We start from the raw sequence: 69,907 nt of genomic DNA, 5'->3' as shown, positions 1-69,907 counted from the left end.
CGCACTACCACCACCCAGACAGAGCCAGACAAAAGCTACTGCTGAACTATCAGCACATGATAAACCATTACTGTTAGCATGAACTCAGTGATTATTTTCATAAAATTTACTTTGACTTAATGAACCAAAAACCCCAAAAAGTAATTCAGTCTCAAACCTGAAGTATTTCTGAGTGTTTTCCAACTTTATATTTTAGAAACTGTGGGTAAACATTTTGTCACACAGGTAAATTTGCATACACAATGAATAAAAAGTCAAATAATGACCTCTACATTTTTTCCCTATCATACTGTGTTCCCTCACTTTGGTGATGCTGGTAGAGTAAGCCATCTATCATATGGATCCAAATATCTTCGTTGAGATCAGCTGACTGTGAAAACTGTAGCATATGGTTCGCATCATTTTCATAATAATCAAACCTTTCAGTGACCCACTCATATCCTACAGAAGGTTACAACTGCCATATTGGAAAAGACCACTCCATAAATCTGTATCCTTTGATAAGAGGACAAGTATGATGGAAACTCCGAATTCCTCACAATAAAGGGCAGATTTTTTTCCTTTAATTTGTCACCATTGCGTGTATAGTTATGATTCACTGTATTGCTGTCAGTGTAACATTTTGAGGACAAAATAGACCATTTTGCTAATAACTAAGGCAAATCAAACACTAAACCCTGTTTTGTTAAAGACATTGCATTTGGTTACTACACGGGGTATCTGCACAGATCCTGAGTCTGTGTACAACACCATGTATTACAGAACTAAAGCACACACTGAAACAATGAAGAAAATAAGGCACCATGGCAGGATGAACTATCAGAGTCGCAGAGCTCCAGCAGCAACAGTGGCAGCACTGCTGCTGTCTCTCATTTCAACTTGCCCTGAGGGTAAAATCTTATTGGGCAAATCATCCCCACTCAGACATCACTGACACTAGATCTGTCATACTGTCACTATAAGCACACATCATCATCACCACCACCACCACCACCACCAAGAAGATCCCAGGGTGGGGGAGGGGAACACAGCACTGGGCTCTTGGCTGGATGGCTGTCATGATTACAGCAAAGGGTCCTGAACAACAGATCTTATCAATCAAAACAGCCCCAGCCGACCCCCAAAACATGCACACGTGTAGAGCCAAAGCAGCTGAAACACTATTGGCTGAAAATGTACTGATATTTGGAAGAACCCTGTCACTTTCAATTTCTCTTATTTTTCCTTGTATCCTCACAAGTTGCTTTCAGATACCACGAGGCCGCCCGGCTTTCCTTTGGGTTATGTTACGTTGACACCATCTGTTGGCGCCTCTGATGAAGATTGACGGGCGGATTGTGTACCGTATAAAAGGCACCCTCAGGTCGTTCATGGCGTGAAGAGCTGCAAATTCTCCCTGTTCATCCCACCACTTGTTTGCCAACGACTGGAACTTCCTCAGTTCATCAGGGTCCACAGTGCTGTGAGAGGCTGACCGAACGCTGCATGTGGAAAAAAAAACAAAACAAAAAACAGCCATTAAAGTGGAAACAACCAAGCCAAATAAACAAGGAACCAACAAAAGACTGTTCTATAGTGTCGATAATAAATAATAAAAATCTCACTATACTTTTTGATTCAAAATTCTTCTCCAGAACCTGCAGCTGAGTAGCCCGACAGCTGTGTTGAGTGTGTGGAGTCGAGCTGTTTGCACACATATTCCAAAAAGTATACACAGCACTTCACTTGTTCCACATTTTGTCATGTTAAAGCTTTATTCCAACATGGACTTGATTATCACTTCATAATGAGTAAAAAGGTTTGCTTGAAATGCTTGCAATTTTATTAAAAATAGAAAAAAAATATGCCATGTAAGTATTCAAAGTCTTTGCTCAGTTTGATGCTACTCGCTTTGCACACCTATCTTTGGGCAGTTTCTCTCATTCTTCTTTGCAGAAACTCTCAAGCTCCATCAGGTTGGACAGAGTGGGAGTTGGTACACAGCCATTTTCAGATCTCAAACTTCAATCATGTTCAAGTCTGGGCTCTGGCTAAAGTCACTCCTTTGTTATTTTGGCTGTGTGCTTAGTGTTGTTGTCCTGTTGGAAGATGAACCTTCGCCCCAGTCTGAGATCCAAGCTAAGGCTGACTAGTCTCCCAGTTCCTGCTGCCAAAAAAACATCTCCCAGCATGATTCTACCACCACCAAGCTTCACTGTAGGGATGGTATTGGCCAGGTGATGAGCGATACCTTGTTTCCACCAGACATGATGTTTAGCATTTAGTTCAATCTTTGTTTCTCATGGTCTGAGAGTCCTTCAAGTGACTTTTGGTAAACTCCAGGTGGGCTGTCTTGTGCCTTTTATTGAGAATTGGCTTCTGTCTGACCCTCTCCCATACAGGCCTGATTGGCGTAATGCTGGAGAAAAGATTATTCTTCTGGAAGTTTCTCCTCTCTCCACGCTGGAGCTGTCAGACTGACAATCGCTTTCTTGGTCACCTACCTGACTCAGGCAGAGCTTCTCCTATTTACAGATGATGGTGATATTTTTGATGAAGAGTAATTTTTCTCTAACCTTCTCCAGATTTGTGCCTCAATAAAATCCTGTGTCAGAGGTCTGCAGACAATTCCTTGCTTTGTTTGTGCTCCAACATACACTGTTAACTGTGGGGCCTTATTTAGACAGGTGGACTCCAATCAAGTTATAGAATCATCAGATGACCAGTGGAACCAGGATGTACATGATTTTGAGTGTCATAGCGGGGGCTTTGAATACATATATAAACATATTTGTTTGCTATTTTTAGTAAATTTAAAAGAATTTAAAGCAAACCTTTTATTAACCGTGTCACTACGGGGTATTGTGTGGACCTTTTTAGGTAAATAATGAATTTAATCATTTTGGAATGAGGATGTAACATGATGAAACACCAGCAGTCGTGTACTTTCTGGATGCACTGTGTTGGGCTATGTACCAATATCAGTATCATTGGCTCTCATATGTGAGCTTACTGTTTTTCTTATCCTATCCAGTATTTTGCATTCTGCTGTGCTCATCATACTTTGGACATACTGAGTGCAGTAAAACTGAAGAAAATGAGTTAATCTAACAAGCAAAATACCAAGCCCTTTTGCTACTGACATCAAACATATAGTTTCTGAAGATGCAAATTGCAAATGCAAATTCTAAAACAAAAGGTTGTGCTGGTATTTAACCCTCAGTACCCATTTCATTCAGTTCATCTTGCTAAAACCAAGTAAAGACATGTAAAAAAAACCCGTGTAAAATGGTTCGGTAATGATGCAGTCTCTGGTGACGTGCAAATTTTTACAAATGCTGAATTGTGCCGAATTTTGTTTTTTTTTTAGTTCATGCATAAGTCACATGCTCAAAATGCTATCACTTGAGTAAAAGAAAAAGGCAGCATTTTTAGTGTTCTAAAAAAATGGTGAAGTGTTCAGCCACAGGACACATCAAGACACTGAAAATCGTGTCTGTAAGCAATGAATCGGTTTGGGCAGAGATAATCTGCTTGGAAGCCTTTCTAATATGATAGCCATCCACAAAGGTACTCAACTTTAATATACTTTGACTATAAAGTATCGGAGTATTGGAGGAGCATCACACATTTCACGAATCAGTCCAGTTCATTTAACAAAATGACAAACCTGACTATCTTTCTGGATGCAAAAGGATGCTTGTATTAAATTTCAGAGTAGTAATTAGAATTGTTTCCGTAACATATTTATGATGCACTATGTATCAGCTGTCCAGAGTCGTAGAGCTACCAGGGTGAGCCTCGTCGGACCTCTTAGTCTAAGCAGTAGCTGTATGCTGCTAAATTTCACTGGGTTTTAGTTTCTTTTTTTCTTTTAAAAATTAAAAAAATACTGATTTCTAGCCCTGCTTCCGGTCCCCCAAATATTCTTATACAGTGTGGCACTGGAAAGGAAGGTGTCACCACACGAGTGTGTCTGCTAAATACCCGTTTTGACGGAGCACAGCACGTCGTTCTATCTCCCGACAGGCGCTCCTCTGCAGCCACAGTGTCCGCTGTCTACACACCGCAGTCCAGCCGAACCCGCTTCGACCAGCGGCCCTCTGGACCAGGCCGCAAACAGCGGTTGTTTTAAGGCAGTGCAGCCCTAACATGAGGCGGCGAAACTTGTTGGAGTACATGTCATAAAACCATCGAGGTACTAGCTGTGAAGTTCATAATAAACAGTCTTCTTCGTCTTTGGAGTTCAACGTCGCTGGTTTTCCTTCTTCTTCTACGCTGAGATTTAAGCGCAGCTCTCACCGTCGCCGTTGCACTGCTGCCCTCCTCTGCCTTTGGAGATGAGCCCACTTCTCCACTCTAGTTTCTCGGGCCTCTCAGGTAAAACCAGCGAGATGCTCCCCTGTAAAGTCTGCTTCCAGATTACAGTTACTATTTTCAGTTTCGTCATCATTGACGTTGACTATCTTTTTCAATTATTCCCCATGTCCTCTTGAGCTGCTAAGGACCCAGTGCCTCTGCCACTCTTCATCTATTTATATTTTATGTATTTAATTTTATGCTATGCCAGTTTTCTTTTTTGACTGCTTGTGTCTGCTCTATGGTATTCGAAAAAATAAATATGAGCAGTAAAAGTATGCCAAGTTCTTCCTTAATTGTTTAAAAATTAAAAAGTCCCAGTTGAGACCTGACCAACTGGACAATGTAGAGTCTAATGACTTTGGTTAGTTTCATTTGTCCAATACACTTTACCCAGTAATCACTTGCAGGTTAATAGGATCCATCAGTAAAGAAATCGGATATTGCAAATCACTCACTAAAAATCAGTGTTTGCACAGTAGGAAATGAAAGTTCGACAGCTTTCTGTTTGTTCCCAGTTTTTTTTATGTTTTAAAATGGATTCGTGGGAGTCATGCTCTCAGTTGTAATGCCTGATCAAACATTTAACTACAGTTTCATTTTTTTAAAGTGCCAATCATCTCTGTACAAACAGAAAAAAAAGTTTACTCACTGGGGAAAAACCAAAACTGATAACTTCACTGGCCAATCATATGTTACTGATGACTATTTTTTTACTACTAGGGTGTAATTTGTGATAACTTGTATTATGTTCACATGTGGAACAAAACAGTAAGATCACCTATGACAAGAGCGTTTCTGGCACAGTGGAAACATCTGAATGGTTTGAGGGACGTGAGATGAAGATTTTTGTGTTGACTGTTGTCTCCAAATTCTAAATGTGATTAAGCATTTAACCTGCACAGGCTTCAAGTACTCATGTGGTACACTAACCTGTGCTCCCTCGTCAGTGCTTGGACTCACTGTTGGGATGCATGACATGAGGAGTTGTTTTTTTTTCTTTCCAAGGCCAAATCCAAGCATCACCTTTCAGAAAACTGTCTGGATGTGCTCATGTTATATTTTTATGTTCCAGGATAAAAAAAAAAAAAAAAAAAAGATCAGAAACAATGGTGTACCAAACACTGGGCATGATTTTCAGGTTCACCTGCAGCTGAGAGCCTTTAACGATGTGCTATGTAAGAAGTGAAACTATTGAAGTGTTAATATTTTATATTGAATAACTGTTTTTCAGCATGAACAAACAAGCAATTTGATGCTTTAAACAGAAACCATTATCCTAACTACAGCATCAAAAAATATTTTTTTCCTAAAGTAAAAGTTCTTATACAAAACAACCTTTTAGATTTCTAAGTTACATTTTGATGTTGTAGATCTAAATTGATTTGATTAAAATAACTTATTTAATCACTTAAATATTGCTGCATTGCTTTATAACAAAACAGCAACAAACTTGTAGATTTAGTTTACAAAGTGACACTCTAAAACTTATATAAAATATGGTAAGGAATACAAAGTGCACCATTTGCAGTACCTAGTGGAACAGAAGTAGCACAACTTGTAAATACTTATGGACAAAGCAACCGTTCTTCAGAAAACTGAGAAAATGTTTTAAGTTACTTTCTACCATTCATTCTATCAATGCACGGTTTTTGCATCACATGATTAACACTACTTCCATCCAGCAGCAATGACAGCTGAACACATGCAGCCTTAAAGTGGGAATTATTGTAATCTCCGGGAAGTAGCAGGAACCTGCTTTGTATGGTTAAGTTTAATGCAATTGCAACACGCATCATTAAATACTGTGTTAGTAAATACTGAATTAAGGTCAGAGAGGTAGTGAGGCAAGACAAGAAACAGTTTATTAGACATCTTACAATAATTGGAGAAAAAGTTAATCTTTTTTTAAAATATACACAGTTTCACTTGAGTTTTTTAGTGTGTAATTAAACTGTGCATGATAATGGAAACTCCTACCATTCAAACTTGTTCTTCAGGCACACTTTAAAAAGAACATATTTACAGTAAAAGAAAAGTATGAGGGGGTTTTCACCTACACAACTGCCTCTATAATGAGACAAGCCTGTTCAACTCATGGAATTTAAAATGGCAAAGTGCACAGATCAGGGCAGTGACTGTGCTCCTCAGCGTCTGCTACGACGGGAGGGAGACGTCGACCTGAAAGAAAGTTATGAACACGACATTATTCCTGCACTAATGACACTGATTGCAGTGCACAACAGAACAAAACACGTTTCACCAAAAATACTGTCAAGACTATAAATATGGCAGAAAACTTCCATAAAAACTGATGTTATACAAATTCTACAGATGCAAATTAAACTGCAGAACATGGCGAAAAGACAAATTTGTTTGTTTGGCTCAATTTGACATTTTCGCCCTCTATTTTGGCCAGGAACCAGACAAATCAGGCAGATGCTCTAGGGAAGTGGTACTTGCTAGTATTCAGTCATGGCATATTTGCATTTGACATAGAAAACCGTTGTGAAAGATTTAAGCCTTTAATTCATGAGACCTGACTTTACACAGTCAGGCACGTGTAGCTGTATTAAACATTAAATTTTCATAACAGCCAACATTTTCCTCTCAGCTACTAAAACAGATCAAAGACTCGAGAGAAATCACAATGAAAACAGTATTATAAAGTATTTTGAAAGAGAAAAAAACGAATACTACCTTGATCGCGACTTAGACTTGTGTTTGCGGCTTGCCTTCTTACCAGACTTGTGAGATTTTTCCGTCGATCTTGAGCGACTACGTTTGGATTTCTTATATTTTTTTTCCTTGCTAACTTCAGGGGAGGGGGATCTACTTGAGTCAGAGTCTGAGTGCCTCTTGCTAGCTTTGGCCGAGCCCTTCTTGCTGGCTTTACTATCATGTCGCGAGTGCTTGTCAGTTTGAGAATCGGTTCCTAACTCGCTCTCTTTCCTTTTCTTCGATTTGCCATTCTCTTCACTAACTACAGAGCTCCCTTTTTCCTTCTCTTTGGCCTTTGGCTTTTCCTTCTTTTTATCCACCTCTTTGTCTCTATCTTTATCCTTCTTTTTCTTGTCTTTCTCATGACTACGACTCCTTTCCCTCCTCCTTTCTCTGTCTTTACTAGAGGCCTTTTGTTTATGTTTGCTGCTGCGACTATGACTGCTGTCCCTGCGTTCCCGGCTCCTTTTCCTCTCTCTATCCCTCTCCCTGTCTCTGCTGCGACTGCGACTTCCTCTGGCCCTCTCTCTGGCCCTGTCTCTGGACCTAGATCTACTCCTTCGACTCCTGCGCTCCCTGGAATCACTCCGATCTTTCTTGTGGCGGCCTGATCGCTCTGCACTGCTCCTCCTCCTGTCCCTGCCCTTCTCACTGCGATCACTACGATGCCTGTGTGAGCTGTGGCTGCGGCTGCGCTGCCGGGTTTTGTGGGATGAGGAGCGACTACGTCTCCTTTTCCTTCGCGGGGAGGAAGATCGAGAGGAGCTACGGGAAGATGCTGAGGAAGAAGATGAGGAGGAGGAAGATCGACTGCTGCTGTGGCTGGAGGTGGAGCGGGAGCTGCTGCTGTGACCATTGGTGGGAGAATCGCTGCTGCCTCTCCCTGAGCGTTCCTTCCCTCTGCCTGAATGCTTTCCCTCACTACCCTCCCTCTCACTACGGGACCTGCGCCTGTCTGCCAAGGGCTCTGCCTCCCTCTCTTTCATGTCCTGTTTGTGTGGATATTCTGACTGACTCTCATCATATTCCCCCCTTTCTTTACTTAATCTCTCCTTTGCCATCTCTTCTGTACAAACAGAAAACAAAGACTCAGGTTAAAAGTGAACTAGTAACACACATTGCACAAATGTCATTTAATATTTACCACGTGCTAGCAGCGCCTCCTGAGCTTGTTTCTCTTGCAGCAGCTGCATCTCCCGCTCTTTGCGGCGGAACGCGTCCTGCTTCTCCCGGATGCGGTGACGTAATTCTTCCTCATCTGTGTCTGAGGATTCGGATCCTCGGACGCTACGGCCATCCTCATCCTCGCTCTCATCTGAACCATAGTCACCGAGCCCGCCTGCCACAACAGAGCCCCCAGGTTGTTGAGTGTTGGAAACTGTTAAGATCCGCTCTCAAATCAGGTTCCACTTATGAAACCACTCAATCCAAACTCAAGGTCCCCATGAAAGGCACTTAATCTTGTTTAACTTTATACTTCACACCAGTAAACCTCTTATTAACAAGGAGTACACATACAGCTCTTAAACACTTTCAACAGTCTGTAATGTCTTTGAGAGCATGCTTCTAATTTCAAAGCACAGATCTAAAAAGCAAGTCAGATGCCACTTTTGCCTTAAATAGTAGCAGTGAAATATTGGGTGTCACGCTTTGTGCCAACAGCTTTTCCCACGTTCCGACTAATAACCCCGACTATAAATCAAAGAAACTTCCCTTCCCTTCCCTCCCCACCAGTGACAGAAAAAGGGATACTCACTGAGACCGGTCAGAGAAGCCAGTGCACTTGACTGTGCCAGCTGTTTTGCAGGAGCTTTGATTCACATCAACAACAGGAACAACATGTTAAAACACATACTGCCATTTTCTCAAAGGCAAGAGTCGCTAGAGAAAGGGATGGGGGCCACAGATAAAGCACTATTCACAAGAGCTGCCATTGGTAACAAGAGAAAAAAATAATAAAATAAAACAAAAGAAATGGAGAAAAGAGAGAGGGTTAACAAACAAACTTCTGTCACACATCCAAGTCAAACAGTCGGACAGGAGCGAAAGAACCAATCTGTACTAATGCACAGTCACTTCACTGGAGGAAGTCTCTTGTATCTACAGGTGAGTCAGCGCTGAGACTTTATTCAGTCTTACAGCCATTCAGCAGCACCTCCAATACCATGACAGGTTTTCAATACTGTCTGTGACAAACACTGCTCTGCTGTGTCCTGATGCATTAGCAGAGAATGGTTGGAAATGCATATCAGACAGACATACTCTGATGTATGCTGCTTAGTCACCCTCACTTACAGGGTGTTACGGAGTAATTTTAAGAGGCACGTAACGAATTCTGTCCAGATTTAAACATAATGTTTTTGTGACAAGCAGAGATAATGCAAAAAGAGGAAAATATAAGACCAGACCTCGAGTGGCTTTCCTGTGAGTATCTCTAGCCACATGCAGGATCTCTTCATTTGTGACCTCAAGAAGGATCTCTGTCAGGAGTGTTTTTGTCATCACCATCTAAAACAAGGACAAATTAACAAACATCTCAATATTTTATCAATTTCAACAATTAGATTAAAATCAAGCGCTCAAAAAGGAGTCAACTGGACATTTTTGGTTTGTAAACACATTTCACCTCTACAAATCAGAAAAGAAGTCCAGTTGCCTCCTTTTCGAACACTCAAAACTGCCATGACCCGGACTGAGAACCTACACAATCACACTCAAATCTGACTACTTGAATGTAATTTGAAAGTTCAAACTGACCAGCTGGAATTCCTTTTCCTCCTCAGTCATTTCAGGTTCACTGTCTTCTGCAGGGGGCGAGGGACTCCGCGCAGAAAATGCTTTCTTTAGTGAAATCTTTTCTTCGTTGTCATTGTCATTATCATCATTGCCCTCATCATCACTGTCCTGATGCAAACAGAAGAGAAGAATGAGTTTCAATCAAGAAAACATAGCCAATCATTGCTACAGATGAAGAGGGAAAACAAAACTATTTGCAGTATGTGTCTTAAATGAGTTCCTTACAAATTTACTCTTGCGGGGCAGACGTGGGCCATCACCACCCTCATCGGCCTCATGGCCTTTAACGTCATCTTTTGCCATTTCTGCACGCTCCTTCTCCATCCGCTCGCGCTCCAGCTTCTTTTGCTTCTCCCTGTCCATCTTTTCAAGACCTTCTCTGATCCATGCAGGTAGTGTGCGTCTCTTTACAGCATCTGGAGATCAAACGTGTTATCCACATATATTTTACAAACGATTAAACTATTCCAGTACAAATCCATGTACACAAAGAAGTTGTTGTATTAATATGGTGCATCGGTTTCTACAGCTATCACCTATTTAAATTTGACTCTTTTTTTTTTTAAACAACCAAATTTTTATAAATACCTTTTGTATGCATATAAAATGAAGCCAACACAGGTGGAATAAGGACTTCGATTATTTAAACATATAGTCATCTACTGATATTTATCTCATACCTCAATACCATTTTCTTGAAATGTTTCTAGAAAGTTCAGGAATTTAAATAAATTAACTAAAAAATAAATAAATAAATTCAGACATCAGGACTCACCTAATGGTGCTGCTGGGGCCTCAGGTTTGACAGGGAGCTGGATAGGGGATCTTGGCCTGTCTCGAAACCCAGGCGGTCTGGCATCTCGTCTGTTCTGAGGAGGACCCTGCCAGTACGGGGAGTGGAAGCTTGCTGGTGTCGGAGCAAATGATGAGGCAGCTCCATGCTGTTGAGAGACAGCACAAACTCAAAATTAAAGTCAGCTCTAAGTACTTAAGGTCCTCTGTTTTGGCAGTCACTAGGTATGGGGTTGCTGTTGTCTTTCCCCACTCCTTACTGAGCTAAAAGGTATACTTGGGTTAAAAGGGGAAAAGAAAAAAAACTCAACAAATAAAGTAATAACAAACCATGCTGGATCCTCAACAAGCCAACACTTCCTCTGCACAGCATCAAGAAAGCAAACGACTGATACGCCTAGATGCTCGGACCCGGCAGAGTGTCTATGGATTGCTCCTTCTCGTGCTACTTGGCTGTCACACTAAAACCAAAACGCTTCAACAGTTTCTACCGTAGCATCTGCATACCTGATAATCAAACTGGTTCATGGCCATGGGGGCCATGGCGTAGCTGTCGGGCTGTGCCCCATACCCATGGCTGTTCTGGGGGTAAACCCCATGGTGGGCTTCAGAGTTGAATTCCACGCTGTCCTGGCTGTTGCTGTCCTCGCTGGGGTTCACCACATCCATTGGTCCTGACCCTGGAGGGATCCAGGCCTGGTCAGGGGGTGGAGGAGGAGGGGGCTGGCCATGCATTCCCCATTCTGTTAAACACAAAATACTTAAACAAGCCACAAGAGAAATCTCCACAGTTTTTTTTCCCAGGGGGAGAGCCATGGCTCAAAGGCTTAATTGTGTACCTGGTTGCCACATTCTGCCAAATGCTGGGTCACCCTGAAAGTTGCTGTGATTATTCTGTCCAACAGATTCGAGGCCTGGGATGTCCTGACCATTGGGCTGGATGTTCTGCTGCTCTCCTCCTGTAGACTCTTTTTGGGCTATCCATGCTTGCGCCAGGGCTGCCCAGTCCACTTGACCTGGAAAAAAGTGCATTAAGACTAGTTGCCAGTGCAGTTTTTGAATCCATTGTAAAATATTTAGATTTTTTTTTTTATTGAGGGAGCAAAAATGCCATTTGTGGTGCATGAGCATCACTCACTAACCTGGATCATGCTGATGCTGAAAAGATTGCATCCACTGCTGCTGGCTAAGAGGCCATTGCGGCCAGGGCTGTCCTCCCTGGTCCCACATTGCTCCTTTCACGATTTACACCTGAAACACCCAGATCAGCTACATTTAATTGTATTGTGCACTCTCAACATGGAGAGGTGTGTCAGTGTAGAATTACACTTGCCAAATGGCAATGGAATTGCAAGCTGCAATAAAGTGCTAACGCTACTTCAAACTGACCGGCTAGCTGTACGTTGGGAGACACTTCCCTCTTAACGTTAGGATGCTACCTAATGTGAGACATTGTGTCGTTACTTACATAGGATACTGAAATTAATTCGGGAATTGTGCATTGGTTCTTTTTTGTTTTTTTTAATTAATTTTTTTTTTTAGCTAAGAAAGCTTAGCCATGCTAACGTGAGCTAATATTAGCTAGGCTAGGCTGTGTCTGAAAACCAGCAGTTAGCACCACATTTTTCTCAACAACCAAGCAAAGGTTCACTCATTTAAATTAGGCCATAATGGGAAAGAAGAGTGGCTGAAATTTAAACTGAAGCTGTGCTTTGAGTTTACAGAATTCCCACCTTTGCCTGACGGGTTCGTTCCGGCGATGCGGTCGCAAATCAAAATGGCTGTACAGGCGAGCTGCTCGGAGGAAGTACGAAAGAAGAACTGCTGCCTTCAAACTAAATAGGAAAGTTACAAATCATTCAGTATCCATGGTTAGTATAAGTTTGCTGGAAGATTATTTGAAAGGTCGAAGAGATACTCAATCTAGTCTCTGACTGTATGTGCAATACAGTGCTTGTGAACTGGACATTCATTTGTCCTATGTCAAAAAAGTTGAATTTGTTGTTCTAATTTGAGATATTAAATACATTTAATTAATTTTAAAATTTTGTAGCTATGACGGGTGCATTTCCTAACCTCAAATAATAGTTTTGTTGTCAAACCTTGAATAAATGGTATTAAACTGAAAATGAAACGGAAGGGGAAAAAAAGTCTTTCCACTTGAAACTTTTCTGTACGAGCAGCAAGTGAAGGCAGCACGCCAAAGGCTTCAGATGGTGATGTCAGTGTGATTTTAGCACCCATTTATAGCTTGCGTAGTTTTCATGTAACTGGAATGCCGAAATGCCTTTCAACGTACGCCCTCATAGAGGGTATAGAGCATGTGCCGCAATGTGCATTCAGAACCACAGCCATTTGGATTTGAAACAACAAATCTACCCAGGGCCTTCCTGTTTGTAGGGACCCTTCTAAGCCTGTAATGAAACGTCTATTTTTTGTTTTCGACTGCTCGTTTCTCTGCAGTTCTTCTTCTTGTTGTTATCATCAAGCTCCCTGACAAAACTCAGCTGAGTGAGCGAACTTCCAAAATTAGAATAGAAAAAAATGAAACAGCCTAAAGTAAAATAATAAAGGAAATTGAAAGAAAGAAAACTGTGGGACGTCAGTAGTTAATTTTCTTTCAAAAGAAAGGTGGGAAGAGCACAACTAACAGATTAAGGATGGTTTAGATATCAGCAGTTGTTATAGATAGTGTAAGTAGTTACTTCATAGTGATGGATGTGTTCATGTGTCTTTTTCTCCTTGTACACCAGCATACCTATTTTTATTACTAAATAACCCAACATATCTGAACGACCATCGCGCTTCCGTATTCATTTTGATAACATGAAGTCCAACACTCAAACATATCAGATCATCTCTATTATTTACAATCATTATGGTGACTTTGGTGATCTGGTTGGATCACGTGCCTCAGCACCAAAACGGCTGGAAAACAGTATAAGGCTGTAAGCAGGTTAGCCTAATATCAGTCCCGTATGCTTCATTCCTGTGGAGGCTATGTCTGTGTAGCAGCTCATGAGGCTTAGAGGTAATCCGACAAAGACTAGAACTGAAGATGTTTCTTGCACATTTTTATTTAAATAGTTTCCAAAGTATAGATCATCAGTTATTATTATCATTTTAACTAGTTAAAAAAAAACTGCAGAAAATAATTCATTTGTAATGAATGAATATTTTGCACAAAAAGTAGCCACAGCCATTTAACATCAAAGGCTTCTTAGCTTGAATTTTTTTTCTTCCAATAACACATTTAAAATGAAACACTTCATTGTCAAACACTTGATTTGTATGCAGCCACAGATTGTGCATGTCACATTTTAATATTTTATTATTGTTCAAGATGCTGGGTCGAAATTTGGTTCTTCCTAATTTGTGTTCTCTTTTTGAGTATTTTTCACCTTCATTACTTCTTAAGTACAGGAGATACCCACATGAAATTCGCACAGCTGTAAAACGCTGTTACAAATGGCAAGCAAATCAATCTTACACCCAAACCAAGTGGCAGAGCTTTTGTTTCACAAAGCTTTTTTAATAACCAACTGTTAGCATCAGTATCATGGGGAATATCATAGGTTTAATAGCAAACAGCACCAGTTTAAGGTTTATGATATTGAGTAACAGAAGAATGAAGCAATGTTGGTGTTCACATTAAAAATAAATAACTCAGACATATTTATATTCTGAAAATTCTTCCATTCATTTTCACCTGCTTAACCATTTCAAGGTCACAGTTGGGCTGGAACCTATCCCAGCTGCACAGACAGCCATTCAAGCTCACACCTACAGCCAAGTTAGAATCACCAGTTAACCCCAATCATGTCTTTGGACTGTGGGAGGAAGTTGGAGCACCTGGCAAGAACCCAGGCATTAAATGGAGAGCATGCAGACTCCACACAGGAGATTCAAACCCATGACCTTGTTGATGTGATGTTATGGTGCCATCAAATGCACCACAGTTTTTCCAAAATTCCCACAATTGGAGCACACACAAGAGGTTTCGTTCTTTCAGTTGGATTCAGGTCAGGTGATTGGCTGCGTCATTTTAGCAGCACTATTTTCTTTCTCTGAAACCATTTGCGTTTCCCTGATGGTGTTTGGGATCATCACCTTACTAAACCCCCCCCCCTTTGAAACACTTGCTGATTCTGGTTTTTCTGTACCTTTCTTTGCATTCAAAACTTTTTCCCTGTGTGAATTGTTACCAACATCTGGTAAGACTTTCATGTCAATAGCACCTTTAGAAATGTTTTTTCCTTTTACCTAAAATCTGTGACGCTTTCAATACTTATTTCACCTGCTGTGTCCATTTGGGAATCCAGCCATTTGCTGAGCATAAACAGGTGCTAGTGTCATTCTGGAGGTTCAAACTGCATAATTTAAGACTTATTTATTGGCATGTATAAATTAAGCCATAATCAGCAGGATTCCAGCATTAAACAGACTGGATGGAGCCCACTATTTTTCCTAAAACAGAACTGAAGCACTTTATGAGAACATGTCGTGTGTTTGAAGAGGTCGTGTGCAGGTGTGATTTAATACCATCGTGTACTCTGTTGGTATAGTGTTGGTGCATTTTCCCTGTGAAGAACAAAGCCTGAGGCGTGTGCAGTCCAAGTGTGTGAATGCTTCCATGTGAAAACGTGTTGAGCGTGTTATACATTAGCGAGTGCATGTGCAGCGTGGTGTGCAGCTGGGCCAGGCTGACAGTGAGAGCAGTAAAAATTTAACCTTCACTGCTGGTAGACGAGCTCCACAGCAGCACCTTATTAGTTTCTTAAAACTGTCTCATGCAGAGGGAGGGCGCTTTTCATTACACAAGATTAAATCACATCAAATGCCTCAGCAGCATGTCCTCCAGCCAAAAGCCCCCCTTTAAAAATAGACAAACGCACTTCAGAAAAGATTTACTCGTCTTGTTTGGTGGCGGTTTGACAACATGTTCTATGTTCCAGTCGCACGGCCGGGATGTCACAGCGTGTGGGAGTGAGAGAACGCGCGGGGCGAATGTCTTTGGACGTTGCCCTTTTTCCTGATTCCACACCCACCTCCTTTTCACCAGCTCCCGACATGTTCTGAAGCAGTGCTGCTTTGCACCCGTCACGGCCGATAACGGGCGAAGACTGGCTGAATGTGGCACCGCGGGATCCGCAGTGACAGCCGAGATAGGAAGAGGGAGACTGTCGACGACATCTTGCTTGCAGTAAAAAAAAAAAAAAAAACAACCCAAAAAACAAAACCCAGCATGACACCAATTTAGCAGCAGAAAACATTAAATCTATTGTGATTTCTTTTCTACTACTAGAGCTGTTGCACAAGAGAAGCTTAAAGAAAAAAAAAGAATATCGTTGAATATACTGTTCATAAATTAGGTTTATTTTTATACATTATGTTTTATGTTCATTCCATAAGCAAATTTAAATATTTTTCTGGGAGCAAGAACTTGTCTTGAGGAAGGAAACCCTGCACGCCTGGAGCACCATGAGTTTGTATTGTCCTATATGTACAATTACATACACTCAGTACTGTTTTTGCTTACAGTAAGCAATACTGTACATAAATAACCCACGCATATCCCTCTTTATATGATTGCAAGTTGTCTTCTCACCATGCACGGGTTTCTTAACCGTGAAGAGAGGCACAGATTTTGTATTTTTTCTGTCGCAGGTGAACATAACTTGAACTCTTTTCTGTCTAATCGTTTGGCAAAGCAGGAGAAATAAAAGTAGTTGAATCTAAAATATTTTCATAGAAAAACAAAAAACAGGTCATTTGTCATGGACATTTGAAGAATAGGCAATACATTCATTAGAACATCAACCCATGCACAATACAGAAAGAGGTTTTTCTTATTAGCCTTTTTTTTAAGCCTTTAAACTGTTTTCTAACATGTTTCTCTCATTTTTTTTCTTCGTTTATGCTCAAGCTTATTCATGGCATTAGAGAATGAAGAGCAAGTCTGTTGTGGTGCTGACTGTTTGTCTGACACTTTCGTGTGTTCGGGTGGAGCTGAAATACAATGAAGGCAGAAGAAGTGCTTTGTTGATGCGATAAACATCAAGTGCGCCTGCCTGCGGGGGGGAGAACTACACCGATGACCTTGAGGGAGAGTATGTTAAAGAAACTCGGCTCAAACTTGCCGCAGAAATAAAAAACCAAACAAACTTGTCTTTGGCAAATTCAATTCACTGATAGTCAGACATTTATACATTCTGATTTTAAGAAAACAATCCTTTTGAAAAAGGCCGAAGTAGAATAATGTTGTGCTACTTCTTTAAAGGTGCTGTGTGGCAACTTCAGTCAGTATGTTAAGCCAGTGTGTATCCTGCGTCAACAGAGCCAAGGCTGATTTTTCAGACTGGGTGTCTCAAATGTACAAACACAGATTCCAGTGAACTCCACAGAATGCTGCTTCTCGGCTCCTCCTCGTCTATATTCGTCTTTACTGTCACTAATGATCACGCTCTCACTGAAGCCATTGCCTCACAATTCAAATATTTTGTGCGGAGCATTTACATTCATAACACAACCAGACTGCCAAGTCTGATTTAAGCTGGCGATCATTTACTGATGTGAAAATGGTACACAGCACCTTCAAACTTCATTCACTGGTCTCTCGCTCACTCACCCACACAAATACACGCAACCGACACCAACTCATAGGCGCCGGGTACAGGTTAGCATGCAGTAAAATTCTGCCACTTCCAGTTAGTTATAGTTGTAAACTATCATGCATTTTACATCTCAGGCACGTGACTGTGGCTGAGACAGACCGTAACATTTGTGTTACAGCTCAGGTTCAATAACACTCTGGTTTTCACCTAGCCTCTTTTTAAAGAGCAGGCTTTTCATAATAATGATGATATTAATAATAATAAAAAACAGAACATGAATGAAAATCTCTAAGCCACAAAATAAAATCCTTTTATCCTTTATACATCTACAATATTTAAAGGTGCCAATTTAAGTAATACAAAGGTGTATACAGTGAAATCCTTCCCTTTTCTTGCCTCCAAAACACCCAAAGATACAGTAAGAGGAGTTTACAGGCTTCTGCAAAAACAACACAAAGCAAAAGGAGGTTTTCTAGAGATAAATACTTTCTTCTGTCATGTTAGAGGATTTCCTCATAGAAGAGCAGATATGCCTGAGAGTTGAGTACCCTTGACTCTGGTACCATCTGAACTGTGGTATCGCTGACATACACCCACTGGCCCTGGGAGCTGCTGCAGGTGTCCCTGGCACCTGGGAAAAAACAAAAACAAAACCCACAGTGTCAACATCGTGAGGCATAAAGGCTCCTCCTGGAGTCGGGGGGTGGAAATACAAAGAGATACTGGGTTACTGGGAGTAAATATTGGGACAAGCTGTCACTTCATGCTTCCATAGCAACAAAGCTAAAATAATGCTAGCCAGTAAGGAGTGCTGAAACTAGCTCAAAGTGGACTCATTGTGCTCTTCTTATTTTCTATATGTTACAATGGATGAAACTTTATATAACCCTCAAAATGTCACAAGGGGCATTTTAAACTCTGCTCTGAGAGCTGACAACACTCGATTTATGGTAACTAAGTGGTAAGACCAGGGCCATCAAGTAAACAGACAGAAAGCCTCAAATAACAAGGTCACAGATTACAACAGGCTAACTCACTGCTATTATCTGCGTGTTATAGCAGCAAGACTGCATAAATTAAAAAAACCTGAATACTTTTTAAAGTCTTTAATTAAAACACATTTTTAAAAAGGACCTGCAGACATGTTGGCAATAAGATACATTTTTTTACCAACTACTCTCACATGAAAAAAAGCAAAGCATGATTATATATACAAAATAATACTTTCAAGCTTAGCTGAGTTAAAATGAAATTATTGTAGTAAGTTACTTTAATACTTTTACATTGAGCAGCTATATCAGGAAGAAGAAATGTTGAGGAAGACAAACTTTCATTTAATAGAGATGTCACAAGGCCTTAAGATAAGAAATTGCTCGATTCACCAGTCTGTCAGCATTCATTGTAGAGATGTGAGACCTGTGTGTCATCGCCAACTAAAAGCTCCTATTGTAAGACATCATTTCTTAACATTATTTTGGAAGCAGCAAGGAAAACTTCTTCCTTGAGGTTTTCAGCTATTTTTCAGCTTTTCTGCAAACCTGGACACGATATAAAAAGAAAATGAAAGAGGGAAAGAGAAAAACATGGCTCCAAAAAACACAAAAAACTTCCATTCAACCTGCTCTTTGTGGAGGACATCTTTGAGGTTACAGGGGAGTCAGGGTTTTATTGCCAAAACACTGACTAAGCTTACAAAAACACAGAAAGAAAATAACAGATAGAAGGTCTTGAAAGAGCTCAGGAGAGCTGGCCCCTGACCTGACAGGTTCTTGTGCTGTTGTTCTGTTTTCCTCTGTGGAGCGCGCACTTTTACATATGCAGTGTAGTGGCCTCCACGCATTGAGCCACTGTGTTCGACAATCCCGTACAGGCTGTAGAGGACACGCTCACCGGCTGCCAGGTTCTAGTGGGAAAAAAAAGAAAGAAAGATTAGCAAAAAGTAAAACTAAACTTTAAAAAAAAAAAAAACTACCACCAACCAAGGACTTTCATTACAAGCTGAACCAATAAAGTGATGTAGTCACGGAAAAAATCTGAAGGTGCAGGAAAGTTTTCAGAAAATTTAAACTGTAAACCTTGCAGGACGCAGAGCAGAAAGGAGCCAGATCCAGGATCAGAGGAAAGTCAACATGGCGGTTCACCTTACGGAGGTTCATCCCTGCCTTAAAGGAGAGAAAAAAACCAACAAAATCACACACGTACACACACCAATCAACAATTAGGCTCTCAAACTTACTGATGATTTTGCTGAAGAAAACAGAGTTATGGCTGCCTACCTGGTGGAAGCGTTTCAGGTGCAATGTGATGACAGGAGGCAGTGAGGATATGAGCATCTGCTTCCTAGCGCTGGTGTAAACCTTCTCCACTTTCTTATCTATGCAAACACAAAAACACAGTAATGTCAGCTACAACTATTAACTACTTGAGTAATTTAGACAAACACAGAAGCAAGCCAAAATAATATCAGCCACTCAGTATGGGCAGTATGGATTCCTGGACGTCTGTTCAAACTTGAGCGGTCGTTTTAGAGCAGCAGCCTGATATGTGAAGACATGCAGCAGCTCATGAGAGTGAGTCCCCAGATCCAAGGCCTGAGATTTCAGCTCTGTGTATGTTATGACTCACACTACAAAGAAGTGGACCGCTACAGGATTGGACAGACAATTTTCTGTGTATGTTTTTATTCTTTCCCACCCACAACGACAAAAATACCAACTCCACACAACCAACTGTAAAGAATGTGAAGAATACTCCGATGGAAGGTTTTGCGTGTAGCGTACAGACAACCTGTGGTCTGGGATTCAAATGTACAATAATCTGGAAATAATTTAAGATATGCTTGTAAAGAAAATGCTGGTTCCTCATCCTCAAAGCATTGTACTCTGCTTCCAGATGCTTGTTTTCTTTTACCTGCTGAGCTGCTCTTGCGCAGCTGCTTCATCCTACGTTCAGTGCAGCTCTCACAGAGCAGCCTGTTGTTGCCCATCAACAGCTCCACAGAGGTGAACTGGTGGAGGCAGGACTGGATGGAGCACTCCTTGGAACTGGGTGTGTAACTGTGGGACAGAGCCTGGAAGGCCCCCTGGTGGTGCTGATGGTGGAGATTGTCTCGGCTCTGTGTTTCTCCGTGCTCCTCTGGAGAACAGTGTGCAGATGGAGAGCAGTCCCCAGAGCTGAAGCTCAGGTTGACTTTAGAGACGGCGCTAACTAGCTGTTCCACAGCGCCGCCTTGCCTTGTGGAAGACGATGAAGAAGGAGATGAGGCGGAGACAGGCGTAGGGGACGGAGTGAGGGTGGAGGTGGATGATGGGGTAGACATGTGCCTGTGGCTGTGGCTCTGGTTGGAGGAACGTGGCGTCCACTCGCTCTCAGAGGCCTCGCTGTCGGCGTCATTGCTGCTGTCTTGAGCGCCCGAGTCTCTCTCGCTGCCGTCCGACAGGCTGCCGGCAGCCGCCATCTTACAAACTGAGACGCAGTGGCTTGATCCACCTGCAACACCTTCATCCTCTGGTCGGTCCCCACTAAAGCCTGCTCCTTTCTCCTCCACAGAGCTGGAAGACCTCCTGCTCTGTTGCTTCTGTGGAAAGGGAGAACAAGTACATTATCATTATCATGCACACTGAAGACTGGATGCACACAGGATACTGCATTTTTATTTTAAATTCTCATTCATTAAAAAAAAATAAAATACAATTCTCATATCTGTACACAAGCATTCTAAGAGTCTTTCTAAAGGAACTCTCACCAAAGCCAAAAACCACAACACCTTCCCATGAATACTGAAGGCAAGTCCATCTAATGCATAATCATGCGTTAGAAAAACAGAAACCAATGTCAGAGAAACCAAATACCTACAGCAGTTTTCATATAAAGGAAAGAGAAAAGACCAAGATCATAACAAGGACAACCAGAAGCACTCTGAGAGAGAAAACCTCTGCCAAGGCAGCTCACTCTCTGGGCAGTATTTACTTTTCAGAGAACAGCATTGCATTTTCTATATATTCAGTTTGTTTCCTTTGTTCTTTTTAAAGGTACTTTGAGAAGTTTGTAGTTTGGTTTTGTTATTTATCCTGGTGAACCCCATTTTAATGTACTCGATGATGAGTACAATTATTCTTTAGTTTTCTTTATTTATGTGGACATTGTTTCAATCTTTAGTTAGAAAAAAAAAACGTTATTATTTTCTTTTCCTAAAAAAACAAACAAACAAAAACCCCAAAACAATTAAATGCTGTGTATTTGAATTGTTATAACAGTTACTGTAATGCATATAAAGTCAGAAGAAAATCAACTATACTCAAAATGTATTAAATAGCTCTAGCTCTTTAAATAGCATTATTAATCACTTTGACCCTGAGGTCAATAAATTGTAATATTTTTATAGTACTTTCTATATGTTGACAATACACACCATACTTGTAAGAATCATAGTTCCTAAGTTCTAAGGCTTTTTGTCAATTTGCAGATAATAAGTTGGTCTTGCAGATCTTGGTGGTTGCCATTCATGGTCAAATTTCAATGGATTGCTAACACGTATCTACACCCAGAAAAAGTTTTAGGAGAATTCATTCAAAACTGTCCATACGATTGCATTTCTAGACAGAACAACATGCACACAAACACTACCAAAAACATAACCTTCTTGGCAGCGGTAATAATAATAATAATAATAATAATAATAATAATAATAATAATAATAATAATAATGATGCTCAAGAAAAGGAGCAGAATAGACCTGTACAACAGTCTCACCTGTCCACTCAGCTTCCTGGTATTTCTGTTGACAGAGTGTGTTGCAGAAGGAACCTGCTCACTGTGAGCTGTGTGGCTCTCTTGCTCCCGGGTGCCCTTCCCCAGCCTACCAGGGTTGGAAGGTTTTGATATCTGAGCACAACAAAAACATGAAGGTGCAAAGAAAAAGTTTCAACAAGGACTTTGAACTGATTTCAGCAGATGGGGTTGGCCAGTAAAAAAAAACAAAAACAAAAAACAAAAACAAAAACAAAAAAAAAACATAAAACAGAGAAATGCACCACTAACCCAGCAATCTGTGAGATAACTACCAGCTCAAACTGTCTCAGAGAGTTAATTTGTATCCTTTAAATGATCCACAATGAATGTAATTTACAGCAGCTCACCCTCTCCTCTATAATGGGCAAAGAGATGTCAATGAAGGCTTCCTTTACTGTGGATATCTGAAAGAGAAATAACTGCAAGTCAGTGTCATGATATAAACTTTTAATCTCTTCAACAGTTAAAATCAAAGTTCTGCTGCAGTCTAAGAGAAGATGACTGAAAATGCTTTCATTTCCTCTCCTCTTTCTTAGCTCCACACCTGCTGCTCTCCATCTTCAATGATACTCTTTAGTTTGCATAGAGGCATGTGCTTTGTTAACCACTCTAAGCTTCCACAATTTACTGTAAATGCCTGCTGTAAACAGTTGGTATTCGAGCTGGTCCTTGAAATGATTTATGTTTGTTTTTCCACTGACTTCCATTTGTTACCTCTGATTAATTCTGGAATGTTTCCTGGACGTCACAGCTGGTAAAGAAATCTTGTTGCTTAGTTTTGTTGTCTTTTCATTTCTGGTTAGAGATAAATGTCTGTCAATTTCTGACTAACTGAAAAATACCAGTGCTGCTCCTGTGACAATCATTCAAAGCAAAAAAAATCAAATAATTAAGGCATGAAATGTCTCACAATGAGTCCTAACTAGGTTACACGGCTATTAAAAAGCGACTCGTGTCGGAGCTGGTTGGTTTAAGAAATGCCAGCTTGTCAACCCTCATGTGCTTCATACGTTCTAATTCTACAGAGGGGAAAAAACCCTACAGAGCAGTGCCTGATTGGTTCTTCCCGACTATTCAGGTCCTTTGCTTTATTTCACTCGCTTACGTGCTCGCACTCTTCACACATGATTGTGTTTGTGAGCTCGCCGACAAAGATGCGGTCGACAAAGTTCATCTTCACACCTTCTTTCCCGTATGCTGATGGAGAAAAAGACAAAAGGTTTTCTTTTATTATTTATGCATGAAAATTGTGATTATTGCTGTTACAAGATTACCTTCAAAATTTTCAACACTATAATTTCCATTTTAAACACTATTAAGCATCACAATTTACAATCACTATTGAGAATTAATGAGATCAAAAAGTGCAAATAAAGGACTACTTTCACTGCTGAGACAAAGGAAGAACATGGGTCAATAAAAAACACGTGACACAGATCATAATTAACTATTTAAATTTATTAGCTGCTGTATAAATAACTGATTATACACAATCAATTTTGGATACACAACTGGAAGGGTGCGCTAAAACATGAGCATGTTTATTCTTCTCTTCATGAAACTGTCCTCTGCTTCAGGAGTAAATTAACTGCATTTCCTCCAAATGCCACAAGATGGAACTATTGATCTCTGCCGTGTGCCGCCTCCATACGAACCTTTGACTTGGCGTTTGGTCTCCTCGTCTGCTGTCTTCTCTGTAGGATTGTTGAACGCCTTTAAAATGCCCGCTTTCACCCTCTGCATATAACAAAACCAGAAAAATACTAGAAGTCACATTTGAGGTAATATTCATAAATCAAATTAATTATATAAATGATGCAAATAAAATGCATTTTTGGGGGGATATTTCTTGAATTCTCTTTATTACATCCATTAGTGACATATCACAATCTCGCCTGCAGCTGAGCCTGACAGGTATACCCATTATAAGCATCATTAGTGTAAAATAATTATTGTGCTTGTCCAAAAATGTTATCATGTAAATCACTTAATTAAATGTGCATGTTTGTGTGTGTGTGTGTGTGTGTGTGTCGTTGTCTTATTGGAGGTGACATGGTCAGTGAGTGTGTTGTGAGAGAGCTGTGAAGAGGCACAGCCACAGTAAAGCACCAATCAATAGATAATTGGCCATGGTCCATGTCTGAGTCGAGACCAGTCGGCCCCCATTGTCCCGGGACCCACACACTGCACTGGCTATTTAGGTCAAAAAACCCTGTTAATCCCAGCCCGGCCAGTCTGCACCTCATTCAGAGAGCGTGGTCAAACCAGGATGTGGCTCTCCTACTAATTAATTACCAGTAACCCCCATGCTCTCTATCTCTCTCCCCCAAAAGTAACAGCATGCACCGTCTCACACAGGATGGGCCAAAGGGAGGGGAATCTGGTCGGGGGGCGTGAAGAGAGTTGGTACAAGTGTGCAGGGGTGGAAACTAAAATGAAGACAGGGCAAAGAAGGACAGTCCATGCCCTGGGAGGGTAATACCTCCCATCTCAGCTAATTGGTGATAATTGACTGGGTCTAAATTAGCATATTCAGATCTCTGATACTAATGGCCATTAAACACAAACACTTAGGGCCTCTAAAAGGTTGGCTACACACAGTGAACACAATATCGTGGCTCTCCCGCTCTCTTATACACACACACACACACACACACACACACAATGATGTGGATGTACTATCACTAATATTAAATTTGTGTGTTCATACAAATAAGAAGCAAATGGGTTTATTCCAGTTATGAATGAATCAACGTTTCATGAATTGATGTGTGCATCCTGTTTTTCTGTTTGAGAACACGGGATAATAATAATGCTTTGATTTTTACAAGAAACATTAGTAACTGGTATGACTTATGAGTTTTAAAAAAGGCATTCGCTAATGTAGGATTAAAATGCCACTGAATCTCTGAATGTGCTGCATAAATGAGTTTCTGAGTCAATGAATAGCGGAGGCCATACCCCCCCCTCCCTCTTTACCTCCTTGATTGGATTGGGAGACGGGCTGATGAGTGTGTGTGCATGTGTGTTTGGGAGGAGGCTGTGGGCGACCCTCAAGCACAATGGGACGGCCCTGGAGCTCATTCAGCAGCTGTGGGTTTCCCAAGATCACACAATGATGCCGGTTATGCCACTTGCAAGTCCCCTAAGTGGCACAACTGTTACTGTTCACAAGTTTGAATGGGAACAGGGGAGCCGAGCCCGTGGCCCTTTCCTGGGCCCGGGGCTGACCACTAAACACACCCGCTAACTTCTCCTCCTTGGTTTCACACAGCCACTGGTGGGATCACAGGGGCCAGCTAAGCCCTCCAATGGGCTGTTGTGGGGTCTCCTAATTGCCCCATGAAGGGTTGTGGGGGCAGGGGTTCTCTGTACTTGCCAAAAACATGGCACCATAAGGTTTGACCACAACTGCTGGCTAAAGATGACATGGGTTTATGTGAGCGAACAAAGCCACCCACAAAAACGCAGATGAATGTCTTATGGTGATAGCCATCTAGGATAAGTTTTAAGATCTTTACTGAATTACAGCACAATGCATATGTGGAGCAGTTGATAGAACTAACAACAAGTAAGACAATGATTAGCTCCTCATGGCTTTTGAAATAAACACAGTTGTAATACCGCTGGAGCTAAAAATCAACCATCTGAATTATTCCGATGCATTTTTTAACTTAATTATTAGCATGTGAGATTGAACTATCATCACCAAGTTACTAATGTGCATTTTTTTTAAAGCAATTGAGCTGAGTGTTTGAGCAAACTTTAAAAATCAAGCACCTCTGTGAGGTTGTACTTTGTGTTATCCATCCAATTTAGGTTTGGATATTTATATGTTGACATGAGGTGTGATCATGTTTGTCACTCTGCTCATACAAAAAATAAGTCAATAGATAAAATCCATTAAATTTGTCTACTTTCCCTTCAAGGTCGACTCCCTGATCACCACCTTTAGCTGTGCAGTTCGTTTTCAGTCATGGAAGTCCTATTCTGATAATTTCCACAAGTAAATATCAACTTCTGTGTCTAACTGACCTGATATTTTTTCTCACTGGCAATAAGAGCTGAGTCTGTGGCCATGACCCAGAGACCAAACAGCACTCTTCACTGAAAGAGTCTGCAGCATCCAAGACTGAAGGCAGCAGCACCATGACCAGAAGCAAGCTTATGTTTGCTTTTTTCCTGACATTAAAAGGGTGTACCATAAATTCATCCAGCAGACTCAGACTGTCAAGACAGAGCTCCCTTTGTAAGACTTTGATGTTTTTAAGACAAGAGTTTGGTGAAAACTTGAACTGCAGTGCCAGCAACTTTGATCCAGCACACACAAGTTTTGTGTGGCAAAAAGAACAAAATTCTCACTTCCCCAGAATTTAAATTTAGGTTAAAAGGTCAATTTTTGGACATACTGCAGGTGATTCAACACCCATTACAAAGCATAAATGTAAGAGGACAGAAAGGGACTTCCACAAAGTGAGCTAAAAACAGCAGATAATCTCGAAACAGAGGAGGCTGAAGGAATCTAGACGGAAATTAAATCTTGTTTTTCTATCACATATTTCCTAGTCAGCAGAAAACTATACCTAAACACATTGAAACTAAAACACATAAATCTATTGCCTTAATGTTTGCTATAACCTTAATATGTATTCATGTTGTTCATATTTTCTGCAAATTTATCTCATACAAAATGTTCTAAATGCACCTGAATGAAGACGACAAAAATAAACCACAAACACTTTGTGCTTGATTGAACAACATAATCTAACAAAACATCGCCCAATTCTTATTCTGGGCTTAGAAAAATCATATGGGTTATTGAAATACATGAAAGCCTATTATGTATGAAGGCGTACTTTAGTTTCTTCTACTCGTATGGAGTCCAGTAAGTAGTGCAGAAGCTCCTGGCTGTCTTGTTGTTGGTAGCCCTTGAAGCATGGAGCTCTGGAGAAAAACAGAAACATATATTTTTTTAGAAAAAAAAAAACCACAACAAAAAACCCAAAAACAAAATAAACAAACAACAACAAAACAAAAAAAAAAACCACCCAGAAAACAAAGTTAAGACTAACTGAAGGATGGATGTTTGTGAAAACAGTGACAACATCAAACGTGGGAGTGAATCTGACTCAAAAGAGTCTGTTGTTTGTGCACAAAAACTGAACACGTTATCGAGTCTAGAAGAAAACCACTGAACACAAAGCAATTAGAATCCATGGCAAAACACGCAAAAAGAAGAAACCGTGCGTCAAGGTCTCTCAAGAGTTTTCACTGCTGGATCTGTGAAATCCTATCTGCCACTATAACTCCTCCTTTCACAATCCAGGTGGACACAGTATAAAACTTATACACTTAAAGGACCAACAAACAATTTGTTAAAGTTATTTTGGTGGACAGAATATTTTCTTCATACAGTCATGTTAGCAGAAACCCAAACAAGACATTTTGAATTGTCCCTAGATATGATTTAAAACCAGAACATCAATGACAGAGTAGCTCATTAGGCTCATGACCCAAGACAAATCACAGATTTTAAATGTTTGTGCAGGGCAGAAAGAAAGCTGCAAGTCCACTTGTCGTTGGTTGGCTCCAATGCGCAATATAATGAGAATTAAAATCCACCGAGAAGTCGAGGACGCTTGCAAACAGTCATATCCAGGATCTTAGGTTAACAACTTCACTAAATGGCCTGAATAGAATATTGTTCAGTACATCATAATTGGGTGCTCATAAAACCACAAAAACAACCTTGAGCTTGAGCACAGGTTGGGTGAACTCACACACAGTGATCACATGTTTGATTATATTCTGACCAAAACTGTAGGAGGAGGAGCAATTTTAGTGAATGTGAACAGACCACCAGATGAGCTCTAGCTCCATCTGAGTAACCCCATTACCAGGATGAACACCTATTTGCTACTAGCAAATGAACTGTGTGAAAGCAGGTCCCCCTCAGATAAAATTAAACATCTTCTTTTTGTGAAAGCAGTTGCTTATTACACTGAACTACAATACATTATACTTTATTATAAAAAAAAAATAAAACGGAAGAAAAAAAAAAAGATTTAAATAAGTCTTATTAAATACCATTCTTCCATCCATAAAAAAGTAAAAAATAAATACAATGAAGCTCTCTAAGCCATATAAGAAGAGGTTCATAGGCAAGTCACCACTCCTCTATGTTGGATACTTCCACAAAACAGACTTTCTGCTGTGCACAAATCTTCTTGGTAAAGCGAATGGACACCATTAGAGTGGTTAGAGGGGAGGCTCTCCTTGGCTCCGACCCCTGGCTGTCCACGGTGAAGCAGATGTGAGGACAGATGCCAGGGGCAGATGGGTAGCCAAGGTTGGAGCTACTGCAACCTGTTGGGCCGAGGCAACCACATAACCAAAGGACAGGTTGGTTCAACAGGGATAACACATACTGAGAGGCCACATTCCTGATTAGACAACATTGAGGGTGGTCAGAGGTGGGCATTGCGTAGTAGTGGGTTAACTCCTTTCAAGCCATTGTGGATCTTTTGCTATGCTATGATCTTTGTATGTTAAGTTTCTTTGTTTGCCAAAATGTTCTGAATAGGAATGCTGCACACCTGTTCCTGTCTGATGAAAGCAGTTAATCCTATTATAATTATTAAAAAGGAATGCAGTGTGTCAAATATAAATTCTGACCAAAACATTCTCCTAATGACATTCCTAATCCTACTTATGTGGGAAGATCACTCAGACCAAAACAGCTTTTTACACCCTTGACACATTGCCATGAACAAATGGATGTCCAGGAGAGAAATGGCCAAGCACCTCTCTTCAACACAGGTCAGAACCTGTAAATCTGGAGGAGATCAAAGTTGCCCCACATACTCGCATCTTATCCTAATCTCTGTCTTTCATGCCTCTTTTTGTGCAAACAGAAGGCAACATGCAGGGGTGAAGATGGTACAGAGAACATATGTTATTTACTGGCGAGCCTCCAGGAAGAGCAGCAAGTAAAGGAATGCCTCCATCTAGCTTTGCCAACTGAATTTGTTGATCAACTAAAAGAGAGAAATATGAAGACAAAACAGAGAGGAGAATGCGTGAGACAGAAAAAAAAAGGGGGGGAAAGAGAGAGGCAGTGAAAAAGAAAAAAAAATGAATGCACATGGTTGGTATCAGTGGGAATGAGGAGGTCTGGAAGTTCATCCCAGTGGAGACAAAGCAGAAGGGCCCTGTAGCCCTGCTCTCAATCTGGCCAATACAAACAGCTGCGGTGCTAACACAATTAATAGCCGGATGAGTTAGTACCAGACACAAGGCCACACAAGCTCCCCCCAAGTCGAACACACACACACACACACACACACACACACACACACACACACACACACACAGAGCTGCTATCCGAAAGGTCGAGCCCTTAAGACGGCTTTAAAACATTGCAGTTCAATGTTTGCATTCACTGCAGCATTTAAACACTATGAATAATTTCAAAGTAAAAATAATAAACATTTGTTGTCACTCTGAGAACATTGTTAGTTTAACTACTGACTTCACTAATGGGGAATTGAGAGACAACCCCCCCCCCAAAAACATTCATTCTGACTACATGGATTGGTCTGCACCCTCACTGATGCTGACATACTAGTGCTGTATAAGAGAAAGAAAACTCATATATCATGACACAGTAACGTATTTAAAGGTTGATTCGTCAATGAGAAATGGCACAATGTTTGAAACTGTAATATAAAAAGATTTTATGCCTATTGAAATATTCCATAAAAACGCACAAAAATTCTAGTGCAACAGGGAAAAAATACAAAGAAAAAAAAAAATCACTGAACCGCCATCAAAGATTGGCTTTGTACTTTTAATTCATATTTTTCTGGTTTTGATCATGAAGCTCTCAACATCATTATTCGAAGGTGTCCTGTGTTCACAAACCAGATAGAGAGCAGCAGAGCTGAGGGAAAGGATGTAAAGTTTCAATGCCAGCTTTGAATATGTGCACATGTCAAAATTATTATTCTTATTTTTATACCAACTCTGAATCTGTCTCTCTTCTTTTAATGTGGTGTGTGCTGTATGTGCAAGTGACCTGGATGCCAGCACTAGATGGGATCCATTGTTGTCATGTGCTATTTCTATCAGGGATGAAAGGCTTCTCACAAGGCTTATTTATGAACAATTTTTGAAAGATGTGAGTATGTGGACACAGTACACGGACAGAGAAGAGAGCCAGCATACTTTTCATTTTTTTGCACCACAAGAGTGTCCAGTGGCTGTCCTGAAAATGGAATCAGTCCTTGAAAGAAGCAGGTGTTGATGAATGCCCTCTGTGTGGCCTTTTTTCCTCCAGATTGTGCATTACACATGTGTAGAGAATGCATCCAGATAAAGTGATGGACATTAATGATGAAAATTCTCAAAAAATTGTCATTTTTAATACTTAAGACATTTCAAGTCCAGGTCCAAAAAGAAAAACAGACAAACAGTTGTGTCTGTAATTTTTTTTTCCCCGGTTGTGCCACTGACTGGCTTTGTAGTACACTGGGTACAAGCTGGGACCCTCACTGGCACCAGATACAGAGTGTGGTGCTGGCCGTCCGACACACACTGCTTGGCACTGGTCTGAGCACAGACCAGACCCCGTGCTGTTGGCAGGAGGATGAGGAAGCAAGCTGTGGGGTACTCAGCTGGTTAAGGTCAAATCCATGTGAACACACGCACATTTAACACAAAAATGGGCTCGACTTCAGGATGAGCTGAGTAGAGTAGGTTGACTCATATGGCTGTTTCAAGGTGTCGGAAACAGACTGTGTTTGTCATTATAATTCAGAAGATTAGTGCTGTTTATTCCAACTTCTACCTTATTTTCAAAGCACAACAGCTCCAGCCTGCAGATTTACTTCCCTTTACCGAGAGTAAGCTGTAAGCCTAAATCAGAGTCTGCTCTGCGTGGGAATACTGTAAAACACTGGATCAGCCATGGCTATAATCATTAACCCCTGCTAAGTAGAAAAAAACCATTTAAACTGTGCTGATCACAGACTGAAGGCCCCATTATGCAGTGTGCTAACACAAACATACAGGGAAAGACTGATAAAGAAATGATAAAAGCGCTGTTAGCCCTCACAGGCCAAGGGCAAACCCAATCCTCTTTGAGTGAGAAGAACTTGCAGAGGATGGCAGGACATTTTCAGAGTACAGGTACTGTAAAGGTCGCTGCAACAGAAAGAAAAATGTCCCAGTAAACCAGAGCAGTTCTTGGCCTTGGCCTTTCAGATCAAAGGCTTTAGGCCTCAGTAAATGTAGATAGGCTGCTGTGAGGAGTCGTCTAAAAACAGGTGATAGCGCAGGCTATCATCAGGCTCAGAATCATGTATGTTCTGTGGCGTATAAGTAAATTTAAAAAAAGTTAAGTTGCCAATCACAACACTAACAAAAAAACAACAAACAAAAAACAAAAACAAAACCCAAAACAACCCCCCAAAAAAAAAAAAAAAAAAACCCCAGACAAAACAAAACCCCTCATTAAAAATAAATATATATTGAACACTACATACAGCCTGAAAGGAATCTGCAGCAATTGTGACCAGAGACAAGTGACTACAAGCAAAATAACTGCTGGCGATGGGAAGTGGGCGACACCCAAGAAAAATTTCTCTCAATTCCAGGTGATAGTACATACATTAGAGGCTCGCCCAGACCACTGGAACCTGGCTATCCACAAACAACCGTCCGTCAGCTTCAAAGCGATGTGTGACGAATGCGTTACTTCAGTGTTCCTCACTTTTTGAATTGGATAATTTGGCTTCAAGACATCAAGATGGCGATACCAAAAACGGTCAGCCCTGCTTCCTTGCCATAAACAAGGGGGTTCACCAAAACGAATAGCTCTGCACGTTTGGTTTGACGCAACCATGAAGGGGATTTATGTCTCTGGCTGGAGCAAACCAGCAACTTTTCACCTGCCAAGTGAATGTGTTAACCACTACACCATGGGATGCAAAAAGTCTACATAAACTTCATACCTGTAAAAGGCTACAACATACAATAACTTGAATGCTTATATCTCTATCCATTAGATCAGCGGTCCCCGACCCCCGGGCCTCGGACTGGTACCGGTCCGTGAGTCGTTTGGTACCGGGCTGCGAGAGTTGAGGCTCAGGTGTGAAATGTATGGTTTTCAGGGTTTTTATCGGTTTTCAGCGTTATTTTGTTATCGTTTTGATCGTAAACTCGGTTTTCCTGGGTCTTTTCATGTGTGTTATGAATAAATCTTCTACCGAAAAAACGGTACCGGTACTAGTTTTATTTTGTTGTATTTATCCGTGACACCTTAAAGGCCGGTCCGTGAAAATATTGTCGGGCATAAACCGGTCCGTGGCGCAAAAAAGGTTGGAGACCGCTGTATTAAATTATGTGAGTTGAATTTACCTAAAAATAAAAAAAAAAAGTTATAAAAACAAAACATTGATAATAAAGTGCATCAAATATTATTGTCATTGGGAATAAACATGAACGCTGTAATTGAGCAATAAAATAAAATAAAATAACATATCCCCTGTTTCCCGCCTCTTTGCCATTTGAATCATAAAAACAATGTATTAAATCTGTCATTTTACTGTACTACAATAAAGCTGTATGGAAAAAAGAATAGATTAATCATTTGATACAGTTTAAACAAAGAGTAGCATAAAGTGTGGTGAAGCTTAAAGTCAAATCTGTCTATTCAAATGTATTTTAGTGGAATAGATTAGTTCTACTTGAAATTAGACATGTATGAGTGCATAAGAGTGTGCAGTGCTTGCTGTCTGAATGCACAATTGCCTGCATGCGTTGCAGGGCGAGGTGGTGCCAGGTGAGGTGGCATCCCACAAACACACACTACACAAACACACACAGAGGTCTGTCTGATAAAAGCTAGGTACCAGAATAACTGTAAAAGCCGCACCAGAGAACGATCCAGTCATCCAACGTCAAATGCTCTGGTCATCCACCTGCACTACTAAACAGTGTGAGGCCCCAGCCCCCCTCCATACACACAAACACGGTGGACCCAACCAGCAGGGTACCAAGCTCAACCAATAAGTTAGCCAACCAGACACCCACACTTTTCATGTAAGAGCAAGGTCTGCCTGTCACACAGTCTGTCAGACCTTGGATCAAATGCGACACAGGTGGCACAGCCATGTGGAGAGAAGCAGGAGAACTACAAATGGCTAGCTACAGCGGTACAGTGATTTGAGTGCATGTTCCGTGTACGTCAAGGTTAGTGTGTGTGAAAGGCATTCAGCAGAGACCATGTGCTACTGGGGTCAGGCTGGTTAAAAGTGTGCACTGCTGCAGTAAAGGGATGAAAGCAGGTGGAAGCTGTGGCTCCTGCAGTGGTGATGGAGAACAATAATTATGGTGAATTCTGATGGCTTCACTGACCCTGAAACCAAACATTGGCAGGAGTCTGAAGCTGGTGTATGATGATTGGTGATTTTAGGTCCGCAATTACACAACCAGAGTTCAAAATGTCTGAAAGGTTTGTCAATAAAATCTGTGTACTCAAAGTACAGATACTTTTTTACTGTGCTTACGTACTATTTTCAGATATATGCAAGTTGTTTTTTTTCTGACTACTTTTTGCTTTTACTCCCTACATTTTTTAAATATTTGTAAGTTTTTATTGATTATCTTACACAAAGTATTTACATTAGGAGCGTTATAACATTCCTGAAAATAAGAAACCTGGCATTTATATGTATAGTATTTGTCCATACGCAATTTTGCTAAACATCGGAGACAAACATATGACAAACAATTTCAACTCCTCAAAGTTGTAGCAAGATGGAAGTGGTATGTCCTGATTGAATTTCCCAGATGTTTTTTTTTATGTAAAATGTTTTTTTTTTAAAATAAATATCTGGTTGTGATTTTAAATGTAGGCAAAAAAAGAAAAGAAAACCAAAAAAACCCCCAAACAAACCAAAACAAAACACACACACACACAAAAAACAAGAAAGAAACCAACAAACCGAACAGTAGGACCGGTGGAAACAGCTGGCCCAGTCTTGATGGCATTTTCCACCTCATAGTTGTTTTACTAGGTAAGGTAAGCTATTTAGACAAAATTACTTCTTATCTCTTTAATATACTGGGTCCACTTAAACCAGGGTTTGTTGAATTTCTCTCTTTAAAGCTGCAAAGACATAGTGAGCCTCACCATTATAAATATTTGGTAGACAGTATGGTGCAGTTCTTGTATTCCTTCCAATGCTTGGAGCAATTTTCTTGTCAGGGTTTTCTTAGTTGACATTAACATAATTCTCAGTAGATATTTATCTGCTGGATTAGTTATATTTGGGAGGCCTAAGTACATATATAAGAAATCAAAGGGGATTTGTGTGCAGAAAATCTTTTTCAAACATTTGTGGATATCTTGCCTAACCCTAATTTTTGGGCAGGACCAGAATAGATGGTAGTGATTAGACTTCAGACTGCCACATACTCTGCAGGACCCTCTACAGTGTAGGCAACAGAAAATAGATACACATTTTTAAAAATCACTTTAGACGAAAGTGAAAGTGATTTCAATCTACTGAGATTATGTTATCATTACGTTAATATAGCACAAGGTTCAGTTAGCCTTGCATAAAAATAGAAGCATCCTCCACAGAAGTTTCTTACTTTAAGTGCATTTCTGAGCCTGTGCTTTTTTACTTGAGTATAGAAGTTGTATCAGTACTTCAACTTTTACTGGAGTATTTGTTACCAGTAGTATTTGTACTTCTACTTAAGTACAGAATGCCTTTGCTTTTGCCAACTCTGCTTGCTTCAGAATGAAAATATTCAAATCAACATAGCCTCTGCTCCAGCTTCACTAGCTTACATTACTTCTCATGTTCCCCACAGATAAGGGGACACATAAAGCAGAGGCTCTGGGTTCACAGGAAGTAGCAGGTGATATGAAAGGTTGTGCCTTACTTTTGGCAGAGTTGGTTGAAGAGGATTTTGGGATTGACACAGCCTTTCCCTGGATCCTTCATGTTGTGGAGGAAGGCAAACATGGCGGCAGTCAAGGGTTCTGGACTGGGCAGCACTACTGTTAGTGCACTCTGGAATAGGAAGAACACATGAAAGTAAAACATGTTGTTCTTATTTGAAGTAATTAGCATCTTGTTTATGAAATAAGGCCAGAAATACAGAAAACATGAAAATACTTCAATTTTAACTACTACTAAGTTCTAACAGCATTCAAAAATTTCTGTAATTATGCATATTAAAATATGCATAATTCTCCTTTATTAATGAGAATAATAAGCTGTACCAGATTTGTCTCTGGAGGGGGGCAGATCCTCAATTTGTACCCCTTCTCCTTCACTTCTTGGATAAGGTCAATGAGCATGTGTGTCTGGGACAGGTTCTGTGAGGAAAACAGAATCATGTTAAGACTGTTAAGCGGGGTCATCGTTTTCTAAAGGTGGGACTCGCTTATACAATATTAATGCAGTTTAACATTTTGCAATATACTGAGTACTGCAATAACATCTATTGTGATTTGTCACCTTTCCCCAACTGCAAATTATGTCCTCAAAGTTAGACTTTGTCAGTATCTGTTTCATTCATGTTATGGTTTTGTTGTAAATAATGGTCAAGCACACCAACACTGTCACTAAAACCTGCCATAAATGTTGCCAGTAAGTCTGCTATCAGTCTGCAATTTAAATTTGGGTCAAGTTGGCAATTACTTGCAATCATTTATGACAATACAGCAATTAACTGTGATAACTCATTAAAACTCACATGTGAAATTCACATTTAACCATTACATTTGGACTTAGCAACATTCCTGCTTTATATAACCAGTATACAACCATTTGGCAGCCAGTTGAATCCTATGGAGTTGTCCTCAGTGACAAAGACTCATTCAGACTGATGGCAACATGCAGGCAATCTGTCTGTATTTATGAATCAAACAGAAATTATTTTCACACTTTTGACAATCTTTCAGAGGGATTGCAGTCAGTCCAAGTCAGACTGGAACTGTTTGCAGAAACATTGCCTCTTGCAATCAAAAGTTGTTGTGAGGATCTAACACTCTCAAGGTCTAAGCAACCATTTACTCACCACAAGATGCAGAATGTGAAAAAAGGGCAATTTTTTAAAATGTACTGAAGATCCTATTTTGTAGTTGTGTGACTGAAGGTAGCTTTGTCAAACCAAGTGTGTCCAGTGTTGGATGGTTTTTCGGTTAATTTAAATTAGCTAACATTATCTCAGATGAGGTAAATGAGGTGGGCCCTCTTTTTTTTCTAAGTATTAGAATTTATTTAATAAAATATTGATATTTGGTGTCTCTATATCCATACAAAATAACACAATACCAAGCTGTGTTGATTTCCCCCACCATATATGACACTCTGCCTCTGATTTCAACTGGGGAACAATATTCATCAGGTGCATTAGATCAACTGGTTTTAACTAGAGAATATTGTACATTAAAGAAGTAGCTCCAACTGATCAAACCACAGATTCTAAGATTTTCTTTCATAAGGCAAAGAAACAAGAAAAGCTATAATGTTTTAGAGATATAAAAATGTTTCTGCACTTAGCTTGTGGCAATATCATGTAGTCAACTAAAATAGCTGCGCAACAATGTTTTCTCCATTTTAGTATGATTTAGAAACTTGTGTCGAGTTTATCACTGAAAAAGGCAAAATTATCTATGATCTGTATGAATTAAATGCAGAGAAGATCCTTGGCGAGGAGATTGCTTGAAGCAGTCATTGTCCCTTCATGTTAGAGAAGCATCTTTTCCTCCCTTTTCAAGAGATATTTGTTTTGTCACATCCTGGCAATAAAGACTGTTGCTATGGAAAACACACAATGGAGCTGGCATTGTGAACACAGACACAGCTCATCCTCTGACAATTATGTGTTTTCACCAGAAAGATTGCAATTTTCAAGGAGACAATACAAACAGACAGGGAGAGGGAGGGAAAAGCATGTAAAGCACGCTCACTCGAATTTCAATCAACGAGGGAGACCCTGAGGGTGATTAACAAAATGGCGGAAAAAAAACAGCTTCATTGTTGAAGAGGCATGTCAGTTTGCAGTCACCATGACATGACCAGGGAAAAACTGAGGAGGGCTCTATAGCTGTGCTGTGCTGTGAATGTGCTCTGCACCAACCGAGTGCCAGTTGCGTACAGTAAAGTCTGGAAATATTTGTACAGTGATTCAAATTACATAATCTTGGCTTTGAATGCCAATATCACATCAACCACAGAGGAATCACAACTATTTTTTGTCCAGAGTCATCCATTTTCAAGGTCTCCAATGTAAGGTCTAAAGTAAAATGTCCATTTTAAATACGTTGAGTATCCTTTGAAAGCAATGACTCCCTGATGTTTAGAATCCGTGCACCTCCCTAAAGGAGGAGCTTGATACTTTGTGATGCTTTTCCAGGCCTTTATGCTGTAGTGGTCTCCAGTTGTTTGAAGGTCTTTCTGGCTTTCCAGTATTGCAAGTAAGTGATAGACTTGGCCATTGCAGTAGTTCACTTCATTACCTTCAAGTGTCTGGATTGCTTTCAGAATATGTTTTAACTTATCTTTGAGTTGCAAACACCAACCAGTCAACACTGTTGAAAGCGAGCTGACAATATAGTTGATACGAGTTTTACTGTCTTTCAGATCATAGTATGCTTCAGGTCACAGATCACTTGTTTGCAACTCGTGGTGAACACCCTGTGTTTTTTCCCTCCTTCACAGTGTTCTTCACCTGGCTGCATGTTCTCAAGCAGTTCTTCTTTACCACAGAAAGGATACTATGATCATCCACCACTCTTGTCTTCCACAGATGTCCAAGAGTTCATGCACATTTACTATCTATGGCTTCTTTCTTTTTAAAGGATGCCACTGGTGTCACTTTCCTTGGGAGCTGTATGCCAAAAACAATGCTTCTGAATATTTTAGTGTTCTGTTAATGGCAAAAGTTTCTCAGTTCTTGAGTTCTGACCCAATATTATAAAAAGAGTAAGATTCAAGTAAAAACAAAATCATCAAGGACGAGTAACAGAAACAGAATAGCAATACCAACCTGCATAACAGCATTGAAGAAGCAGGTGTTACCAAGGTTATTGATTCCCTTAACAGGGACCAAAGCACTGCTGACTGAGCTCTTGCCTTTTGGTGGGTCAGCATAATCTGGTGGTTCTTCTCTGAGTTTTATGATCTTGGGTGATACTGCTGGAACACATAAAACAAAGAGGTACAGTAAAAGGCTATAAGTTAGAGTTAAATGGCAGGATTATAGTGTGCACGTGGTTTTGAATTAAACCTTAATATTATTTTTCATAACAAGACTGAAGTCAAGATGCACCAAGTGAAGTGGGGGTCTTGAACAAATTTCCATTGTCCTGGAATACTGGCCAAAAAAAAGAAAGAAAAAAAAAAAAGACTTTGCCTTGCACCAAAACTGGGACTGGGAGTAAGGTATTGGGATGGCAGCTGGAAGGAGAGCTGGGTCATTTGGGAAAGCAGATGACAGCTGTAGAAGTTTCCGCTGGTTAGTGGTGGAGGAGTGGGGGCTGGGGTTGGAGAGATGGCTCTCCAGAGCCAGCTGTTACTCCTGATCACCAATGAAAACTAACCTTCCACAGAAAGTAAGACACAGATGGTCAGAATCTAACAGTGGCATACAGCTTGCTGGGGACAGACTAGAGTTAGTACTGGAGCAGTGTGGGCTGATGGCGTGCCAACAGCTAGCAATATAGCTAAAACCATGATGGGTCAACAATAACACGTTACTGACACATGCTAGCCTTCTTCACTAGTTAACTTATTGTTCTTAACATGACATCTTACTTTTGGAGTTTATCATGGTAAAAAATCATGAATAAATAAAAAACATAAATATGTGACAGTTGCAGCTCCTTCAGGTAAAACGCAGCTGTTGTTCAGAAACAAACGCCGATGTGGGAACACACCATAATCCTCTACAGATTGGCTTTTTTAATTTAGCAGCCTTAGGCACAGAAAGAGGTCTACGCAGTGAACCAGCAGTAATGAGAATACCAATGTAGCCATTATCAACTCCCTAAAACGATCACTGTACACAGCTGAATACTGAAATGAGAAACAATGAATGTGTTCTGTTTGGTATTAAAGAAGAAAATAGACTATTTTAAATGCTAAACAATAACCAAGCCAGGAATGACACACACAAGCAACTCAAAAATGTACTACTCTTTAATTAACATTACCTTGCAGTGAAGAATGAGAAGATATTTCAGTCAGAGTGCATTTCATTTGTCAAATTAATTCATGAATATTTTGAAAGATTTATTTGTTTGTCTGTCAGGAGAAAGCTTTTCTTTAATTTCTCTAATGATCTGGAAACTTGATGTTCATCATATTTTTGTCTATTTAGTCCTAGTACTTTGGGATTTTCATTAACAGGATCTGTTTTTCTGCCTTAAACAGTAAAGGGCAAAAGCATTGAGCCACCGTTCATTTCTTTATATTTTGCTTCCCAGCAACCAGACTTTCTTGTGATCTTTTAAACTGGCCTTGAGCAATAGTTCTCCAGGCTTTCTGAAACTCGTCCGAAGCTCTTTTTTCACTCATTTTTTAGAGGAACGTTTTCTTGTTTTTGTTTATTTCTTTGTTAATCCACTTAAAAAGAAAAAAAATGCACCTAAATTAAGGATGAACCAGTGTTGTATCCATACATAACAGATAATTGTAATAGCAGCCTGTTGCAATACACAATTTGTTTCCTTTTCTTCACTAGAATGTGTGAATAATGTCAGAATCACAGTTTTGACAGGTATATAATAAACTTTTTGCACCAGCAAGGTGATTACCAAAGAGCTATTAGCTGAAAACTTGGTATAAAATATCTAGGTATGATGCACCTAAGAAGTCATCATAGCTCAAAAAGAAATATGATGCATCTGACCCTTCAGTTCTACTGTTCACTAAAGCCTCATCAGAAATGGTCTCACTGGAAGTGTTGCTGGCAGTTAGCCATTCTTAAGGAACGGAAACAGGGAGAAAAGGCTTATACAAGAACTGGACTGAAGATCAGTGGCAACAGTACTGATGGAGTGATGAATCAATATGTGAAATTATTAGTCAAAATCTTTTCAGTATTTACAGAGGAGGTCAGGAAAGATTTACCACAGTGTCTACAGCCGTCTTAAAAGCACGCTGGAGGCTCTGTCATGGTTTAATGCTAAATTTCAGAGGATTGTGTTGGAGTGCTTCTTAAAAATAATGAGCACATGAACTTGTTAGAATTGTACAAACCCAGTTTTTGATTTGTATCCTGTACTTTCCTTTATGTTTGCATATGTTTAAATGGTCAGAGGGCCCGGTGGCGCCAGTGTCCGGCAGCCTCGCCTCTGTCAATGCGCCCCAGGGCAGCTGTGGCTACAATATAGCTTGCCATCACCAGTGTGTGAATGTGTGAATGTAGTGTAAAGTGCTTTGGGGTCCATAGAGACTAAGTAAAGCGCTATACAAATACAGGCCATTTACCATTTAAATAAACCACAACAACCATTTTCCATTTTCTAGAAAATTAGTAGTATATATAGAAATAGTGGCCAAAGTCTTTAGCCCAGTACGCTATAGTGAGGCAGATCATCTTGTAGATGATCCCCCCCCCCCCTGTGGTCAGAGTAAGGCACAAGTGATAGAAGTGAACACGGACAATCCCGGTTATGACCAAGACTGCAGCAATCTTTCAAGCTGGGTTTGTAAAAAGCTAAAATATATTCTTTGATGCAGTACAGGACAATTGAAATATGCCATTTGCAATACGCTCTGAATGGCATCCATATTATCCAATTGTGTATGTTTCTGTTCTGTGTCCTGTGTCCTGTTTGTTTGTATATTTGTCTTTTTGGCTGCTGTTACAACCAAATTTCCCCTTGTGGGACAATTAAAGGATTATTCTATTCTATTCTATTAACATTGAGAACTGAATTCTTCTTAGCAGTAGTCAGTCCTCAGTGTAAAGAATTTGTGAATACGCCAGCATGATTTAAAAAAATAAATAAAATCTAATAGTTTGTTATTGTAGTATTAAAAAAATTCAGAGTCAAAGGATTTTCATGTCATTTTAATCTTATTTAAAAAAATATTGTTGAACAGAAGTTACAACAGTTGACATAAAAAAAAAAATTCAATGAGTTTCCTACTGCATAGAAAATATAACCTCTCTTCTGAGCTGATAATAAGACATTTCATTACAAAATGGCAAATTCTTGCAGGGACTGATGGAAGCACTTTCAGGTCCAAAGGCTGTTGAGAAATCCAATAATTGCAGAAAAACACAAAGAGAGTTTGGTCCATGAACACTTTATACATATAAGCGAGTCAAGAGAGCAAGCTAGCAGCGAGGTCACTAGCCTGAACCTGCTTATGTCCAAACCGAGAAATTCAATACAACAGTAAACCTTTAAAAGAACCTGCACCTTTGCTCTTGCCATTCTCTTCCTCAAAACAAAATGGCCCTGCATTTGCACATATTGAATTTATAGAATCACTCTTTGTGCATGTTTACTGAAAAAGCTATTCAACATACAGCGATAGGTAAGCCCACTCTTGGCCGCTACCAAGCAAGCTTTCCCTCCCCAAGGCCAAGGCCATTAAAACGACCGTCCTGGTCACAGTCGGTGGAATGTGAGCCTTGGACTTTTATTTGTGGCCTTAAAAATTTGCATTTTATACTAAATCAAATTCCACTAAACAGTGTCTAAAAAAAAAGGTCAGCTTTTCTTTTACATAGATTTGAGAAGAAATACCACAACAACTCTGTCACAATGCACAGTGCATAGTTTTTTTTTCCCGTTGTATTTTCTTGCCTGCACCAATGCTGCTGCCTTAAATTATATTGCTTTAACAGAAAATATTTAGCGCTGATGAGAAATGAAGCAAGCGTATTTAAGCTTGTCCTCTAGATTTGGGATCAAGAAGGCAGGGGCGAGGTTCAGCTTGTCGGGACAACATGCTGCTGAGACGCTCCACCCAGTGGTGCTAAATGCATCTGGCTCTCTGTGCTGGCAACATCTGGAGGCCTATTTTCAATTTCAATATGCAGCCATAAGGGAGCTCCCATATGTCATCACATACAATGCATGGAAAACAAGCGGGGATGAGGAAAGGCCATGGCCTGATCGAAGGGAAAAAAAAAATCGGTGTATTTTTGGAGTTTTGGTGTGAGACTGAGAAGGTGTGAAAAGAGACATTTACGCAAGTATGGACAATTGAGCAGAAGAGATAGTTGAGTGGGAGTAAGAGTGTGTAAATGAGCATGTCTACTTGTTGTGGTATTCGAGAGACACAAAAATCAACAAAGTGCAACTTGAGTGCGAGAGCCGAGACCTGCACTTGAGCTAAGAGAGAAGCAGAGGAATGAGGGAATGAAATGGATGGAATGGGGATGCCGATGGACACACACTGCATCTGGGACCGTCACCCAAGGTAAACAATGTTCAGGGAGCCATCTGGCTGAGACTGGAGGCGGAGGAGGGTGTGGGGGAGCGATGGGCAGAAGAGGGCAGTGTGGGGGAGTAGAGGGTGGAGGGAAGGGTTGCGACGAGCACAAGCATATGGAAAAGCAGATTTTTCCTCTCCCCGCAGCAGTCAGCGCAGGCAAATGTCAGCATGAGCTGCATCCACGCTTGACTGTGCTGCACTCGGCACCACCACCTGGCTCTCCTTGCTCAGCCACCGAGTATGGGCAGCAGTGACACTGTGGAGCCTTTCCCCAGGGCAGAGGAAAGCATCGTGGTGCTCGAGCTCGCCCACATGCATGCATATACACCAACACCTCCTGTACTCCCTGCTCTTTTTCACACAACGGAAATACAAAGAAACATGCTTACTTTGGCAGGGAATATTACTAAAAGTACTTGCAAAAGAGAAAGAGAAAAAAACAACGAACTGCCTTACATGTTCGACATTATCAAGCTGAAGCAAGGCTAACATCAGACTAAAATTCAAGCTCACAAAACAAAACATAACCAGTTTTGTTAAAAATTAATATTTTCAACTTTATTTTTAGCAATAGCGCACCACAAAGACTTTTTTTTTTATATCTAAGAGAAACTTAATGTAAATTTATACTGATATCATCAAGACAAAACACAGGAGTCTGCAAAAGTCTATTTTCAAAAGGCCTTTACTCTGCCTTCTTAATGCAGTTCACAGGGCTGGGAGACTGTCAAATGCAAAGGCCAGTGGGCGTCATCCACGTTCACTTACAGTGCAGCAGTGCAGAGGGCCAAGGCCGGCTCACTTCATGCAGAGCAGCCAGTCAAGAGGAAGGCCAGGCAACACCAAATGTCTTATTAATTTGCTAATTTGTTGTGACTGCAGGGCATGAAAAGCCCGTTTCCTTGCCATCTGAGGCCAAGAGAACCCAGTGCCATGTTACTTACAGACACACACACATTTAAGCACACAGATTTTACTACCCACTATCTGGCCTACTTTCATGTGCGGTGGTGGGAATAAAGACAGAAGCACTCTTGATTACCTCCATGAAAGCACCACCAGGGGACAAGCCTCTTACTGGCTACTGACTCGGCAAAGCTAAACTGACAGTAAACTAAGAATTATGGCTTACAAAATTAACAACCAGGGTGAGGAAATCAGGTGAATAAAAGTGCTGTAATCCAACTACAGAATATCTCTGACTTAAGCCACGGTCTCAAAACTGGAGGCTAGAAGTGCAATCCTGAGTACAACAGAGACAAACAGCCCTGGTGCAAACAATATGTAAATATTCCTCATATAAACATGTGATAAATTTCCCACCATGACAGCAACCTATTTAGAAAAGGATTTAATGTGAGTGTGACCAACACCACACAGCAATAAACTTTTTGCAAACAAAACTGTTTTGGCCTTTGAGAATTGGAGAAAAAAAATTATAAAAGGGAAATGAGAGATAAATCCATGTTATTTCTGATCCAGCAAAATTCAGAGTCAGCCACTTAATGCAGCTTTGATGTGCTGACTCTTACCTAGGGGTCCGTGTCTGTGTCAGCAGATATGAGAACATGAAACTTCTTACGATAGGAAAAGAAACAAAGGCAGAGCACATATATAAGTTGTGCAGCTACATTTGTCTGACACGACTGTGCACTGTATTCAGGTCAGTAGTAGTGATGCTGCAGTCTGTACAGTTCTTTACTGCATGCCTCCTATTGGGAATGCAGAAAATGTTGGGCGTACACACAGGGCAACGTGGCTGGATATCAACTAAAACTGTGTGAACTGGTCTGGCGCTTTTAGAGGAGAGTGACCGAAGCAACAACCTATGAGAGGGAAGGATATCGCAATCTGACATCAGGTCAAAGTCCTCCATTTAGAATGTTTCTGGAAACATGCAACAAGGTTACCTTCACATCCAAAACTTAGGAATGTCGACTATAGCAAGCTGTCAACCACACAGCAATGACACAACCAATGAAGCACATTATATGTGGATAAGGCTTTACTGGTGCAAGTTCATGTGCACAGGGTGGGCTTTAATTAATGTTAAAATTAATGTTTAATACAAGGATGTTTATGATGATTTGGCTATGTTAAAAAAAAGATTGTAAAGCAACCCTGAATCATTTTCAAAGATATTTAAAGAAAATTGCTTGAATACATTAATACACACATGCAGTCCAGTGATACTGTATATTAACACTCAGATTTTCTTACAATTATAATGCAAAGAATGACTCGATTCACAACCAACATTTTAATTTGCTCCACAAAGACTCCCCAGCTGTCTTACATGCTGCATTCTAGCCCCCCTGAGGTCAAGTCGCTTTTTTACCCGGGACTCTGGCACTTGAGCTGAAGGCCTTGATGGTGAGAGACCACAGTTAATCGACTTTCTTTCTTCCTGAAGCTGTTGTTGTACAAAATTATTATAGATTTGGAAAAAAATCCTTGCTGGGGCTCTTTTGTGCTTAGGGACTATAGGAAAGAGAAAGAAAAAAACAGAGTACAACAGCAGCTTCTTGAGAAACCCTGGCCTCCACTGAAATGCAATTTCACAAGCTCCTCAACAAGCAACGACCATCTATTTTGCTGCAACAATGGCTGTCCGCTTCTATACCCATTTGGCCGACCGGTGTGGAACAATCAAGTGGCAAGAAAGGTGACAAAAAGGTGACACATAATTTAAAGAAGCAGAGCTGCATGAAAGCTGTTGGTAGCTACAGTCCAGCTCGGCAGATCAATCCCCACCAACAACGGACTGTGGCCTGGCGCTGTGCACAAAAAAAGGCTATTCCACAGACATAGGTATATAAAACAAAACACGCAACACTGCTCACCTATAGTCTTTAAAAATGAACAACACAAAATCAAAAGTGTATACCTATGTAAATTTGTCAACCCACCACATGTCTAACTTATGAATTCTCTGTACATTTCTTTTAGAGTCTGTGTGTAACACACACTATGTAGACACTTTTAAAACACTTCAAAGAATCTGAATTTTTCAGGTATGTAATGTACTTAGAGGAGAAAAGATATTCAGATTTATTGTGCCAGGAAGAGCTTGTACTCTGTGCTGCAAAGAACACTTTGTGCCAGTGAGAATTCAGTTAAGTATATTACTGAAACTTAAAGCCCTTTGTAGAGGCCAAGTGTATAGTATGAGCTGGAAGAAAATAGGGTATCTGCTTGACTTGAAAGTTATTTTTAACATTCGGCGTTATGTGTATCTGTGAATGTGTGTGCATGTCCACTGAGAGTTAACGCGCTCCAGCTGTTAGGATCCAGTTGCTCAGACTTGTTGAGGACCCTGGCTCCCACTAGTGCAGCACACAGGCCCAGAGGTGGTGAGACATACAGCAACTTAACAGAGGAAGCTAGGGACAGAAACGGATAGCGATGGAAAGACAAAGAACGACAGATCACAGGGCTGAACCCTGCGCAGCTGCGCTTGTTCTTCAGGGAACCCAGCCGGGGAAGCAGCGCTCAAGCGCTTAATTCCACAAATATGTGCAGTCATGCAATATGCAAGGTGGGGGCAAGGGAGGGAGTGAGGGGAGAGATAGCTGCAGAATCAATCTTGCAACTTCCACAGCCATGGCTTAGATTGGGGACCAGCTTGCCTGGGCCTCAGTGGCTGGCCTCTGGCCACTGGCAACTGGGCAGCATGCAGCGGGCGATGCAGAGACGGCCTGAGAGACTGAAAGTGATGATGCCCACCACCCTGATCAACTACAGTGTGCTAGGAGGTCTTTCAGCACGCCAGCACAAAGCAAGAGATGCACACTGAGCTGAAGGTGTAGGTACATGTAAGTATTGAGAATGGGAGTTGATGTCTATATGGATGACTGACTCAGTGTGGGGTGGGGGGCTCAGGTGGTCTAAGTGAGGGAAAAGGACAAGTCTGAAGGTAGTAAGTAATGCTGAAAATGCTGCAACTAAAATCCAACTCTATTCTACGTCTAGTTCTTAGTATTTCTAGTAAGTTTTATTGCTTTTAATGACAAGTTTGCTGCTCTAATTCAATTTTAGACCGACAGAAGGGTAGAAAGAATATTCTTCAAGCACTTAGCAGCATAGAAAAGCAAAACAAAACAAAACAAAAAATCAGACAACCATTTCACCCATTTGAATAGTGTGGGGTGTCTCTGCATGAAGAACAGTAGGTCAAACTTCACATGACCATTGCCACCAGGGGGAGCAGGTGTACTGCAGTCGACTGCTGGAATGTCAGCCCTTCACTTAGAAGAATAACTTTTCTGATAGGAGCCCGTCTTATTTGTGGATCTGGCCACAACGCAGCCGCTAACTGGCTCATATACTGTTATTGTGCTTTTGCCTTCTACTCACAGACACAAAACATAGACTGACCAGAATATTAAGCAAATTATGTAACATGAGATGTATTCAACTAAAGAAAGGATCACCAGTTTAAAGGAATGATAAATCTTGAGCTACACTGTCATTTGGCCCTGCTGAAACTGCAGTAAGCATGTACGTTTTGTATAACTGAGGCTTAATTTGACAACAGTGGATGGCCAGAAAACACCTTACCTGATGTTGCCTTGACAGAGTGCTTTTGTAAAAAGTCCAGGCTCTGAGCCAAAGCCTTCTTGTTGCAATGAGTCGAGAGCTCTTCACTGCATTCGAAACACCTGCCACAAAGAGAGAGGTTAATAAGACCGGGTTCATTTTACTTTAGAAACTAATAAGACAGTATTTAACATCCGAATTGCTTGGCTAGAGTGGAAAGCAGTTTAGAAATCATGATTAGGGATGGGAATTGATAAAAAATTAATCAGTGTTGGGGTCATTACTCAAAAATATATTACATATATTACACAGAACACCTTTCTTAAAGTGTTCTTCTACTTAATTACACCCAGGCGAAAGGCATTTGTTAAACTACTCATTACGTTACTTTCATGTTACTCTGTAAAATGAAACGCAACGTCTCATAATTACCATTTAACTACATAAACCTACAGGCTACAGCCCCACACACCAGCACAAATCCCTATCATAATAAGAACACACGTGATCTTTCTCTTAGTATTGATGTATGAACACAAATCAAAGATGAAAACCAGAAAAGAGACTTTAAACTGATCGTCACAGTGATTTTACTGTAGAAACATGAACAGGTAGACACGGAGGCTGCAGCCAGACCGCTCAGGCTCTGTTACCTGTTGAATTTAAGCAGCGGCTTCACCGTGAATAACTGCTTACTTTATCACGGTGCTGTTCTGGTGCCAGCATTTACTCAGCTTTAACATCCCATCTAGCTTAGTACAGTGTCGGTGAAAGTGCTTGTAAAGAGCCAAAGTTGTGTTAACAATATAATGCAGTTGTTTCTGTCTTGGAGCAGTCTCCACTTCATTATCATGCTCTCATCCTTTTATGCAATAAAAATAAAAGTAATGTCCATATCCATGCTGTAAACTGTGACACTTTTTCCTCCCCTGACACACAAACTGAAATCAGCTGATTGCAGTAAGAGCTCAAGATCTGATAAGCAGGATCGATAAGCAGGCAGACTAATGATTCCAATGGATTGGACTACTGGGAGCTGGTTCTCAATTCCCATTCCTAATTATAATGGTGGAAAACAAATTTTATTTTATTATTTATGAGCCTAAAATGATGTAAAATAATTTACAAATAAACAAACTGGTCTTAGAATTGTGGTAGCCAGGATCAAAAAGACTGCAGGTGCCTGTTGTTTTCTATTTGAGCTCACATGCTGGCAGCATTCTGACACATGCCATCGCAAGGTGACAAACAGGGCACCATTGTGTGCAGCCTTGGCTTCTTTTCACGACAGTTCACAATTAACTTCCTGGGTTTCTCACCAGGCCTTCCATGTGCTCAAACTGATGGTGATGCAGTGTGACTCTGGGTGGAAAGCCTGTTGATGCTTCACAACATGCTGGATCCCTGACTGGTTACAGGCCTGTAAAAACAGAAATCTTTGTTGGCAACCATAAAATACACTCTGGGCTCACAACATTTAAGGTGCAACAAATCTTCAAGAGCACAGTAGGGTGAAAATCTTTATTCAGGGTCATGTTTAGACTTCCTCTTTTCTTGAAAGTTCCAACAGGCCTAACCACTTCATTATGGACATTTTCTTCACTAGCCACGTACCCTAAAAAAAAAACAAGAATGCCTAACCCCAAGCCCAAACCTAACCATGACCTAATTGTAACCCTGAAACTAAAACCACATTTTAAGTCTCAAAAATGCCTTCAACCTCAAGGGGACGGGCAATAACTGAGCATCAGAATGATGATATAAGTGACTTTGGGCATAGCTTGGCTGTTGGTGGTAGAAGGGCTGAGTATTTTAGAAACTGCTGATCTATGATTTTCCCCACAAAGCCAAGGCAACAGTAACTCAAATAACCACTTGTTACAACAGAGGAATGCAGAAGAGCATCTCTGAACATAGAACACATCAAACCTAGAAGCAGCTGCGTTACAGCAGCAGAAGACTGTGTCTGCAGAAAAATGATGCCACAATTTACACGGGCTCACCAAAATTGAACAACAACATAAAAGGAAATAAATAATTTTTAAAAAATTGGTTTGTTGAGCATGACAATGAGTTCATTGTATTCAAATGGCCTCCACAGTTACCAGATCTCGATGCAACAGAGCAGGGCAGAATGTAAAATTAGCATTTTGGACATGCAAGCAGCAACTGTATGATACTATCAAATCAACAACGACTAAAGTTTCCAAGTAATGTTTCCAGCACCTTGTTGAACCTATACTGTGGAGAATTATGGCAGTTCTAGAGGCAAAATGCAGTCCAACCCGGCACTATTAAGGCACATTTACTAAAGTGTCCAGTGAGTGTACACATGAAAGCAAAGAAGCAGTCAAGTTCATACACAAATAAGAATTAAAGACTCTTGAATATGATAATGACGTTCTTACTCTGTTGTTTATTTCAATTTAGTTTAAACTCTGCTGCATCACATTTTGCTTTATTTATCATTTAAAAAAAAAAAAAAAAACTTACCTGAAAACCACACTTTAGACACACCAGAATGTCCTGAGAGGCTGCTGGCTCGCCATCAATCATTGTCCTTTCCTTTAGGCACTCTGAGCATACCGACCACACACTCGAGAGGACTGATTTCTTTACTGAGTTCAGGTCCACTGCTCTACTCACATGCTGGCAAGTCAGTCCTGTTAACAGACAAGGTGTCTTGTAAGCAAGGATCCTTTTAATTGAAGGTGAATTGCACTGATCCCATAAGAATAATGAATGAAACCTCACAGACTTTTCAACATTGACAAAAAATACTCAAGAATAGTCTATAGGACTCTACCAAGTCAAAATTCATAGTCTTAACCGTAACAGTCCGGTGCCATGTACTGTTACGGTGACTTACCGCTGACTTCATCTGATGATTCCTCATCTCGAGGTTTTCTTGGTTTATTAGTCCGCTTAGTCATGTCGGCGGCTTTCAAGGAGAAGGGGTCCTTCAGCCGCATCTGGTGCTCTGAAAGCAAGAAGGGACAACACTGGTTTAGTTTTACACATTTAGGACACCCACACATAATTTTGTTTATCCAGGTACTACACAACTGCTATTATTATTTTCTTCACAACAGAATGAGGTACTTTCAAAATAGCAAAAAAAAAAAAACCCTACAGTTTAGATCAGGCATTGTTAAATGCACACACTCACACACATTTATTGTGTTGTCATTGTACTACAGCACAGTCCTACAGAAATGTGCCAAATCAAAACTTTATGACAGCATGTGTTTACATTCAAATAGCTATGCATACATTGAATCGTCAAGCACTACTTTGCTTCCAACAATAGTGGGGAAAAAATATTAGGATAGAATAACTAATTATGTTTGCACAATTACACTCTTGCTTTCTCATATTTTATATATATTCAGTAAACTACTTTTCATTAAAGCAGTTGTTTTTTCTCTCCTTCATTCAAAAGCCCAAGCCAACTCCTCCTTGCTGGGCTCCGACTCAACGATATCCACTTTCAAGACAACAGCACTAAAAACAACAACAACAACAAAAATTCTTTTTTTTTTTTTTGCCATACCAGAATAGCCTCTGCTGAAGATTATTTAAATAATTAAACGGTAAATGCAATAGGTGGTTTGGCTGTTATAAGTTGGTGTGTTTGACGCTACTCTCAAGCTGGTGTGTTCGGGGCGATTAAATCAGGTGACTGATTTAACCAATCAAAAACTTTCCACTGCTTCTAGGTTTAAGCTGATTTTCCTGGTGGACTCCTTTTGAAATAATTTTTACACCCTTCCCCTAACATGCTACTGACCTAAACGTTTTCTAAACTGCAAGAAATCTGGAAGCGAACGGTCACAATACCTACGGCTACATGATATGCCACTGCTAAATAAAGGCAGTAGGAGAAAATCAGAGTTTTTACGACAGATAACTCTATTAATGGACAACACCATGATTAAGAGGCCTTAACAACCCCGGCAGCCCGGTTTGGGTGAGAATAAGAGGCGCCTAACCCATTTATTACGGATATTTTCAAAATTAGTTTATCTTTTTCATACTAGATTTAGCGAAAATGGAATATGTATTAACTCACCTCTTAAAGTTAGCTCCTATGTTGACTTTGTCAGCTAATATGAAGCCAACACTGAGATGTCAGCTCTTCCTGGGTTGCAAAAAAAGGCCAGCTACATTAGCTTGGTAGGATAAAAACTGAACTGGTGTGTTTTATCCAAAATTACACGCAGACATTATGGCTATTCAAAGAAAAAACGCGCAATACCGTCAACAGTTATCTCAATATCTTTTTGTTTACACCCTTGACTTTTAAAACATGTGTCAAGCTTTCGTTAGCATTTACAGGCAGCACTGGTTATGTGTGACGCACTACGGCAGCTCAGGTTGGCCCAATGCTGCATTCAAGTTGAGTGGGAAAATCTCTTTTTTACTAGAGGTAAATAAAAGCTTGTTTCCCATCTTTATGCGTTTCCCATGGCGGCGAATGCAACATAAATAATGTTTTTTTGTTTTTACTTGATGCACTTGTTTGATGTAATTAGGGGACATGATGCTAATTTGTGTTGATAAATAGTTAGTTATTACTTGTTTGAAACTATCACTAAGGCATTTGTGGGGAAAGAATTTTGGCCCATTAGGATATCCGTACGTTTGCGCAAGCGCAGATAATTGTCGGCATTGTGACTTTTTTTAGTTGTCCCACGCAGATACGCTTAAGTGAGGGTTTGTGTTGAAGAGCAGTGATAATTTAGAGTGCAGTATCTGGCTTTGATAATCACACATGGCCTTGAGAAGTTGTTGGAGACTTGCCGGTGTTGTCCCGCGGCTTTTATGGAATAATACCGTCCAGTTTGAAGCTTGCGTCCCGAGAGGACAAGGCTCTGTGTCCAGCAGTGTCAGCACTCGCCCCGGTTACAAAAGTGAGGTTTAATATGAGTGACTCACTGTCATGTTTTGAAGGAGCTCATATACTGCATTAAGTATATTGTCTGTCTTGTTTTTAAACGCAGAGTTGCTGTTCCGCACATTCAGTTCAACGCCAGCGAGCACAGTCGTGAGTTATGAGCAGCTGAAGGAGCTCCTGGTTGGGCGGAAAGCAGTAGTTATAGATGTGCGAGAGCCCTGGGAGCTCCGAGAATACGGCTTCATCCCCGGCTCCATTAACGTCCCCCGTGAGTACTGCTCTCTCTACCTGCAACATTGTTGTCCGGCTGGGCTGCCAGGGCTGTAGATTTGTATACTAGTGTAGTATACTGCAGTTTGTGTGGGTTGGGGGTAAATAACAAATCGTAAATGTCCAAAATGAAGCAAACTCATACACAGTTTTTATATTGTTCATAAAACAAACATTTGAAGGTGTGCTTTATCCCCGTGGCTTCATAATGGCAAGTTTAATTAGGTTTGAAATGTGCTCAATTTGACATACAATTCTAAATGGAGTAAAACGCAAGCAATATGAGCCACTTCATATTATATGGTATGAAGGAGGGCATTATTCTAAAATATTACTCCAATGCTTTCAACCAACTGCTCTCCAGAGCACCAAACCCATCATACTTCCTTAACCTTTGTGTTTTTGACTTTACAGTGGCGCAAGTGAACACTGCACTCCAGCTGGGTCCAGAAGACTTCAAAGAAAAGTATGGTGGTGAATTACCTCACCAGACAGATAACGTTGTGTTTACGTGTTTGGCGGGAATCAGGAGCAAGACTGCGCTGAACACGGCCATCACACTGGGATACAAAGAGTGAGATATGTGTCCTTGGCTTATGTCTGTCACCGTCACTGGTTTGCATGATTTTGTTTAAAAGTCTTAAATTATGAAAAGTGTGATTTCGTCAAAGCAAATGTTCACTTTTTTCTTTCTTTTGTGTCTTGTTTCAGTGTTCAGTATTACTCTGGAGGATGGCAAGACTGGGTGAAGCATGAGCAGCATAATCAGTGATCATGGAACTGGAAAGATATTTATATATTTATTTGAAGGTATTTTTGCAATTATTCGAGTTTAGAATGTGAAGTGATGGCGCAGCCTTGCAAAGGGCTTAAAAAAATTTCATGGCTCCTCATTTCAATGTTAAAATCTCAAAGAGGTGAAACCAGTTTGCTTAAATCCACATCTGCCATACAATATTTCTTGAAACCCCTCTTTAATTTCTCTCAGGCTTAACCTCCTTCTAAACCCTTTACAGCTTTTTGAAATAAGCTCAAAGAATCTTCTGAAGTGCTAAAGATTAATTATGCAAATAAAGTCTTCCACTCCATAATGTGAACTATTTTATTATTTCCTGTTGACATATTGTAAATATTAAATTGCTCAACAGGCAGTGCAGACTTTGCCAATACTTAATGCATTTATTAATAAATGTACTATTTAATAAAGTTATCAAAGCTAAATAAACTAATATTTAACTTGAGTCTGTGTGTGTTTATTATTATTTTTATTATTTATATATTGGGCAGGATTAGTAGATGACCTAAGAGGACATTCGTTTAAGTAATTCCAGATATAAATAGGCATAGAGAGGCTTGCCGGGGTGACAGCTGCTGGGGAAGTACTACGATTTACTGTATTGAAGGTCCTTGTCTAATATCCTGTATGAATTTGTCACCAACTCTCCACAGGTTCCTTCATCATCCGTGATAATAAATGGGTTTGTTTTCAGCAGGGAAGAATGTTTCCACTACAGTTTGCTGACCACCGCCATGGACCTTGTTCCCTATTCCTTCTTTTACAGCTTGAGCTGAAAGTCCCTGCAGAATCAGCAAATTTTAATCTCACTGTCTTGTTTAATTTGGACAATATTGTTTTAAGTTACTTTAGTTTATCCTAAAATTCAGCTTAATCATTGTGAGTGACAGGAAACTGGCCTCTAGGTGACTTTTCAGATGCGTTAGTAAATTATCTAGAAGTGTTTATTGGTTTTCTTTGGGGACATAATTGATAGCTTTAAAACATACCTGACATTGTTGTATCACCTCAGCACTTTACAGGGATTTTTGTTTCTTTTATATTTGAGCTTGGTGTTGACAGTAATGACTTGTATATAAAAATAAACAGTTTTTGAGAATCAGAAAATTTTGTGATGCAATAATATATTTACTTAAGATTTACATCTATATAAATATAAAATTTTGATTGTTTTAGAGTTTTCCCCTCTCTGATACAGTTTTTAAATAAATAAGAAAATATTTAAGAAATATTTATGAAAAAATAGTTTTATGAACACTTAAACATATTTAATACCATATATTGATGCATATATATTGTATGAGCAGTTCCATTGGTAAATTTGTCAAGAATTTGTGAAAGATTCTATTAATTGACAGCAAAGCTTTGCATGGTATTCAAGACAGAATAATCTTTACACAACGTTGTAAAAAATTAAGTTTTCACAGGACTTAATAGCTCTGTGAAAAACTATGTACATCCATATGGTTACTGGTAATTGCACTTGATCAAATGATCATCAGCATGTGTGAACATCTCCATCAAAAGAGACGTTTTGGCAGTTTGCTGGTCTGGAGCATTCAATACCACAAGCTTTCCAGGAGTGGACATCCTAGCAAATCCCCACCCCAAGGTCAGACTGCGCTCAAAAACTGCAAAAAACCCAAGGGTAACATCTCAGACTCTACAGGCTCAGTTAGCATGTTAAAGTTCATGACAGTTAGAAAAACACAGACCAGTATGGCTTGCTTGCAGTGGTTGCCAGGAGAAAGAACATGGAAGATTATGTTTACAAAGTTACATCTGAAGAAACCACAAGATTTCTGGAACAATGTCCATTGAACAGATAACACCAACATGGAGATGTTTGGCTATAATGCTCCGTGCTACATTTTGTAAAAACTAAACACAATATATCAACACAAACACCTCAAACATGCTGCCAGCATGGTGGTGGATGGGTGATGATCTGGGCTTGTTTTGCAGCTACAGGACCTGGGTACCTTACAGTCACTCAGTTGACAATGAACTCTGTATACCAAAGTACTGTAGAGTCAAATATAAGGCCATCTGTTTGACATTTGACGGACTGATAATGTCATACAGAAAACCACTACCTTGAGATACTCCATCTAGTAAAGGAGTATCTTAAAGCAGTCTTAACTTTATTTATTAACTAAATTTATTATTAAATAATACATTTATTCAATCAGTTTGCTGAACGTTCTCTGCTGCCACAAGGGCGTCTTTCATAGCAAATGCCACCACCCTCTAAATATAATATAATTATCTGGTATTTGTCATTTAACACCAATAATAATAATGATAATAACAAAAGCATTTTTAGTTCAATATTATCATCCATTTTAATAAGTAATAATTAAATATTTAAATGAGTATCAGGCAAAAAAAAGTTATAATACCACACAATGATGTATAAGAGTTTGTGGTCTTAGTAAATGAAGTGAGGTTTTATAAATACTGTAACAGAAAGCATCATCATAGTGAACAACGGTTGGTGGAAGGTGAAACAAGCAGCTTAGTAGAGAGATGACTATTCACATGACTGAAATATTCCGGCTCTTCCCAAAAGTCCCATGCGGCTGCAAGATGTGAGGTCAGTAGGAGAGAATAGATGCTCACTTAATCCATCACGGCAAGTTTTCACATGGAACTGTGAATAAATCATCTCATAAGTTGGATTTTAATGTTCTAAGCGGACTAAACCAACATCGGCTTTATGCATATTTTAAGTTTTTTTGTGGTTTACCATGTTGCTGTAGTACCTTCTTTTTTATAATTGAGCTCATTGTAATATCGTCCAACCCCTGCCCATGTGATTCTGTAGGTGTCAATGTAAACCATGAACAGGGCTGACTGGCATTTATGCCCTTTTATCACTGTGTCATGTCATCCGTAAACTCCAGACTGTAATCTCCCCCCTCCTTTTCTTCCGCTTCCTCATCTTCCCGCTGAAGCAGTTAATTCCATTTTCTTTTTTCTGCATACTCCAGTTTTAATATGTTGAAAACAGAGCAGACTAATAAGTACTAATTTACGTCAAAATCTTGCCAGCGCTCTTTTGTTCCTCTGCAGCCACAGCCTCATCAGGTCACCCTCTAGCTTCTGCTCAGCATTCAATTAAAGTCCCTCGTCCCATCAGAGCACATCACATCAGAGATGCACCTACTGGCTGCAATGACTTACTGGACCCTGCCTCATTGCCTGCCTGCCTGTCTCCCTGCTTGTCCTCTGATGCCGGACATTAAGGTGGTGGATGTGTTGTAACCCAGGCAAAAACCCATTATGATTTGGATAAAATAAGGAGTCTGAGAGACTTGTGCCCACAGCCATGATCCCAGCCCATTTCTGCTTCTCACAAGCTGCTGATACATATCTGAGAGGCAGGTCAAGCCTGCTTTAGTACGGAGGTTCAAGATTCCGCATGCGTCGGCTCATGACCTGGGCTGTTTTGAACAGAGCAGGAGCATGACTGTCAATGGGGAGTATAAAACCTCAGACTGTGCTGACAACCAGAGAGTGCAACAAAGGAAGGTTCAGGAGCAGTAAAGTGCAGCAAACCACTGACTGTTTCCCTTCACAGAACCAAAGCCACATAGAAACCGCTGCCATGAGCTTCAGCCCAGAGAGGATCTCGTCCTACCGCCGTCACTTTGAGGACAGCAGCAGCTCGTCCTACCAGATCAGGGTGTCGAGCCCATCCCCCACCAGGAGAGAGGCCCGTCGTGCCTCCACCGGCTGCTTCTCCTCTAGAGCCGGGGCCAGCAGCATGCGTGTGGACTCAGTGGGACGAAGGACCATGTCTGCAGCACGCAGGTCTCGCATGGTAGGAGCAGGGTAAGCCATTGGATTTTTGTTTTACAGGCGAAGCCGCGAAAATAAATTCTTCTTCTACAGGCTGTCTTTAGGAATAATTTTAATCACTTAAAGGAACATATTTTGGTGCCTGTGGCTGTAGGTTAACTTGTATCAGTCATTTCAGTGTGAGTGCAGGCGCCATGGTGTGCGTTGGGCCGAGCGGAGAGCCTGCCATAGACCTGGATGTGGCTTCAGCTGAAAACCAGGAATTCCTCAGCACCCGGACAAGCGAAAGACAGGAGATGATCGTTCTCAACGACAGACTCGCCGTATACATCGACAAGGTGAAACAACCTTTTTCAACTCGATTTTACTTATTTTGATAGGCGCAGCGAAAAGCAGATATCACACTGAACTCAAACATGTTGCAGAGGAGTAATTCTCATCTTGTGGAGTGTGGTTTAGACTGAGTTTTCGTGTCCTTACAGGTGCGATCGCTCGAGCAGCAGAACAAGCTACTGGAAACTGAGATTGAGGCCTATCAGAACCGGTTTGAGAAGCCTGTGGGTCTGCGCCTGCTCTATGAGGAACAGCTGAAAGAGCTGAAGAAGATTGCTGAACAAATGAGAGTTCAGAGGGTGAGACGAGAAATCTCCCGGATTCTGCCTCTGCTCTTCCTTTGCTTAGACACTCAAGAGGGCATTAAGTTTACACCTCACTGATCTGTAGAAGATCCACCCAAACAACGATACAAGACGTCAACTTGGTGTTTTCAAAGTTCTTTACCTGGTAACAAGCTCATTTCTGGCAGGCAATTTGAGGGGGATCCTGACCGTATTTGGGTGTCAGACTATAGCTGTTGTCAGATGTGTTTTATGCACAGATGAAATGACTTGATAATGCGCTGGAAGGCACACACACAAGAATGAAGCTGAAATATAAAATGCAAAAGGCTCAGCTAGATTTTGCGCACACCCTTGTGTTCACCTTCAAATCTAGCAGACAGGCGTGTTACTTATGCTTTCTTGGTTTTCAGGACATTTCCTTGGCGTCCAAAGAGTCTGCAGCTGCTCAACTAAAGGCAATCAAAGTCAAATATGAGGAGGCGGTGGAGCTGAGGAAGAAAGCCGAGTTAGACATTGAGGCCTTCCGTCCAGTGAGTGACATTAAATTAGCCACTGTCCTGGGTGTGAATGTCGCCTACACATTATTTCTCAGGGGCAGACATACATGATAACACTTCTGTTTATTTTTCAGGATGTGGACAAAGCCACCTCCTCCCGCATTGCCTTGGAGAAGAAGCTGGAGCAGTTAGAGGTTGAAATTGAATTCCTTAAACGAATCCATCAGCAGGTGGGTGACATCTTTACGTAGGAATTAGCTATTCCAAGTTTGCCTTTTATTTTTAATGATTCCTAAAGGCCTCTCTTTTTTTTTTGTTTTAGGAAATTGATGAACTCATGAAACAGATCTACGCCGCTCACGTCTCAGCCCAGAGTGCGTTCACTCTGCCCGACTTGGCTGCTGCTTTGAAACAAATTCAAACCCAGTATGACGATATCGCAGCCAAAAATCTCCAGGTACAAAAATATCACACAAAACCGCTTCCAGATGATGAAAAGTACACAGTTGAGTCTTCTGTAACGTTATCATTCTCCACTGTTAGGAAATGGATTCGTGGTATAAAAACAAATTTGAAGATCTAACCAAGAAGACGTCGAGGCATGTTGATAAAGTTCGAAGCGTTAGAGAAGAAATAGCCAGTGCCAAAAAAGATGTGAGTATTACAAGTGAAAATTAATATGTAAGAACCGTTTATTAATATTGAGTGTCTATAATTGGGCTGAAACTGTCCCTAGATTCAAAGTAAAGAACGAGATTTGGATGCCATGCGGACCAGAAACGAGGCTCTTGAAGCTCAGATCCGTGAGACACAAGAGAAGTACAGAAAAGAACTGGAAGACCTGCAGGTAAATGTCGGCTCATGTTGTCCCAGGGTGCACACCTGATCCCACCAGAGTCAGTCATAAATACACACATGCTCTCACATTCATACATGCAAACACAAAGCCACTACAACAACACATTCATTTTATAACCCCGATTTCCTGATAGGCTCGGATTGAGGCCCTGCAGCTCGAGCTGAAATCCACCAAGGAGAAAATTGCGCTGCACCTGCGTGAGTACCAGGAGCTTCTGAATATCAAGATGGCTCTGGAGATTGAGATCACAACTTACAGGTAAGTGAAAAATAACCACCTGAAAATTATTTTTGGGTTGTGTCTTTGAGTGAATATTAATAAATTTGGTAATTTTTTGTTTTTTTCCTCTGCAGAAAATTGATCGAGGGCGAGGACCTGCGGCTTTCTGGCATGATGCAAACCTTATCTCTCACTAGCTGTAGCATGAGCGCCATTGGTGCCGGGATGAGCATCAGTGGAGGAGGCATGGGAGGTGCAGGTGGAATGGGTGGTGGACTGATAGGACGTGGTGGTGGGGGAGACATTGGGGGCAGAGTAGGAATGGGTGGGGGCATAGATGCAGGAGGCATGGGAACAGGTCCAGGAATTGCAGGTTTAGGTGGAAGAATGGGTGCTGAGGGAGCCAGTGGTAAAAAAGGTCCTGCTGGTACATCAGCTGGGGCAGACTTTACTGGTAGCCATGGATTAGGAGCTGGGGGTGTAGGTGTAGGTACTGAAGCTAATGGTGGGGTTGTGGGCAAAGGCAATGGCAGCAGAGCAATGGGCACTGGAGGAACAAGTGGTTCTGGTGCTGGAGGTGTGGGAAACCTGGGATTCGGTACTGGAGGCAAGAGTGACAGCAGCATAGGTGGGACTGGAATGGGTGGAGGTGGTAAAACTGGAGGTTCAGGTGGGATGGGTGGAACTGGCACTGGGTTTGGTGGAGGAAATGGTGGTGTAGTTGTAGGAAAGAGTGGTGGACTTGCTGGAGGAATAAGTGAAGAGGGTAGTGTAGCCCGTGGAATGGGTGGTGGAGTTGGAGGCAGTGGAGGAAGTGGGGGTGTGGGTAGTGACGATGCTGCTCTGTCAGCTGCTAGTGGCATGGGGAAGACAGGTGGAGGAAAGGGTAGCATTAGTGGCACCGGGACTACATATGGCTCAGATGGACATGATAAGAACATCGAGGCCTATGCAGAGCAGGCTGTGGAGCTGACGGAGAGGAGGACGGTGCTCATTAGGTAAAGGTACCATCAGGTGTTTTTGCAATTCTTTCAAACAGGACAAGCACTCACACCCAGAAAGTACAACCAAACACTACCCTTCATTAAGAAACAATGACTTAACCTGGTCTGTGATAGAGTCGGGTGTGGTTTAACATGCTTGTTTCAGTCACTTTGTCTCTCTGTCTCTCTACAGAACAGTCAAAAATGAGGATGATGTGCTGGAAATGGACCACCAAGAACAGACCTACACCATCACCGGAGCGGCTGATGAGTCGGACAACGAGTGAGCAACACGAATTCCCAAGTGACCTCCTCTCACCCTTAAACCTCCACGCCCCTCTGAGCTTTGCACTGACCAAGCCCCATGTTTGGACACTGACCTTTGCCCTTTTGCCCCAGACAAGAAGACCATGACTGACCCTTTTGCTTCAAATCAGGGGCTTTAACTATGCCTCACTAGACAACTCAACATATTCTCTAAACTTTTGTGCCCCCCCCCCTTTTTTTTCTACATGCCACAAATAAAGCTATCAGCATTGAATTACCTTGTTGCTCTTTTATTTTGTGTCCTTTTGACGAGTTTATATGAGGATAGAGAACGTCATTCAGCAATAATTCAATGCTGGTTAAACCTCATGTTTTGCTTAGCACAAAGAAATGCTCCTTAGAATCCTGGCTTTGGCTTGAAATGATGCAGAGTGAAAAAGGGAAAAGGAAGTCATGAGGGAACAGCAAAACAGAGAAAGAGAGGGGGAAAGGGACAGAGTCACCTGAGGGTCGAGATGGTTGCCCTGACACTTTCTGCAGGGCTGAGGAATCCGTCACTCAAATGCGGTCCTGCAGCAGAGTGACTGCACACAGCCGTTTCCTGTCCTCATTCCATCCATTTCCACACCTTTTCCCACTGCGGCTGATCGGGAGAGATTGGATGTGGCCAGCAGATGCCAAACACGCTCAGTGTCCTGCTCAGGGGCAGAGAGTGAAGACATGCAACACACCAATCCAGAGACAGAAAGCGCAACAAAGACTGGAGTAGAACCGGTGGTCCTGTGCTGTCATGGCAGCAGTAACATTACTGTACCATTATTATTATAATTTGGCACATCTCAGGAAAGATAGCAAGTAAATAAATAAAACAAATAATTCTCGGTGGATGGAAACCCAGAAAGGCTTCCTCAGTTCAACGTAATAAGGCTTCAATGGAACTTTTAGTTGTTTGATTGAAGATTTTTTGATGTTTCATTGGCAGCTTTAGAGTGGATATATGTCAATAGACAATTATTATTATTTTTTCTGAGTAAATAACTTAAAAAGGAAAACCAGCAACAGTGATACACGTGGGATAAATATGAGTGAGTTAATTAAAAGATCAATAAATACATTTTAAAATAGCAAAAACAGTCAAAGCAAAACAAAGAAAAAGGGGGAAAAGAACAGAGAAGAAAATTAGTAAATTAGACTTAGTCAAGTATTTTAGTGTGTAACCCCGTATTTCTTGCTGCACAAATTATTTATCTGAATAATATGCACTGACTTCATTTTAAACTCACGTCATTTTCACGAGCTCAGTCCACTCAAACACGCAGGAGAAATTAGTTTGAACCCGAAAATATGACGCTCACGTGAGAATGAAACAGGAAAGCATTTATTATCGATAGCCTCACGTGTTTTTTTTTTAAATGTGTGGAGCTCTCCATGGTGCTTCCGTCTTCACACTGAGAAAACTCATTGGGGGAAAAAGTGAGTACATTTTTATTTAAATATGATAAATAAATAAATAAATAAGTATTCTGAATTCCACAGCATATAAAACAAAGAGGCAAAATGCGCTCCTTTAAAAAATTTTTTTTTAAAAACCCTCAAAGACAGTGTACCTGATCATTGATATTTTTATCGCTTATGTTTATTATTAGTTGCAATTTCCTTTTAGGATAAAAAAAATACGAGACTGAATTAAATGTTGTTGTTTTTTTTATTCTTTTAACGTTTAACTTGTCGCAGAAAAATGTTAGAAAATATTGACCTCCTTGTTGAGTTAATAACCGTGAAGTTCGCTAAAAATGTCTAACCATATTCAGCCATGCAGGCGAGTCAAGGTATCATGTCTTTAAGCGTGCTCTTTGCCTTTATATTTGTTTGTCTCACATTGCCAGCTTGCAGAGACAAACCCGCCGAAGTGGGTCACTAACCTTCATCCTGGGAGAAAAAATGCGTTTTTGCTCGGGGCGAGGGAAAGAGCTCCTCAGATTCACCGAGAAGGGCAAAAGTTGCGACTTTCTTTGAAGCCGGTGATTCTCTGTCACTTCGGCGCATATGCTTTGGGTAGCTAAATCCCAATTAGGGTCGGCTGACACGCTGCTCTATTCACGGGCGACCCTGCCTGCATACATTTGCCTAGGAATGAACTCCTCAAATAGATCTGCTGCTAAATGCGCCGGACAGCAGAGAAAATCGGCCTGAGTGACACTTTCTTTCTGAGGCGGTCGAGTGAGAAAAGGTATGAATTTATAAGGTACACCGAAACATATCAATTCACGGAACTTCACGCGCCTTTGTCCGCGTCTTCTCACGCGAGACAAAGTGAGTTGAAGTCAGGGAAAAGTGGCCTTCCAAAAAAAAAACAAAAAAAAAACTTTGTTGAGACTTTGAATACCAAAACGCTGCAGCCCACTTTTGAGTAGGGATTTTTTTGAATGCAATCACGCATGAACAGCGCTGAATCGGATGCCATTTATTCGGCTCCTCTCTAATGCGATTTTGAATATTAGTCTGGGTTAAAATCCCAATCATGTCATCTGGTGGGAGTCCCATACAAGCACAATTACTATTCAAACGCGTCTCAAATGTCCCACCCGCATCAAGGCAGCTGGTCTGCCCACGGTGCAGCTTGCATCTTTCCCCAGGTTTCTCAGAGTGTGAAACACCTTATAGATGAACAGGGGAGGGTGTTTCTGCAAAAGCAAAGAAAAGCACGGAGAAGATGGACGGTCTGCTCTGAGAGCAGGCACGAATCTGAAAGGAATAATAATGATTGTTTTGCTGGGTGGGATTCGGAGGGGCCAGAGAGCCATACGCGCGAGGATTTCAGTTTTCTTTCTTTCGTCTTCTCCTTTTTTTTCTTGAATCAAAATTTAAGTGTGACCGACTGAATGCGAGAGGTGGGCTACACAAGATGTGCTGGCTTACACGCGGAGAAATAAATGGATTTAGAGGAAAACAAAGTCATTTCTAAAACGTGGGAATCTGTGAGAAATAGGCCACATTGCTAAGTGGGACAATGATTGGGCTCTCTCCCCCCTCCCTCCCCTGAATAGACCCAAAGAAAGTTTATGGGTCGACATAAAAAATGTGTTTTCTTCTGCACTCAGAGGGGTCTTCAATGGTTAGGCCATTGAAACCAGTCCAGGAGAGGTGGTGGTGAACCCTTGGCACCCCTGAAGTATAGTCAGGGCGCATGAATGGAGATCCCTGGTGGGGCATTGCTCTCCGTATTTACCGCGTTGCTTTGCAGACAGGTTGTTCCTCTATATTCATGGGTCATTAATGGCCAACCAGTTAAATCAGAGAGAGCCCCACCGTTTAGACAGTTTTAATCCAAAAAAGGCTGGCAAGAGGCAGGCAGAGAGGGCCATAAAAAAGAAGAAAAAACCCGACTCCCACCTCTTCCGAGCACCAATTCTTCTCAGGTCGTTATTTAAGTTTATTAAAGAGAAGAAGAGTTCATTAAAAAGAAAGAGCACTCGCAGAATCCGCAATAGTTTCTGAATAAAGATCCAACTATGTAATTAATGTTTTTCTTAAAAAAAAAATAGAAAAAAAAGAATAGGAGGAGGCACAATAAGGCCGCTCCAGCCATTTAATTTCATTTAATTTTCCATCCCATTTGCCTCCAACACTGCCGTCACTCTGACACCGAGCCTTTTGACCACTCTTCAGGGCTTCAGAGCGCACAGCGGAGCGGGGATTCACCCCGGCGACTTTTTCCGCTAACAGAAAGGCAACGTCTTCCCCTCTTTTTTCTTCGTTTTCTTTCCTCCTTTCATTCACCCCACCTCCTCCTCAGAGAATAATTAATTTCACTGTGGAGAAGTGCGGGCCTTTAAAGCAAAGCAGGGGTGGATGGGAACCAGTCGCAAATGGCGAGGCGTTAATAAATAACTCCCCCGCACAGCCGGGCGCAAAAACATTGACGAGATTGTTCGCGTGTAGTTCAGGACTGTGGAGGAGCGCAGGGAGGTGGGGGCGAAGGGGGAAAATAGTACCTGAAATAGTTTATTTTCATTTTGTGTGAAATAGTTTATTTTCATTTTGTGGAGAGATAACTAGCGGAAATGCACTAATGAAGTGCTTTTATTTCATTTTATTTTTTAAATTTATTATTTATTTATTTGTTTTTGGGTTTTTTTGGGGGGGGGGGTCTCTTTATTTATCACCATCTTTTTGGTTCTAATGTCGCATACCCACAGTCTTTCCTCACTCTAATCCCCTTCCAAGATAGTTTTAGTACCACATGTTTTACATTAATTGTGCGTGTGTGTGTAAGAGAGAGACACAGGGAGACGTGCACAGTGGACAGGTCAGAGGTCAACTTGTTCATGGTCTGAACTGATCACCCAGTTGTTGTTTTTTCAGTTCAGACTCATAGACAGCATCAAAAAGCATCCGTATCTTTAAACAACCTGCTGCGCGGAGCCTCATTGTGAATGTGATTCTAAGGTACACAGACACTGTGTTCGCCAAACAAGTGGGTTTTGGTGGGCATCACGTAAGAGCTACAGATCCAAGAAAAATGTTGTTAGAAATAACAGTTTTGGAAAGAATATGGAAAGAATAATTAAAATATATTAACATCCATTCTCAAATGACTTAACATCGCAAAAAAAAGAAAAAAAAAGAAGAAGTACACTGTATAGCCAGACCTGCCTGTGTGAGCTCATGCAAAGTTTTGGAGATACATGGCTTTCATAGGGCAGCGATGTTACCATGGTTATTTGACTTTATTTATTTATTTATTTTAATCAATCAATTAATCATTCAATCAACCAACAGGTTCAATTACTATGTCAGTCCAGCCACAGGAAGCAGCCAGTAGAATCACCTTGAATCCAGCGTTTCTATTTCTAGCCTTTTTAATAAGAGAGACAGACTGAGCATATTTTTTTCTTTTTGTCATAATAATAAAAATATTAATAACAACGACAATATATTTTTTGAGAATATATTTCTTTGTTAAAAGAAACAGCCTTTTGTACAAACGATTTTCATGTTTACATTATACTTCATAATATCATATATATCATCATATATATATATATCTATATATCTATATATCTATATATCTATATCTATCTATATTATCTATATTATATATATATATATATTATATATTATATCTATATATATTTATATATATATATTATATATATATATATATTATATTATCATCTATTATTATATATCTGTAGTGCCATTTTGGGAGCATTTCAAGTTGCTATGAAGGTATAAATAAAGGTATAAATAAATATATTCTGCAATAATTCTATTATCTTCGTGTCCCTGAGCAACCAAAAAGAAAAAAAAAATCATCTGTTGTATCTTGAGCCAAGAGAGCCACAAACAAACAAAGTGTGAGCGTCGTGAAGATGATGATGATGGTTGTTTCTTTCTCTCTCCTCCTGCTGGTGGTTCTCTCTTTTCAGTACCTGCCTGATCTCAACCCGGCACACGCCGAGAGTCAATAGAAGTTAACAAGTCCTCTAAACTTTCCTGCGCCTTTTGTTAATCTAAGGACACAAAGGCGGAGGCAGAATAAAGCCCTTTGAAGTATGCAAAGCCTAAAGAATGCCAGCCAAGTAGATTTAAAGTAGCCACTGATTTCCAAAAACCTGCCTTGAAAGGGAAGAATGGAAAAGGGTGAGGATTTATGGAGAAATTATACAGTGGATTTGTCAGTTAAAATATCGGAACTGTCTGGAGGACAAAGCCACATGCTGAGGATTAATGGCCGCTCTGGACCTTTGATTCTGCACCCTCTTTTCTCTGGCCTTGACAAATTGGATTTCGGGGATGGGAAGGTCGCCTGGCCCTTTGTGTCTCTTGACCGTTTTGGAGCAATTCATTATACAGCGGGGTGAGGGAAAGTCTCCATGTGACCAGGCCGGCCCGTTTACTCTCTCCACACAGCTGCTGGGTGAGCCCAACTCTCTCACACTCACTTCCACACAGTCACCGCTGCTGCTACAAACTCAGGACCGCTCCCACCCCCCACCACCACGTCCTCCTCCTTCTCTCCCTCCTACCTTACAGCACAGCATCACCTCTTTGCTACAGTCCCCCCAATCTGAAACACCCTCACACACTTGCATCCCCAGATACAGGAGTGGGTGGGTGGGTGCGTGGCTGGGGGTAGGGTGGGGGGTAAACTTACTCTGCTCCATCACTAGAAAAGCCGGAGAGCATAACGCCACCGCGTCACTTTGAGGGCGGACATCGGCCTGTCCTCATCATCTCCTCTCGCTTCATCCCCCTTCCCTGCGCGCTCTCCATACTTCCGTCTCCATCAGTCTTCATGGTTCTGATCTCACCCCACGCCATGCAAGCCACCCGGGCGTCCACCACCGTCAGTGTGTTTGCGGACTGCAGCATCCCGGCCGGGCTCCGGATTGGACCGGTACCGGGCATCTTCAAACTCGGGAAGTACGTGTCGGACCGCAAGGAAGTAGGGCCCAAGAAAAAGGTAAGTTTAGAGCATTAAAAGAAGAAACGTGGAATAATTGTCTCTTTCTGGAAAGTTCTTGTTTTTACTTTGCATTTTCGAGTTTTTTTTGGTTATATATATATTTTCTGTTAATAAAGGTTTTATTTTTAAATTAATTTGAAAGATATAAAGATTGATTTATTTTTGTAAGCTTGCCTTTATTCAAAATCATTTTCGTTATTCCAAGTTTGTATCGGAACTGCTTTATTCTTTCGCTGATATAATATACATTAAAGCATTTTACTATATTTATATAGTATATTTTACACGTGATTAGAATTATGTATATTATCTTATGTTTTTAAACATAAGTAGCTCCAGCAACACTAGAAATTAGATGTATATTTTTTTTAAACTTGCTCTGTCAAACTCCATCGGGCCTTGAGTTAGGCTTTTAATTGGTTTGGCCTGTCAAGTTGGAAATAATTGAGTTCCATTAGCGGCTGACTTGTCAGTCTGTGCTTCTACTTAACCGGCCTAATGGGCGACCCGGGTCTGCTGTGTGGGATTTCAACCCCTCAGCCGCCTCACATTTCTCTGCCTGGCGGGCCTGTTATTCCGATGAGCCGTTTAATTTTAATCTAATCCGGCCACAGAAAGATGCCACTGAGAACATCCTAAAACAAATCAGCAAAAATAAAGGAAAATAAAATTAATTTAAAAAAACATAAATAAACAACTAGATTGAAACAGTGAAACATGAATTAGTCCCACGTTATCAGCAATTAATTATTTAAATTAAGTGAAGCTTGGGGGTTAAATGATGCCCATTCAAAGACCAGCATTTTTGCACTTTTTAAGTACTTCGGACTGGAAGTATGGGGAGGGAGGGGGGAGGCGAAACCAATATATCTGCCCTTTTTTTTTTTTTTTACACGCGCAGTAGTGAAGACTTTGCGGCTCTGTGAGCATCTTTAACTGAACTGCGCCATGTTATTGTTGAAGCTGTCATCGGGGGTGATTGATGTGTCTAAATGCGTGGCCCCGGGCTGCCGGCGATCATCAGGTGCAATCTCTGTGTCAAATGTCACGCTTCCATCTTTAATGTCCTTGAACAGTTTAGAAACGCTCTGACACTCCTCAAATTCGTTTCCCATATCAACTCAATTAGGCCCGTGTGTCATCCTCTTTAATGAATTATCAGCAGAGCGGAAAAAGACGCATTAAGCGCGTTTTAAGGAATATTATTAGTGGCCGCTGAACCCTTCAGGTAGCTAGACTTGGAAGACAGTCGTTTGTGGCAATTTCGTTTTTTGTAATGTGAAAAAAGACCAAAATAGCAAAACTGCATTTTTTTTAAAGAAAGCAGCGAACTTTCTTTTAAAAATGTTCCTTTTTCTCATGGTCAAAAATGGCCCTCACTGCTCACGTTTGTCTTCATCGTGTTTCTCTTTTTTCCCCTGGCTCAGATCCGCTTGGTAAGGGGGGAGTTCGTAGATGAGTCAGGATGTCCCGTCCCGGACTGGATCGGATTAATCCGCGCCGCCAGGAACAGCCAAGAGCAGAACCTGGAGGCTTTGTCGGACCTGCCTGGCGGACAGGTGAATATTTTAAGCCCGTGACATCACAGTTAACGGCCTCGTGAAGTTTCTCATGAGCAAATTCCTTGCCCCTCTATATGGACTCTTAAGTTAACACTGCTTTTGTTTTTTCTTGAGATTTTCTACCGCGTGCTGAGAGAAATCCCCGCAGGAGAGGAGCTTAGTGTGTGGTACTCCAACGCTCTGGCCCAGTGGTACGACATCCCCACCACGGCCACTCCCACGCACGACGAGAAAGGTAAACGAGTCTGCAGAGAGTGGTGCTGCTAATGTGGACAGTTGAACGATTTTTAATCCAACAACAATAATAACAATATCATAAAAAATCGGTGACTTTTTTTTCCTTCTAAGGACGCGTGTGTCGTTTTCACGTGAACACTACCTTCTGTGGCCATGGCCTCCGATTTACAGATCTGACACATCGACATGTTGAGGGTTTTTATCACCGTGCAGTTAAATGACTGCCAATACCCCATAATGTGACTGCTTTATCGCTCAGAGATGAAAATCAATTGGATGTTTTTTTCTTCCCTGCAGGCGGATTATTTATTCATTTGCAATGTATTCTTCATGTCGCGCGTTAAATAAAATATCGTGGTTAAGAAATCAAGTGAAGAATAATATAGCCTACTGGAATAAAAACATTCGTGAAGGGAGAGAAAACTGCACTTTTAGCTGTATTTTGGGTGGTGTTTAATTATTAAAAACTAGTTCTTGTGGGCGGATGAAGACGAAACAGTGGATAACAGGTCATCAACGCAAATCATTTTTTGGAGTAAAATGCTAGGATGAAATGATTCGATTTGCTAAGATTAAAATACAGAAGACAAGAGGATTTCAGTTTTGTGAAAGATAATTTCTCGATGGGTTAAGATTTTTCATCAGCCCGTCTTTGAATTTATAATCAATTTGTGCGGGCCAAATTGGTGCAAAGTAGGCGTTTGCGCGTCGGGGATTAAACACTTAATCTTGGTTAAAAAAAAAAAGCTCAGAAGAATTTAATCGGTTTAAAAAAGATTATCCACCGATACTTCATTGGAAATTCCATCAACAGGCGATTATTTTATCTTGCACATTTAATTTCGAGCTGGAAGGGCCTCTTGAATACTTCCCAAAAGCACAGCGGCGAAGCTTTAAATGATATCAAACTTGATTCAAGATGTTTTTTAAAGCTCTTACTCTGCCACAAAGTAGTTGCGGTTCTTGAAACACAGAATAAAAAAGCAATTAAAAGCAGAAACTGACGCGCCTCGGCGACCATGGAGAAAGAAGAGGCTGGTGATTCAGTCGCGAGACTGGAGGTTAACAAATGTCATCGCGCCATTAATATTCATGTATTCAAAAGCAAATAAATTCAAAAACAAGTGCTTCACGGTAAATTAGGTGGGTGCGTTAAGGTATTGTGGGCTAATGAATGCTAACTTTTATGTGGGGTGTATATTGCCCTGATTCTCCGGCCCAACACACCGTGTGCGCTCCTGGACATACGCTCTCCTCCATTATGAGGCGTCAACAGATGGGCCGCCGCCATTGTTTCCGGGGACTTGCGATTTCAAGCAACAGCTGCTGTCACTTCCACGGGAAAGAGCA

At 40.8% G+C, this 69,907-nt stretch overlaps 6 protein-coding genes across 14 annotated transcripts in view; 3 read left to right on the top strand and 3 right to left on the bottom strand.

The window, feature by feature from the left end:
- coq3 (coenzyme Q3 methyltransferase) overlaps positions 1-4,478 on the bottom strand; it is an 8,926-nt gene extending 4,448 nt beyond the window's left edge. The window contains exons 1-2 of the mRNA XM_005924277.3: positions 3,967-4,478; positions 1,344-1,481 (exon numbers count right to left, since the gene is read on the bottom strand). Of these exons, the coding sequence (XP_005924339.1) occupies positions 1,344-1,481; positions 3,967-4,160 (332 nt within the window). The 5' untranslated portion in view covers positions 4,161-4,478. The remainder of the gene's footprint in view (positions 1-1,343; positions 1,482-3,966) is intronic.
- A 1,703-nt stretch (positions 4,479-6,181) lies between these two features.
- pnisr (PNN-interacting serine/arginine-rich protein) lies at positions 6,182-12,482 on the bottom strand. 5 transcript variants are annotated; one of them, XM_014334226.2, is made up of 12 exons: positions 12,381-12,482; positions 11,790-11,898; positions 11,487-11,663; positions 11,155-11,390; positions 10,631-10,796; positions 10,081-10,271; positions 9,817-9,963; positions 9,468-9,567; positions 8,816-8,869; positions 8,204-8,398; positions 7,039-8,125; positions 6,182-6,519 (listed from the first exon to the last, which is right to left on the bottom strand). In XM_014334226.2, exons 2-12 carry the CDS (start codon positions 11,875-11,877, stop codon positions 6,486-6,488), a joined length of 2,475 nt encoding a protein of 824 aa, XP_014189712.1. In that variant the 5' UTR covers positions 11,878-11,898; positions 12,381-12,482; the 3' UTR covers positions 6,182-6,485. The 5 variants fall into 5 exon arrangements, with proteins under 5 accessions (XP_014189712.1, XP_005924341.1, XP_005924340.1 ...); XM_005924279.2 differs by having other exon boundaries at positions 7,039-8,122; XM_005924278.2 differs by having other exon boundaries at positions 8,207-8,398.
- Positions 12,483-13,785: 1,303 nt separating this feature from the next.
- usp45 (ubiquitin specific peptidase 45) lies at positions 13,786-51,279 on the bottom strand. 2 transcript variants are annotated; one of them, XM_005924286.2, is made up of 18 exons: positions 51,147-51,279; positions 49,944-50,054; positions 49,568-49,737; positions 48,394-48,494; positions 47,096-47,196; positions 38,127-38,272; positions 35,353-35,448; positions 35,010-35,140; positions 26,909-26,996; positions 23,708-23,789; positions 23,158-23,249; positions 22,400-22,456; positions 22,014-22,145; positions 20,172-20,838; positions 19,538-19,635; positions 19,337-19,423; positions 19,020-19,164; positions 13,786-17,892 (listed from the first exon to the last, which is right to left on the bottom strand). In XM_005924286.2, exons 2-18 carry the CDS (start codon positions 50,044-50,046, stop codon positions 17,762-17,764), a joined length of 2,427 nt encoding a protein of 808 aa, XP_005924348.1. In that variant the 5' UTR covers positions 50,047-50,054; positions 51,147-51,279; the 3' UTR covers positions 13,786-17,761. The 2 variants fall into 2 exon arrangements, with proteins under 2 accessions (XP_005924348.1, XP_005924346.1); XM_005924284.2 differs by having other exon boundaries at positions 13,787-17,892; positions 38,127-38,275.
- Positions 51,280-51,388: 109 nt separating this feature from the next.
- tstd3 (thiosulfate sulfurtransferase like domain containing 3) lies at positions 51,389-54,149 on the top strand. Of its 3 annotated transcripts, XM_005924282.3 has the most exons (5): positions 51,532-51,987; positions 52,078-52,239; positions 52,656-52,815; positions 52,953-53,051; positions 53,691-54,149. In XM_005924282.3, the coding sequence occupies exons 1-4, from the start codon at positions 51,849-51,851 to the stop codon at positions 53,011-53,013; spliced, it is 522 nt and encodes a 173-aa protein (XP_005924344.1). In that variant the 5' UTR covers positions 51,532-51,848; the 3' UTR covers positions 53,014-53,051; positions 53,691-54,149. The 3 variants fall into 3 exon arrangements, with proteins under 3 accessions (XP_014189715.1, XP_005924344.1, XP_014189714.1); XM_014334229.2 differs by lacking the exons at positions 51,532-51,987; positions 53,691-54,149 and adding an exon at positions 51,389-51,503 and having other exon boundaries at positions 52,953-53,674; XM_014334228.2 differs by lacking the exon at positions 53,691-54,149 and having other exon boundaries at positions 52,953-53,667.
- A 2,400-nt stretch (positions 54,150-56,549) lies between these two features.
- Positions 56,550-60,550, top strand: zgc:172323 (uncharacterized protein LOC564165 homolog). Of its 2 annotated transcripts, none has more exons than XM_005924287.2 (11): positions 56,550-56,874; positions 57,020-57,179; positions 57,324-57,473; positions 57,872-57,991; positions 58,093-58,188; positions 58,281-58,415; positions 58,502-58,612; positions 58,695-58,805; positions 58,951-59,075; positions 59,171-60,034; positions 60,213-60,550. In XM_005924287.2, exons 1-11 carry the CDS (start codon positions 56,648-56,650, stop codon positions 60,304-60,306), a joined length of 2,193 nt encoding a protein of 730 aa, XP_005924349.1. In that variant the 5' UTR covers positions 56,550-56,647; the 3' UTR covers positions 60,307-60,550. The 2 variants fall into 2 exon arrangements, with proteins under 2 accessions (XP_005924349.1, XP_042077791.1); XM_042221857.1 differs by having other exon boundaries at positions 59,171-60,040; positions 60,213-60,286.
- A 5,699-nt stretch (positions 60,551-66,249) lies between these two features.
- prdm13 (PR domain containing 13) overlaps positions 66,250-69,907 on the top strand; it is a 7,210-nt gene continuing 3,552 nt past the window's right edge. The window contains exons 1-3 of the mRNA XM_005924288.3: positions 66,250-66,755; positions 68,186-68,317; positions 68,435-68,555. Coding sequence (XP_005924350.1) covers positions 66,588-66,755; positions 68,186-68,317; positions 68,435-68,555 — 421 coding nt within the window. The 5' untranslated portion in view covers positions 66,250-66,587. The remainder of the gene's footprint in view (positions 66,756-68,185; positions 68,318-68,434; positions 68,556-69,907) is intronic.

Source organism: Haplochromis burtoni, unplaced genomic scaffold (assembly GCF_018398535.1).
Source record: "Haplochromis burtoni strain Fernald_Lab_line unplaced genomic scaffold, NCSU_Asbu1 Contig_76, whole genome shotgun sequence".
NCBI lineage: Eukaryota > Metazoa > Chordata > Actinopteri > Cichliformes > Cichlidae > Haplochromis > Haplochromis burtoni.
Note: the sequence above shows the minus strand (reverse complement) of the source record. Positions and strands in the feature narration are given on the sequence as shown.

Bases quoted from the DNA above. Each gene is read 5' to 3' on its own strand.
- usp45 (XM_005924284.2), bottom strand. From the start codon at position 50,046: ATGCGGCTGAAGGACCCCTTCTCCTTGAAAGCCGCCGACATGACTAAG. The intron at 22,146-22,399 runs GTGAGCTGCTGT...TGTTGTGCTCAG, and splicing joins TGCCCATTATAGAGGAGAGG to ATATCAAAACCTTCCAACCC. The intron at 20,839-22,013 runs GTGAGACTGTTG...CCCTTTCCACAG, and splicing joins CCAGGAAGCTGAGTGGACAG to AAGCAACAGAGCAGGAGGTC.
- pnisr (XM_014334226.2), bottom strand. From the start codon at position 11,877: ATGTGGGACCAGGGAGGACAGCCCTGGCCGCAATGGCCTCTTAGCCAG. The intron at 11,664-11,789 runs GTTAGTGAGTGA...ACTTTTTTCCAG, and splicing joins TCAGCATCAGCATGATCCAG to GTCAAGTGGACTGGGCAGCC. The intron at 8,126-8,203 runs GTAAATATTAAA...CTGTTTGTACAG, and splicing joins GGAGGCGCTGCTAGCACGTG to AAGAGATGGCAAAGGAGAGA.
- tstd3 (XM_005924282.3), top strand. From the start codon at position 51,849: ATGGCCTTGAGAAGTTGTTGGAGACTTGCCGGTGTTGTCCCGCGGCTT. The intron at 52,240-52,655 runs GTGAGTACTGCT...TTGACTTTACAG, and splicing joins CGGCTCCATTAACGTCCCCC to TGGCGCAAGTGAACACTGCA. The intron at 52,816-52,952 runs GTGAGATATGTG...GTCTTGTTTCAG, and splicing joins ATCACACTGGGATACAAAGA to TGTTCAGTATTACTCTGGAG.
- zgc:172323 (XM_005924287.2), top strand. From the start codon at position 56,648: ATGAGCTTCAGCCCAGAGAGGATCTCGTCCTACCGCCGTCACTTTGAG. The intron at 58,613-58,694 runs GTGAGTATTACA...AACTGTCCCTAG, and splicing joins TAGCCAGTGCCAAAAAAGAT to ATTCAAAGTAAAGAACGAGA. The intron at 59,076-59,170 runs GTAAGTGAAAAA...TTTCCTCTGCAG, and splicing joins ATTGAGATCACAACTTACAG to AAAATTGATCGAGGGCGAGG.